General features: G+C 44.5%; 2 protein-coding genes and 1 pseudogene across 4 annotated transcripts; 1 reads left to right on the top strand and 2 right to left on the bottom strand.

The window, feature by feature from the left end:
* The first annotated feature begins 12,673 nt into the window (after positions 1-12,673).
* On the top strand, positions 12,674-17,563 carry LOC136489801 (uncharacterized). 3 transcript variants are annotated; one of them, XM_066486344.1, is made up of 14 exons: positions 12,674-13,484; positions 14,255-14,597; positions 14,849-14,956; positions 15,038-15,283; positions 15,391-15,594; positions 15,706-15,798; positions 15,868-15,958; positions 16,037-16,377; positions 16,447-16,509; positions 16,580-16,639; positions 16,732-16,815; positions 16,895-17,005; positions 17,099-17,344; positions 17,430-17,563. In XM_066486344.1, exons 4-7 carry the CDS (start codon positions 15,200-15,202, stop codon positions 15,898-15,900), a joined length of 414 nt encoding a protein of 137 aa, XP_066342441.1. In that variant the 5' UTR covers positions 12,674-13,484; positions 14,255-14,597; positions 14,849-14,956; positions 15,038-15,199; the 3' UTR covers positions 15,901-15,958; positions 16,037-16,377; positions 16,447-16,509; positions 16,580-16,639; positions 16,732-16,815; positions 16,895-17,005; positions 17,099-17,344; positions 17,430-17,563. The 3 variants fall into 3 exon arrangements, with proteins under 3 accessions (XP_066342441.1, XP_066342447.1, XP_066342451.1); XM_066486350.1 differs by lacking the exons at positions 12,674-13,484; positions 14,255-14,597; positions 14,849-14,956; positions 15,038-15,283 and having other exon boundaries at positions 15,500-15,594; XM_066486354.1 differs by lacking the exons at positions 12,674-13,484; positions 14,255-14,597; positions 14,849-14,956; positions 15,038-15,283; positions 15,391-15,594 and having other exon boundaries at positions 15,697-15,798.
* A 13,478-nt stretch (positions 17,564-31,041) lies between these two features.
* LOC136489793 (red chlorophyll catabolite reductase-like) lies at positions 31,042-34,853 on the bottom strand. Its single transcript, XM_066486340.1, has 2 exons — positions 34,388-34,853; positions 31,042-31,705 (listed from the first exon to the last, which is right to left on the bottom strand). Exons 1-2 carry the CDS (start codon positions 34,751-34,753, stop codon positions 31,091-31,093), a joined length of 981 nt encoding a protein of 326 aa, XP_066342437.1. The 5' UTR covers positions 34,754-34,853; the 3' UTR covers positions 31,042-31,090.
* Positions 34,854-34,976: 123 nt separating this feature from the next.
* On the bottom strand, positions 34,977-69,200 carry LOC136460487 (2-oxoglutarate-dependent dioxygenase 33-like; annotated as a pseudogene).
* Positions 69,201-72,089: the final 2,889 nt, after the last annotated feature.

Genomic DNA, 72,089 nt, shown 5'->3' with positions numbered 1-72,089 from the left:
TCAACAAGGGTATGTGCTTCCTTGGTTTTGACAACTATATCATCAACATAAGCTTCGATGAGGTCGTCTTTTATCTCTTCTTTGAGGCAAGCCTATATAGCGCATTGGTAGGTAGCCCTAGCGTTCTTGAGCCCGAACGACATGGTCATGTAGCAGTAGGCGCCGAAAGGCGTAATAAAAGATGTCTTGATCTGGTCGTCCTTTTTGAAAGCGATCTGGTGATAACCAGAGTAGCAATTGAGAAAGGATAGCTGCTCGCAACCGGTGGTTGAATCTACGACCTTGTCTATGCGAGGTAAACCGAAGGGGTCCTTAGGGTAGTGTTTGTTGAGATCAGTGTAATCAACGCACATTCTCCATTCATTATTCTTTCTGCGTACAAGAACCAGGTTGGCTAACCACTCTGGATGATACACTTCTTTGATAAATCCGGCTGTCAAAAGCCGTATAACTTCTACCCTAATCACCTCCTTTTTGTCGCGAGCGAACCGTCGTAGCTTCTACTTGATAGGTTTGGCCTTGCCATTGACATTCAAGGAGTGCTCGATCAAGTTCTGAGGTACACCAGGCATGTCAGTAGGTTTCCATGCGAACACATCCACGTTGCTCCTCAAGAACCTGACGAGCGTGTCTTCCTATTTGGGATCTAGGTTGGCCCCGATAAGGGCCGTTTTGCTAGGATCACCATCGACCAGCTAGATCACCTTGTGCTCCTTGGACTTGATGTTCTTGCATGGAGCCTCGAGCTCTGGGATCTCTAGGTGGTCGGCGGAGGTCTTCTTGGCGTCGAGAATGGTCTCGGCTATGCGAATAGAGAGGTCATGAGCCTCTGCTATTTTGAAGCTGTCGTCCTCACAAGTATAAGCTGCGTATACGTTGCCCCTAAGGGTTAGAACTTCTTTCTTAGTAGGCATCTTGAGCACCAGATACTTGTAATGAGGTATGGCCATGAACTTGGTGAGCGACGATCGACCAAGAATAGCATGGTAGGTGCCATCGAAGTCAGCGACCACGAAGTTGACGTAGTCGGTGCGGAAGTGGTCCGGGGTCCCAAATTGCATAAGTAGCATGATCTGCCCGAGAGGTGTAGAGCTCTGTCCGGGGAGAACACCCCAGAACTGTGCCTCATACAGCTTGAGATCTGCCTGGGTTATCTTCAGGGTAGGTAGACTATTCTTGAATAGTATATCGATGGAGCTGCCACCGTCGATCAGCACTCTGTCGAACTAAACCTTGTTGATGCAAGGATCGAGGACTAGGGGAAAATGTTCTGGCTCAGGTCTTGCGGCCCATTGGTCCTTTCTGCTGAAGGAGATCTCACGGTGAGACCATGGAGGGAGCCGTGGATCGGCGATGAGGTTATCGGTGTTGGCCATGTTCAAGCAAGCGCGGGCGAGTAGCTTGCGTTCTCTTTTGGTCTCGATGGACACTTTGCCTCTGATGATGGTGTGGACGCGATCGGTTGGCTTGACATACTTGTGATGGGGATCTGTGTCTTCATCGTCGTTGTCCTCGTTGTGCTGTTCCCTACGTCGTTAGGCTTGTCGGATGTATCCGGAGCCTGTTGATGCATGTAGATAGACTTGAGAACGTGGCAATTCTCCATAGTATGGTTTGACTTGGGATGGAGCTGGCAGGGCCCTTTCAATGCTTTGGCATAGTCATCTTCATAGTTATGACGTCCGCCACCTTTTTTAACGGTATTGACCTCGCCATCGTCTTCCCGAGCATGCTTGCCCCTGTAATCGTCACAACGGTTACGCCGCTGATTACGTTGGTCGTGGTGGTCACGGGAGTCGTTGCGCTGGTTGCAGCGATCAAAATTGTTGTTCCGACCACGGTTGTTGCGGTTGTCATTGTGGTGTGGGGGGTGGTCAGAGCGTGGAACCCTTGCTGCTTCTTCGATAATTATCTTTTTAGCGTCGTTGGCGTCCGCATATTTCTTAGCAGTGGCCAGGAGCGCTATGACTGATTCAGGCCTCTTGCACAGGAGCTTGTCCCTTAGGGCATCGTGGAAGCGGAGGCCAGTGATGAAAGCCTCGATTGCCTCATTGTCGGAGATTGATGGGACCTTGATGCACATTTCTGAGAAACACCGGACGTACTCGCGTAGTGGCTCATCTTTTTGATCTCAAATTTGTTGTAGATCATATTTGTTGCTGGGTTGCTCGCAAGTAGCAATGAAGTTGTCGATGAAGGCTTGCTTGAGCTCTTGCCAAGAATCAAAGTAGTTCACCAGCAAGCTGACCAGCCATTGGTGACCTACATGGCCAACAGCGATTGGGAAGTAGTTAGACATGACATGTTCATCAGCCATGGCTGATCTGCACGCAGTTTCGTAGAGCATAACCCATAATTCGGGGTTCTCCTTGCTGTCGTACTTCTGAAGTTTCTCGAGCTTGAAGTTCTTGGGTCATATGACTTGGTGAAGGTGTGGAGTAAACTGCTTCAAACCCGGTGGGCCGTGGACAGTGTCATATTCCATACGGCGATAGCTTTCGTGGGATGCATGATCATTGGCTCTCTAGTTGATGCAAGCGCATAGATCATGTCCTCCGAGGTAATGGCGGAGATCGTTATTGCCATCATGGCGATCTCAATTGCCATCTAGATTAGCCCTGCGATCATGGTTATCGTAGCGGTTATCACGGTTGTCTCGGTGGTTATCGTCCTGGACGTCGTGGCGGTTGCCATCCCAACAGCGGTTGTCATCCTGACCACCATCATGGCCACCGTTTCTGCCTTGATGGTTGTTTGATGGGTCGTTGTTGCACGAGCCACGTTGGTTGAGTGGCTGTGAGCGACTTGAGTACTGGCGGCTGTGGCTTGACTCGACTGAGACGGATGGAGCCCGGGCTTGATTTACAATCTTTGCGGTCTGGGCCATAGCAGCCGTCAGATAGGCTTGTATTTCGTCACGCACTGCTTGGGTTTCCAGGGTATTGGGTAGCCGTTGCATCATCGCCATAGCAACGGCTACGTTGGTGCTTGGAGTCCTGAAGACCTGCTTGTCCCCCACCCTACCGAAAGCATTGTCGAGGTCGCATGGCTGGACCCTTATGCGTCGTGCCTCCTCTTCTGCTTCAGCTTCGATTTGCCAGCGATTAAACCGGTTAATATTGCACGCCTCGCGTGCAATCCTTTCTTGTTCTGTTTCGCCAACTGCTGGCGGTTCGTCATTGCTGACAACATTGATCAAATCCCCTCGCCTTGGCGGGAAAGACGGGAATTGTGGGAACCCCAGGGCGTGGTCTGGGATATCTAGATCGTATTCGACGCCTTCATCATCGTGATGCTGGAGCTCGATGTGGACGGAGGCATTAGATGCGATGCCAGACGAGGAGCTAGAGTCACCCTCTTGGATCATGTGGATGGATCCTTCTTGATGATCCTCAATTCGGATCATGTTGACGAAGTTGCGTGGCTTCGGCCGAGGTCGATGTACAAGACATAGATATGAACAGCGCTATACATTATACGCATAGTTGGAGGCAGCATTTCGCAGGCCATAGGGCTAGGCCTAGTAGTTCTCCGTCGAGGCTTTGTACTCAGAGAGCCAGAGTCCCGTCGTGGAGGCTAGCCGGCGACGAGCGGAGCGCCCTTCAGGAGTAGATATAACCACGAGATCTGTACCAAGTCATGTAGGACGACTGGCCTAAGTGGGTCGAGTAGATCTGTTGTGGGGAGCGGTTATCTGTTCAACTGGTCGACTTTGAATTGCACTTACCAGAGCTAGGGTTTCGGCGAGTTTGGTGCCGACCCGATCGATGGAGTCGAGCAGGTCGGTGTTGTCGATCTGCTTCCCTTTGTAGCGGGGAAGCAGACGATGAGTGATCGGCGTGGCTGAAGATGATGCAGGCATGGTCGAAGCCAGATGTACCGTGGTCGGAGCTCGATCCATCATGGTTGGAGCCGTATCCACCTTGGTCGGAGCCGTAGCCGATGTAGGTGAAGTAGTGGTCAGCGCAGACTGAATCCACGCCTCCTCCATGGTCATGGCGATGAAGTCGTCGGAGCCGGTGGTCCAGGTGATCTGGCCGGCGGTAAACGTGAGGCCGTTCGGCGTAGCCATGGAGCCGGAGATGATGACCATCTTGTTTGCTTGGAGAGCAGTACGCACACCCCCTACCTGGCACGCCACTGTCAACGAAATATGGTCGGCAGTCTACCTAGGGGTATGCCCAAGGTAGTAGATTGTCGGTAGACAGATGCACAAGCCACAAACAAGACGGTGACGCAAGACAGACACGAGGTTTTATCCAGGTTCGGCCGCCAGGAAGGCGTAATACCTACGTCCTGCATCTGATTGTATTGCTGTATGTCAATGGGTGATGATTTTTAGAGGGGTTCCATGCCCGCCTTATATAGTCCGGGGGGCAGGGTTATAGATCTAGAAACTAATCCTAGTCAGTTACAATTGCTATAGGTGACCGGATAAGGATTCCTATTCTAACCGACCAAGATCTTGCTTGATCGCCAAATCTGCCTTAACTCCTTGCGCGGGACTCCGAACAGGTTGGCTGAGCCGTGCATCGTCTTTTGGTGGACCAGACCCACTGATCCGGACCGGCCCAATCTTAGCCGTAAGGGTATAGGGGTTAATACCCCCACAACTACATAACATGGATATTGTAACATATTCTTGTAACACATTGGTCAGTGTGTTACAAAAACTATTCATTTGAACACAACAATAGTGTTACAAATGAACGTTGAAACACATAGCAGTTCATTTACAAAAATGTGTTACAGGGAACGATTATAGTAACACAAAATTAATGTTACAGGTAAAGTGTTATAAAGATGGTGGCATATTGTAACAGATAACTGGAACATGTAAAATGTGCAACAATTGCATATCCTATAGTAACACAAAACTATGTTATAGATAAAGTGTCACAAGTGAAAACATATACGATATAGCTTCCAAGTCATAGGAAACAATGACGAAACACTAAATGTCGCTCCCGGTTTATAAGAAGTTATCTCAAGGTTCTCACATGTTACGGGGGAGACGGCAGTAGCGAGTAGGTGATCAAGAAGGTCGTGTGGCTATCGGCAACAAACCTCAAGTCAAGTCACACTAGATGTGTGCCATCGTTGTGCCATAGGATAAGGCTTGGTTGTTCTCTGTTGAGCTAAGATAATGTAGATGGAGTATGATAATGAGAGGAACAAGTACACCACATAGGGTACCTAACAGAGCTACCATGGTACAAACATAGTAGTGCAAAAGATCATGTTGCTTTGTAACCATTGCTATGCCAGGACTCATAGGCAACACCTAAGGGCACCATGTTTAGCTCAAGTAGATTTTGCTTTTGTCGATGTTTTCATCTTGAGGATACATTGTTTTGGATGGACAACTTAATTGTAGGAGTCAAGCTTGTAATCTTGGCTTGACACAATCCACTATAACTGCCTCGGGATACTAACTAAAACATGGTTGGCCTTCAGGAGGCATTTTAGAATAAGACACTAACAAAAGACAAATGACTAGAGGAAGGTTTCTAAAACCACCTAGAAAATGTTGTAAGGGAAAAGCATTTAAAAAAAGCCTAGGAACAATACTTGAGGTAATATTTTCACTTGTAAAAAATCCTTAACAAAGTATAAAGCAATTTAGAAAGGTCTCCATCATGTTTTTGAGTGATTTCTAGAATAGCATGAATCAAATCATCTAAATTCGTAGTCATCGCAATGATTTTACAATTAAATCTGAATACACAATGCATTCAACAATACAAAACACCCATGCATCTTTCCAACTGTAGGGGACCGTGACGTCTAAGAGGGGGGGAGTGAATTAGGCAACTTAAAAATCTACTTCTTAAACTATGGCCTCTTTTTCTAACCCTAGCAAAACCTATGCAATAGATAAACTATCTAAATGTGCAAATAAGGTTTTGCTAGTGTGTTGCTATCTCTACCGCAAAATGAGTAATACAATCAATGTAAATGCGGAAGCTAAAGAGCAAGGTAGAGATATGCAAACTCCCGTCGATGACTCCGGTATTTTTACCGAGGTATCGAGAAGCACGCAAACTTCCCCCTAGTCCTCGTTGGAGCCCCTCGCAAGGAATCCCTCACAAAGGTCAAACTCCCGGACGGGTAACTCCATGGATAGCCTCGAGCCTTCCCCACGTGCAAGTGGGTCTCCGATGTGCCTTTCGACAAGGCTCTCCTGGATGCTCCCCGTCATCTTCACTATCAAGCTTCCAGTCGAAACACCGCGGGCCTTGTTCCCTCCGGTACACTGTGGCGGCCACACCACAACCACGGTTGGTGTGATCTCACAAAACTACAAGCCCCTACGATGTACAACAATGGTGCGTGCAAGCACCAAGTAGTAAGAGGTATGCAAACCTCACTAAACACTAGGCCTAAACCTAGAGCAAGCGCATAAGCGGTGGTCTAATCAACCTAAGCACTTCGCAAAGTACCTACGCTAATCACCTAATGAATCACTAAGCACTATGCAAGTGGAGATCACTAAAATGGTGTATCAACACCCTTGATATATTTTCTTAGCTCCACACACCTCATTTGACCGGTTAGGGGTTGTATTTATAAACCCCACTGAGAAAGTAGCCGTTGGGGACAAAATCTCGCTTTTTTGCTACTGACCGGACGCTAATCACGTCCTGACCGGACGCGTCCGGTTGTCCCGACCGTTAGAGCCACGATCAACTGATCGGACACTGCCAGCGTCCGGTCACATGCCACCGGACGCGTCCGGTCGCATTTTCGCCGCTCTGGAACCTCTCTGTACTCGACTGCACTCTGCTGTCCTGCGTCCGGTCGATCTGTCACCAGCGTCCAGTCCAGCGTCCGGTCACTGCTGCTGCCGAGCCTCTTGATCGGGGCGTCCAGTCACTGTGCTACCAGCGTCCAGTCCAACGTCCGGTCACTTCTGTGAGCTCGTTTCTTTACATTCTTGTGTATGGCTTGGTTCCTATCTTCATGCTTGGACTTTGCTTGATATTTTAGGTCTTCTCTTGTGCTTCTAAGGTCTTGCTTATGGTGTTGATCATCGGATCATCACGTTGCCTTCGTCCAAGTCACATCTTGCACCCTATTAAACTACAAAACAATTACTTGCAAATTCATTAGTCCAATTTAGTTGTGTTGGTCATCAAACACCAAAATCCAAAGTAAATGGACCTAGGATCCATTTTCCTTACACCAACTTTATGACAAGGCATCCATCCTGCTCTGGTGCATGAACAAGGTAATTAACTAGGGATGCCTTAGAAACATTAGTAACCTGCGATGCGAGAAATGAAAAATATTATAAGAACGTTGCTATACTATATTTGGTAAAATTAAGGATCTTAAAGAAGACAATTTCAATATATGTTGCTCTAGATTTTTTTAAATAACAACCTAAATTTACATGCAACAACTAAGCTGAACTGAATTTAAAGTTTGCACCAAGCGACAACTTTATGCCCTGATGTCTCTCTTATCCAGCCGTAAGCCTATTTAAACTTAGGAAAAAATCATGGACCGATTATAATTGCAAGAATCAAGGCTATAAATGTTCAAACTTTTTTTGCACAAGGTATGATTAATAAGATTCATATAAGGTCAATGCTTTATTTTCAAAAAAGAATATGACTACAAATTTCAAAAGAAAAACAATATGTCTACAAATCATCAAAATTCTTAGGGAGTAAAGATGGTCAAAGGGTTCGATGACACCTGCTGACATTAGTGTAATTAAGCTTGCTGACCTAACATTTAAGAAAACATAAATACACAGATGTAAACAACACATACAAAGAAGTACACTAATCAGCTTAATACTAGTTTAGTTCTTCGGAAGAGATATTACAGCCAATTGTATAAGGACTGCATTGGGAATTGAAAGATATTGTCACAGAACTTTTCTATCTAAACTAGGCACCAACATACTCACTTTAGCACTAAAACCATGAGATGGCCACTCCACACACATGAGAAATATATCTCAAATTGTGCCCTCAGGGTACGAATTGCTTAAAAAATTGGCATATACTATTACAAAATTACAAAGGAGGTATCAATGTTCAAAGGATAATACAACTAAGTATCAGCTTATTACTTCAAGAAGTTGTCAAGCTTAGTTATTAAAGCGATAAGCTGCTCATGGAAAAGAAGAAAAAGTTAAACCCCAATGTGACCAATTCATAACTGAAATGGTAACTCCCATAAAAAATTTAGTGACGCATTTCAAAATCTAAACAAAATCAATTCTGAAACACTACTAATTAATGCATTGTGGGTATGCAGAAGAACCAACCAACCTTAAGTCATGGGAAGAAGTCATGACAGAAATACTAAGGCCCTCAAATTATGAAATAGCGATGTTGTCGACATGAAAATAGTACTCTCAAACAAGATTAGTAATGAATTTGCATATCTCAAACAGGGTCTTAAGACATTGCTTTCTCCCTAGTACATTATTAGTAGGATGGAGAATTAGAAGTTAATAGCAGGAGCAAGTCTAATTAAGAAACACCTACTCCAACTACCATCTATCATGCATGATCCCCACATTGTAAAACATGGTTCAATTGCATACAAGCACATTATATGCCATATTGTTTTTTGAATTCACTTAGTTTTGGGGTCAAATTGGGTGTATCCATGTTTTCACGTTATGCAAACAAAAAAATAAGAATGATCCTAGATCATGGAATTTGAGCCATGGACCTTCCTCTTTTTTTTGAGATGACCTAACCATGCAAGAAAACCCATACTAACCACTTTTGAACGATTTGTATCTCCTATTCCAAGAGGAAATAAGTTATTCCATTTTTGTGTAAGAATGTTTTCATATACATACACGCGTGTGTTGCACGTACATATCTACTAGTTGAATCGAACTCACAAACAAAACAGAATTAGAATGCATGGACCCGGCATATGCCTACGGAAGATTGTACAGTAAACATAATAGATATAAAGAAACTGCAGAACAAATAAACAAACAGACCTCCACAATCAAGTATTGGCTCAACGAATCAATCCTATCACACTCGTCGCCCGTCGGCACCACTGGCTCCAAAAAGGACGAGAGGCTGAGTTCCCAACCGCATCGCTGATGCCATGGATCGGAGCCACCTCCTCTGAAGCCGATGATGTCGTCATGGACTCATGGTTGCCGTTGTCTCCTCGGGCAGGCGCTTATGGCCTCGATAGGCACTCGACAGGGTTGTACATCCATGTGGCCATGCCGTAACCTCAGCTTCTAATCTCCTATGCGCTGCCCAGACTCGCGGCAGATCGGGTCTCGGAGCGGTTAGTTTGTTTGAGAGGTCAACAAGATTTGGAAAAGGATTGGATCATTGGAACGAGGGGTTGCTGGGCATGGGTGTAATGATCGGAAGCGCGCGTAGGGTTGCCGCCTTGCCCGATTTTTTATTGGGGGGACGGTGACGCGGGTTCTTTTTTTTTTCTCATTCAGATGGATTCTTTTTTGTTTTTTATTTAAAAAAAAGAGATACATATAAGATCCATACAAGATCGGCAATGCAAGTTTAAAAAAGAAAAAGATCGGCAATGCAAGCTGGGTCTACACGTCAGCCTCATTGACTTGTACACACGCACAAAACAGGCCAAACTCATCCACCCAGAGTAGTAACAACTCAAACACGTAGATGGCGCAGGATAAAATAATTCTACTAGTTCAACACAATCTGAAGATGATTTTACTTAGCGCTGTAGCTTAGAATATGATTCTTTGTGGGATGGAGGTAGTACTGCTATATTACACGGTCGATCTCTAAAATATTTTGTGATTTTAGTCTCTGGTTGCTAAACTATGAAATTGCATATTTTCCTCACTAATGTATATAATGTAATATAAATATCAAAATTTGAGAATTCTGAAACGAAAATTTAGGACTCCAATTTTTCAAATAATAAAAAACTTCTCAGGTGCAAAATCATAGATTGCCATGACAACTACAACTTTGACATAGAACAAGTCAACATTCAATGTACATTGAAATTTCTAAATTTTAAATTTTAAAATCCTAGAAATAAGACAAACATTTGGGAATCTTAATGCTTTAAATAAAAAACTTGTTAAGTGCAAAGTTGCATATCGTATTGAGAAGTACAACTTTTTTATAGACCATGTTAAAATCCGAGGTCATTTGAAAATTGTAAATTTAAAATTTCACAATCTGAGAGCTTAAAATGAAATTTTGGGACTCTAAAAGGCTTCAAATAAAAATTTATCAACAACAAATTTGAAAGATCATGTCAAGCTCCACAATTTTTATATTGGTTGTGTCTCCATCCAGATAGTTTGAAAATTTCAAACATATGAACCCCAAAATCTAAGAATTTTGAAATATTTGGGACTCCAAATTTTTAAATTAAGAAATCGTCAATTACAAAGTCATAGATTGCGTTGAGAACTACAACTTTGGTAAAATATCCTGTCAACGGTCCTATGTATGTTGAAATTTCTAAATTTCTTAGAATTAAAACAAACATTTAGGAATATAAATGACTTTAAATTTGAAACTTGTTAACTACAAAGTTGCAAAATCATATTGAGAACTACAACTTTGGTGTAGGCCATGTTAACATTTGATGTTGTTTAAAAATTCTAAATTTTCAATTTCAAAATTTGAGAGCTTCAAATAATTTTTTGGGACTCTAAAAGGTCTCAAATAAAGAATTTATCAACTACGAAGTTATAGATCATCTCGAGCTCTACAACTTTTATATAGGGTGTGTCTGCATCCAAGATAATTTGAATATTTGATAATTTAAAGTCAGATAAAAAACTTCTCAAGTGCAACGTCATAGACCGCCTTGACAACTACAACTTTGGTAAAGGTCATGTCAATATTTGATGAAGTTTGAAAGTTTTGAATTTCAGAATCTTAGAATTTAAACAAACATTTAGCATTCTATATGACTTTAAATAGAAAAATTTATTAACATCAAAGTAATTCAACATCATATCGAGGTCAACAAATTTTATATAGTGTGTGTGTGTGTCCATTCAAAATAATTCGAAAATTTTAAAAATATGCATCTTAAATCTCATAATTCTAAAATGAATGTTGGGTCTGTACTTTTTAAAATAAAAATTCTCAACTGCAAAGTCATAGATTGGGTTGACAACTACAACTTTGGTATAGATCATGTCAGCATCCAATGGAGTTTGAATTTGTAAATTTTAAATTTCAAATCTTAGAACTAAAACAAACATTGAGGAATATAAATGAATTTAAATCAAAAAAATTGTTGACTACAAAGTTGTTGATCATATTGAGATCTACAACTTTTATGTGGACCATGTTAACATTTGATGTTGTTTAAAAATTTTAAATTCTGAGAGTTAAATTTTTTGTTTTGGGAGTTTAAAAGGTTTCGAATAAAAAATTATCAACTATGATGTTGTAGATCATGTTGAGTTCTACAATTTTATATAGGGTATGTCTCCATCAAAGATAATTTGAAAATTTCAAAAGTAATCCATTTGAGAATTTTGAAATGAATATTTATGACTCTAAATGTTTTGATAAAATAACTAAATCAAATAGACATTCGAACAATAATATGAATCTAAGCTTTTCAATCAGAATTTATATATGAGAATATTTGAATCTATATCCGCATTTGTCCTCAGATCCTTTCTCGTCAAGTCGTCCTCAACTCATGCCAAACATTAGTGTGGGTGTAAACCCGAATTATATTCTTGGCTACCAAGACAAATTTGAATTCAATTCACACTTGGTACAAATTCAATTCAACTCGATGTGATTATATATTATTATAAAATTCGACCTATACAAAGAAATTTAATTGCCAGATTCATAAATATTCAATAATATATTTATCAATCATTTTTGTTTGAAAATATAAGTTTTTTTACAAAATGAATATTTTCCTATGATTACAAATATTTTTTTCTAATTGATGGTTAAGATGACCTTGCTTTTTATTTGCTACTAGATATATGCCCGTGCATTGCACCGCGACCACAAGTTTTTATATTATTATAAGTTTTGACCTAGACAAATAAATTTAATTGCTAGATTCATAAATATTCAATAATATATTTATCAATCAATTTTTGGAAATATAAGTTTTTTTACAAAATGAATATTTTCCTATTATTAGAAATATTTTTTTCTAATCAACGGTTAAGATTACCTTACTTTTTATTTGCCATATCTACAAAAATCACTAGTGCCCGCCTAATCTTCTGACTCGCTTTCAGTTTGCCCGAAGAAATTGAGTTGGTTAACCTCTCCATCTCTGTCATTTTCTACCCACGCCGCCCCACCTCCCGATAGATCCAGGAGTCCTCCACATCATCTGCTGGCCTGCTGCACCCCGGCGCCATCAGAGCAAAGCCACCACCACCACAAGCATCGCGACAAGCATCGCGAAGGGCAGCATGCAGCCAGTGGGTAATTGTCACGCATCCCTTGGCAGAGAAGGGAGAACCACCGTCTCACGAAGGTCTGGGCGCTCCTCCCATATTCATTGATCTGGAAACAGTGTCATTGGTTATATATAGTTAGGTTTTGATTTCTCCCGTGACTTGGTGGGATTGCTCTCCTCCGCGCAGATTGACTTCTCCCAACATACCTTCAATTTGTTGAAGCATTGACGCTCTTTAATTCCCTTCCCTGTTCTAGCATGGCGGCGTCGTGCTGCTGTCTCGCGGCCTGGCACCTTTTCTGCATGCGACTTTGAGTTCCTGCGACCTACGGATCCTGCCATCCCGTTGAATGTCGGTTTTCTACCGGCAGATCAATCTACAAGCATCTCCAATTTGTAGAGCTAATTTTTGTGGAATTTTCGTTCTTCCTTTTTGGGTGCGATTTAGGGCGAATCTATTGAGGGTTTTTGATCGTAGGATATGTGACAAGATATCTTTGTCATCAATCGATTTGATCCCCTCACAGAAACCTTCAATTTGGGAGTTTGGTCAAGGTTTTCCCTTTTCTAAGGTTCCCAGAAACTGGAGATGAATTCTCAATCTTTAATTCTTTATTAGTGTTAGCGGTTAGAGTAGAACACCCATGAGATATGAGATAGTGGTGCCATGGTTTGGATTTCTTTTCCATCGGTCTTGATTTGGTTTGTTTGATGAGGTTTGAAGCAACTCTGCTTCAGTTGCATACTGTGCCATTTCTGAAAACGTCTTCTCCAGAAGATGAAATAGTTTACCTGCTCTTCCTTTCATTGCTCGCCATGCTATTTCCATCTTATCTTAGTTCCCTACAGATGTGCTCCATCCTAGCAGCGGCCACTCCAACATTCCAAGGAGTAGGACACGGACAGCTCATCTCAGTTGTATAGTGCTGCTGCATATAGCTGTCTAGGTGATTTATTTATATTTTTTTTCTCTTGGAAACACTTTTGTGGAGGGGGATTTAGAATTCAGCAGAGGAGAAAGAGGATTAAAAACATTGTAATTTTAGGTCACCGGAGGAGCTGAGCTATTGCACTTCGACAATTAGGTAAGCTGGTAGCAGTGCATCAGTAGCTTATCTGCTCATGGAGTTGCAGCTTTCATTTGCTCGCACAAGCAAGGGCAAAGTGCTAGCATTTTGTCATTCATGTTACAGAATACTCCGAGCAGCAGTTTAATATGCTTTTGTGAAATGTCCTATCATGATGCAGTGGATCCATCTTTTAATAATTTCTGCTTTCATGCTTTTAGTAATTATTTATTCAATACTTGCTAGCTTCTTAGGTTAGCTTTTTGGTGCATGGTTGAAATGGGATAAAACAAAGGGCAGACTTTTCACATTTTATTTATGACATTTGTTTCAGTTCTACTCAGTCTGTGTATACGACTTAGTGCTTGATTGTTTCACTAGTGTCATGGTATGTCCGCCCGTTTATTTAATTCAAGCTAACTCGACACTACTATATATAAAGTTAATTTTCAATCAAGCAAAACAATAATAGTGATTTTCCCTCCTAAATGTTAAGAAAAATAAATTATCATACATGTTAATTTTATATCTTATTTAATGTAAAGAACCTTTTGGACTATTTTTGTTCGTATATATGTGTCATGCTCTAGACCATCCTAAACCATATCACTTTACTTGTTCTCAAGCTCTAAGTTCAAATAACATTACAAATATGCATTTTAGTCAACAAATAACATTACAAATATGCACTTTAGACAAATTGTTACTATTCGGTTATACTTGATTCTTATTTGTGAATTATCCTATGCTTTATTCTTATTTTTCTATTGGTGCTATATTTTATTTAGATTGTGCTACCATGGCGGTGTTTAATTGGACCATAGATCTGGAATGTGATGGGAAAGCTGAAGGACATAAACATGTGCAAAGGGAAATGGATAGAGATGAGATATGCTTTTTCGACTTGATTGATCTGATCGAGGGTTTTGGGTACACATCAGTCGACTATCTATACTACAAGAGAAAAGATAGCTTGGTTGTAATACAACAAGATTCTGATGTGATAGAAATGCTCAACGAGTGTGAGAGTGAAAAGACGATTAATTTGTTTGTGACGAGACAGAGACTAGCCACTTTAATGCCTACCAAGTCCAACAAAGAACCATCCAAATCTAAACCAAAAAAATAAAGGTATTAGAATGAACATATAATTTACTTTTCTATGTATATTTGATTATTCAAGGACAACTATTCCAAGTCATGTTAGTTATCAATGATTTATTTTCATCCAAGATTAGCATATCCAACCCCACTGTGGTATGTGACTTAATAAATACAATCTTGATAGTCTAATACAAATATCTAGTTGTTTAATAAAAAGATTACATATTATTTATTATATTTACTATAAACACGTGTTCATGTCCCCAACATTTGTTTAGCTGGAAGAGGAGGTACAAAGAAAAAGAAAGGATTAAATGTAATGCATACTAAAGCACTATATGCTAACGAGGTTGAGCAGCATGATGATGAGAACCAGAACACATCAGGTACAAATGTAGTTAGATCAATCTCATTCATATGGATTGCATCTTAACCAATTACTATCACTGTCATTCTGTTTTTAATAGGTGATGGTGATGAAGTACTTGGTAAACGAAAGGGGACCGTTTTAACACATGTTTGGGATCTACTTGGAGGAGATCGGATAGTAGTAAGTTGTAATATGTTTGGACAACCCATTGGAAAAGAAGGTGGCCTTTTAGGACAATTTTTGGGCACCATAGGAAGAAATGGTGGTTACTGTCATGTTGGTGCCAAAGATTGGAGAGAAGTTAAGAAAAACGATGCAGAAAACCATAATTCAATTCATCCAGGTTAGCTAAATTTTACAAGACATAATGTTTTTATAAGATTAAGTATATATATGCTTGTTATCATGTCATGAAGTCAAATTCATTCATTAGTGACTTTCTTATTTTAGACAAAGTTCTTATATCCTCATTCATGTGAGAAATGGATATTGAAATCAATTGGAAGAGATTGGAGAAAATACAAGGCAACATTAAAAAAGACACTATTTAATCCAAAGAAGAAAAAGTCTGTTTTGAACAAGCGTTGTCTAGATGATATCGATGAAGATCAATGGAAGTCCCTAGTAAAATATTGGAAGTCTAGTGAAGGACAAGTAAGGCACCATTATTGACGCTATTTGGCTTTTTTTACTATCACTATCTATACCATTATTGATTTTTATATGTATAATGGTTCATTATCTATTAATTTACTTTTCTTGTAGACCCTAAGTGAGAAGGACAAAATAAGTTGTGAAATGAAGAAGACAACACATACAGCCGGTACAAAGAGTTATGCTCGTTGGTCCAAGGACATGGTGAGTCATCTTCTATTTAAAAAATTTATATATGATTCTTTTTACTTTTCCTTTACTGCTATTTTTCAGAGGCAAACTGATCCTGAAAAAATAGCCACATAGAGCAAAGGTTTACCTCGCAACTCACATGAAAAGGGGAAAAGGGATAAATGAACCAGTGGTATGCTACATGCACATGAGAATTTTTACAAATATAAAATTATTTCTATTTTCTAATGTGCGGATTTCTTGCTTGTAGGTTGAATTGGAAAATCTCCTAGACACACCGCCAGAATTAGCACAAAATAGTGAGGGAGGAGTTGCATGGGAAGGTGATGCATTACATCGGGTGTTGGGAGAAGAGAAAGTTGGACAAGCACACGACATGGGATTGCTTCTAGTTCCTAAACAAGTTTATGGTCGAAGAACACACCATTTAAGGACATTAATATAGTTTCACTAGATGGCTCATCATCTGATGTAGAGACTCACATGTTGAAGGAAATAAGGCAACTCAAAGAGCATTCTAGAATGCAAGACAAAGTTATTGAAGAACTAAAAAACAATCAATGGCACCATGAGAACCAAGAAGCAACAATGGTAACAATGTACATTTTAATTTGTAACTTCATATTGAAATGTGTTACTCAAACTTTATTTCTTTTCCAGGGAAATTGTACTAGGAGTGATCATTACAATTCTCAGAATCAAGCGGTGCTTTCTAAAAGAAAGGTATTTTCTCTATTTTCCATGTTTTCACCTAATTTAGTCTTTTCGCTTTAATATTGTTTCAATTTTTTAGAGAGTTCACTGTGTTGCACCCAACCAGAATAATGGATTCCTTGAACACAGGGATGAATTGGTAAAGTCACTTTCTTGTGAATTTAATACTATTTTATTCACAAAGGATTTTTTTATATTAACTCATGCTACTGTCTTTTTTCTCTTTACTAGAATAAAGAAACATGTGAGTCTAAATATAGTGATGATGATGGTCTACTTTTATCCACCAGAAGTAAAACAACAAAGAAACAAAAGGTATCTATGAACCACACTTTGCTATATTTATAGAGGAATTTTTGTCTTAATATTTTATACTTCATTTTATATGTGTAAGGGTCATCATGGAGGGCCTGGAGAGATTATGACCATTGCACACCAGGAGGTGGCTCATGACAAGGTTACATGCAACAAGCGTTAAGCACCTAAACAACTTCTTGTAATGAAGGTAGATGAACATAATACACTTGTTCTAATTGCATGATCTTGATGTACAACTAAGGGTTGTTGGTCACTAAGAGATTATGCCAAATTAATGTAGGTTGGGTCCATGGTGCTACTAATGACTTCAAAATATCCTAATAAGGCTAATGTGGCCTATGTAACTCTCTTGAGCACTGATCCGAAAGTCATTGTTGGTGGAGTTAAGACAGGAAGTCAATTCTACAAAGTGTGTATCGATCATGCTATAGCAAAAGATGAGCCATTAGTAAGGCCTAGGCTTGGGTGCAACAATATTGGTGATGCTCAAGCCAAAGGAGTCTCAATTGCTTGGCCTTCGATGTTTGTATGTTCAAACTAGCTTTCTTAACTTACATTATTGTACATATGTGGCCTAATTTGTAATCTTACAACTTATATTTTCTTGACAGGTTCAAATGATTAATGGTAGAATTCCTACATCGATGTGTACAAAGAATAATGGAAGAAGAAGCAATGAACTTTATGAATCATAGCTAGTTCTTGAATTTTTCTTTCTAGTATGGACTATGTGTGTTTGCTCTCTAGAGCCATATCGTTATGTACAAATACTATGATTTAATCTGAACAAGCATTATGTTTGAAATCATCCTACTATATGTGGGTCTTGTTATGATTATTGAAATTTGTGGTTTTTGTGATTTTGCAATGTGTCATGTTTGTGTGATTCTATAATAATCCATGTGCCACATATATTGGCAAAACAAATATTTGTTTCCTAATCTGAATATGTTACAATAGATATAAACAAGTGTCACAAACCATGTGTTCCTTTGGTCCATACTGTGCTCTACCAGAATGTAGAAGTGTTACTAGAACTAAAAAAAGTGTTACAACAGACAATCACTATAACACTAGGCAAATGTCCCATAGATAAATAAATGTGTTACAAACTATGTATTCCACCATAATGTGAAATGTTACTAGAGAAAAAAAGTGTTATAGCAAAAATCATTGTAATACTAGACAAATGTTCCTATAGACAAGTACATGTGTTACAATAAACCAGTCTATAGTAACATGGCCAATTGGAACACAAAAAAATATGTTACTAAGAGAGCTAGTAACACTTTTTTCAACCTATAGTAACACAAGTTGGTGTTACTGTATCCCTGTGCTATTGTAGTGGGTGGGTCCCTTAGATCAGTCTAACTAGGGGCAATATTGTTTTTTCAATGGGCTAGAATGTTCTCCGTAGCTCTTTTCCGTGAAAAAAGAGTAACAAAATACATCAAGAGTGGCATAGAGGGGATGTTTTTTTTGCAGTAATTAATAAGAAAATTCATCAATTTCAATAACACATGGAAGTCATAAGGTGTCGTGTTCATAAACCCGGGGTCCCTCGTGGACCGACTTCCCAACAAAGGCTTGGCCCAAACAGACAACGCACAACTCATGGGCCAGCCCAAGTACCTAAATGATAGGCCAGAGGAGCAATCCAATCACCGACCGAAAGGCCTGGCCGAGGAGGAATGACACCTGTTTCCAACTCTGACCCACCTCTCTGTCCGAAGCGCTCGCTTCGGTCTCTAGCCCGCCTCCGGACAGCCTCTCCGACCGAAAGGCCTGGCCAGACACCACTTCCGACTCCGACCCACGTCTTCGACCGGGGATGCACCAAACCCCTGCTCACTGCTCTTCTCTGACTGGCACGATCAGAGCCGACTAGGACCAACCGACCGAGGACGCCCGCTCGGTAAGGACCAGGAAATGGACGGGCAAAAGTAAGGTAGGGTGCACAAGTTAAACCGAAATACCAGGGACCGTACCCTATACACCTGCAAAAACAGTACTCTATGACATCCTTGGCACGACAGAACTCTAAGCAGTGTTGTAGGCATAGATATTTTCCCCTACAGTATTGTGGGTGCTATTAACTCCCATACGGTAAGGCTCCCCCACATGCCTCTGGGCATCAACAGTGTTGTGGGCGCCGGCATTTACCATACCAGGCAAACATGGTAAAACCCCTTGCAAGCCTACAGGTATCAACAGTGTGGCAGGCACCGACGTCTACCATACCCAAAGAAGACAACACAACCTCCCACGTGCATTTGATATTCAACAGTATTGTGGGCACCTACCATCATCCTATACCCACCGGCGTGGGCAACAAGGCTTAGTAGCATATGTACTCTCTCCCTCTCACTTGTAAGGATATCCCCTTCATCTTTAAAAGGGGGTGCGCTCTCTCCCAACATGTAGATTCATAAGATCGATCAAGTTCACTAGTACACAACAGCAGAACCTCCAGGTTCAAACCACGAGCACATGCTCAAACATTTAGCGCATAGCGGGGCTCCCGTCACTCTTAACCCTTCTGACCAGACCTCTTGTACCCCCCATCTTTCCCTTCCTGTTTGTAACCCCACTACAAACTTCGAGCACCTAGGCTCAGGAATAAAGTCACCGACTGACTCAAACTAGACGTAGGGCATGTTGCCTGAACCAGTATAAACCCTGTGTCATTGAGTGTTAGGCCACCTCCGATCACAACTTATGGCAAAACTACAAATATTTATGTGTTGATCACTTTCTGCACCGACAATTGGCGCTGTCCATGGGGAAGACGCTATACATTCAACACTTTTTGGTCATTGGATGGCCCACTTTTCCGCGACCTTCGCCATGGTAGGCTCAAGCGATACTACTCGCTTTGGCTCACTGGAGTTTCCCGCACTCCCACCAGTTGGGATGTGGGTTCCACCTATTTTTTAGCTGTCTCAGGCCTTCCTCTCCAGAAGTCTGGACTTCATCACCAACCGGCTCGGCATACTACACCTCCGTGAGGAGGCACTCGTTCTGGCACCCATCGGAGGGGCGCCCTCCATTGGCTTTGGGACACATGACGACTACAATGATGAGGCATCTGCGCTTCATTCCGAGCAAACTTGCTACTCAAACCCTGCTATGAGTAATATGCATACTGATATTTACTCTCTATTTACTATCTCCCGCCGATTATCCAGAGGGATCGTATTGACCGCACCACAAATACCGTATGATCAGTTCCTCTACGGCCTCATGTCCCCCACGGATGCGTGCTCTCAAGGGCTCCGAAGGACATTGGTGCCATCCCCTCTCATATCCGAATTCATGGGAATGGCGAGCTATGCTCCTACCATTTTCCACAAACTCCTGAATGATGAGGGTGAGAGCGATGGCTCCAGCATCAGCAATGTGGCACCTAGCCACCGTCTATCCCGAGAGTGTGCTATGGCGGACGCTCTAAGACAGCCGCCTGTGGTTGCGGAGTCTGTGCAGACTCACACCCCTCTAGACCTGCATGTGGGGGGCCTCGTGTTTGCGCAAGAGCATGCCGAGGAACTATGACAATGGTGGTAGAACCAGCCACCACCCACCCTGGTGTTCTCGGTGCGGCACGTTGCGCCCCATGCACATGACCTGGCGGGCAGTGCCTAGGGTCGCGCCCGCTAGGTCCAACACGACATCATGAACAAGGGGAACAATCCCCCACAGTTTGCTTGGGCTAGCCAGAACATTGCTGTTGCGACAATGCTTCTATGCGGCGTTCCCGAGCCCATCGACCCCCAGGAGCGGGCGGTCTACCAGAACCTCTGGGTGCTGGTAGAAGCCATCACCATTCAACAGGCAGAAAGCTCCACATCGCGACTCTGACATGTGCCCTCTCTCCCCACCGGGGGAGTGGGGACGCACCAGACAGATTGCTCCATCTGCTCACCGCTATAGCTCACCCTGGGCATTCAGTTAACCGAAACCGTTCGGTTTGATTCCTTGGTTCTTTATAAAATTCGGTTAGTAGAAAACTAGAACCGATCGGTTAGATAGAAAACTTGGAACAGAGGAAATTTGGTCTTGGTTAGTTCAGTTCGGTTTTGGTTAGAACCGAACTAACCTAACCATACATTACATTAGCGAAATAGAAGGGAAGAAAAGGAGAAAAATGAAAACTGAGCCATACATTACATGAGCCATGCAGTTTGGTTCTTTTGCTATTGGGCCAATATGTACAGATTCGGTTCTTTAGTTCTGTTCAGTTAACTGAGGTCTAGAACCGAATTACCCGATATTATTTCGGTTCCTGAGAATTGGGAACTAAACTAGGAACCAAAATTTTTGGTTTCGATTAATTTGGTTTTGGTTCTAGTTATTTCGGTTCCATTCTTGGTTATTTTTGCCCAGGCTCAGCTACAGCCACCAAGTGCGGCACAAGAGGTAGCGGCCGCACCACGGTCCGACCTGGCACCTACTCTACACCGATCGCTAGTACGCGAATGACCCGGTCCACACCAAGACGCTCGCAGCATCATCAGCAACCGGCATTAGGCCCGACATGATGATGACATCCACCAGGTGGCAATGAGGGCAGGTAACACGGGTCTCGGCCGAACCATCGAGGGTAGCGGTGAAACGTGCCCCAGGCATGGTCGCTAGCCAGATGACCAGAGTCCTAGACCTGAGGGCCTGGGACCATAGGCCTTTGACTAGCTTATCCAGGGAGTGCCGTTTCCACAACGCTTTCGACCGTCCACCAACATCACCAAGTACACTAGGGAGACAAACCCTGGTATTTGGCTCAAAGATTTTCGGCTCGCATGCTGAGCCAGAGGGGTGGATGATGACTATTTCATCATTTAGTATCTCCCCATCTGCATGGGGGAACATGTTCGGGCATGGCTTGAATTCCTCCCACACGACAGCATCCACGACTGGGCGGACCTCAAGAGGGTCTTCGTCGGAAATTTCCAAGGGACGTATGTCCGCCCTGAAAACTCCTAGGACCTCAAGAGCTGTCAGTAGGAGCCCAGCAAGTCCATATAGGATTACATCCATAGGTTCTCCCAATGATGCAACTCCCTCCTTGATGGCGTCGATGTGGACGTCATCAGCGCATTCCTCTCTAGGATGACCTACGAGTCCCTGATCCATAAGCTTGGCTACCTAAAGCCCCGTACCACCCTCAACGCCATGCACATCCCCTGGTTGGAACTCTGCCTTATGGGCTCTCCCTTCCATGGGGTGATCCCAGGAGTGTAGGCATACCCACTCAAGCAAATTGACCTATCCGTCATGTTTGGCAACCAAGCCAACTTCCACTCGGAGGTCCTCACCTTCGAAGTGGTGGACTTTCCAGGGTCCTACCATGCCATCTTGGGACAGCCATGCTATGCCAAATTTATGGCAATCCCCAACTACACCTACCTCAAGCTAAAGATGCTGGGGCCGAATGGCCTCATCACCGTGAGCAGCGCCTTTTTGCATGCCTTCACGTGCGATCATGAGCATTTTGAGCTCACCACCGCGGTCATCAACTTGTCTGAGCTTCCACGACTTAGGGAGTCGTTGACCCAGCAGTCCTAGACTACAACAAACCAAACTCCTCGATGGCCTTCCACCTGCTCGAGGAAACCAAGGCGGTGGGAATCGACCCCACCGACCCAACCAAAATGGTGCAGATCAGGACCCAGCTCCTAGCCAAATAGGAATGCGAGCTCATTGATTTTCTGCACGCTAATCGTGATGTCTTCGCATGGAAGCCATCCAACATGCCGGGCATACCGTGGGACGTTGCTGAGCATGCATTGTGCCTCATCCTAGGCTCAAAGCCTGCTAAGCAACGCCTGCACCATTTCGACAATGAAGGGCATAAGGCCATAGGCGAAGAAATCGCCAAACTTTTGGTAGCCATATTTATTAGAGAGGTATTCCACTTTGACTGGCTTGCCAACCCCGTTCTTGTTAAAAAGAAGACCGGGAAATGGAGAATGTGTGTTGATTATACTGGCCTCAACAAAGCATGTCCAAAGGATCACTTTCCTTTGTCGTGCATAGACCAGATAGTTGACTCCACCTCGGGTTGCGAGATCCACTCCTTTCTAGATGCTTACTCAGGCTATCACCAGATCGCGATGAAAGAGTCTGATCAGCTCGCAACCTTGTTCATCACCTCGTATGGTTCATACTGCTATGTAACCATGCCTTTCGGCCTAAAAACGCTGGTGCCACCTACCAAAGGTGCATGCAGCAATGCTTCGCTGACCAAATCAACCCGCTCGATCAGCCTGATCAAGCCGAGCGGCCAAGAACAACGATCGCCATCTATGTTGATGACATAGTGGTCAAAGCAACTCAAGCTTGTGACCTGATCGTAAACTTGGCCACAATGTTCGTAAACCTCTGAAGGTTCAACATCAGATTGAATCTCGAGAAATGTGTTTTCGGGGTTCCAAAGGGGAAGCTGCTAGGATACATTGTGTTCGAGTGTGGTATCGAGGCCAACCCCAAAAAAATAATGACCATTTCCAACATGGGCCCCATACGCAATGTCAAGGGCGTGCAAAGGCACACTAGCTGTCTGGCCACTCTAAGTTGGTTCATCTCTCGGCTTAGTGAACGAGGGATGCCACTCTACAAGCTCCTCAAAAAGATGGATGCCTTCATCTGTACTAAGGAAGCTCAGCAGGATCTAGAGTGCCTCAAAGTGTCCCTGATGTTGGCCTTGATCCTCATCACTCCTGAACAAGGAGAACCCCTCCTCCTCTAGTCACGGCCAGCAACCATGTGGTAAGCGCCGCCCTAGTCGTCGAAAGGGAGGAACCAGGACACCACCTTATGGTCCAGTGGCCCATATACTTTGTTGGGGAGGTACTCATCGACACCAAGGTCCTATACCCCTAGGTGTAGAAACTCATGCACGTCGTGCTGATGGCAACCTAGAAGCTCCTGCACTACTTCATCGACCATGAAGTCGCGGTCGTCACTTCATACTCGCTTGGAGACATCATCCACAACCACGATGCCATGGGATGGATCTCCAAGTGACCGCTTGAACTCATGGGCAATAACATCAGGTATATCCCTAGTACCGCCATTAAGTCTCAAGCTCTCGCGGATTTTGTTGCCGAATGGACGGAGGTCCAGCTACCGACCCTAGACGTCACCCATGAGTACTAGATAATGTACTTCAATGGGTCTGTCATGGCACCCAGATCAGGGGCTAGAGTGGTTCTGATCTCCCCAGACAAGAGTAGGCTCCACTATGCCATCCACCTCCACTTTTCAACCCCAAACAACACCACGGAGTACGAGGCCCTCCTCAACGGACTATGCATCACCATCGAACTTGGTGCTACATGACTCTACATTCGTGGCGACTTGAAGCTAGTCGTCGATTAGGTCATGAAGGAGTCCTCCTACAAAAGCCCCCTCATGGAGGCATACTGCCAAGAGGTGCGCAAGCTCAAGGACAAATTCCAAGGAATCAAGCTGCATCACGTCCCCCGAAAGGACAACGATGCCACCGATTTTCTCACAAAATTGGCCACCAGGTGGGATCCGTCCCTGAGCGGGGTCTTCATCAACGATGTCCACAAGTCATCCACCTGTGTCCTAGAAGGTCCGATCTAGACACACCCCAATGCCAAGCCGGTGCCCAGGGGCTCCAACCCCAATGCTAAGCCAGCGCTCGGGGGCTCTACCCCAGTGCCTCTATGACAATGTCACCCGCTGATGTTGTCGTATTGGCACTCAATCAAACTAACTGGCGAGCGCTGCTACTCACCTACCTCCTTAAGGGGGTTCTTCCACCTGAAAGGTCTAAAGCCCGATGGATCACTCGACATGCCAAGACCTTCGTCGCACTTGGTGATGAACTCTACAGATGGAGTCCATCGGGGGTGCTCATGAAGTGCATCCCCACCAATCAGGGGAAGCAGCTCCTTCTCGAGGTCTATGCCAGGATCTACGGACATCACGCGGTCCCGAGGTTACCGGTCGGAAAAGCCTTTCACCAAGGTTTTTACTGGCCCACCGCACTACGAGACATAGAGGAGGTTGTCCGCAGGTGTGAGGGATGCCAATTTTATGCTCGGCAAACTCATTTGCTGGCACAGGAACTTCAAACCATCCCCATCACCTGGCCATTCATGGTCTAGGGCCTCGATATGGTAGGACCCCTCAAAAAGGGCCCAAGCGGCTTCACTCACCTACTTGTAGTAGTTGACAAGTTCACCAAGTGGATAGAGGCCAAGCCCATCACCAACATCCGCTCGGAAGAGGCGGTCAAATTCTTCCTCAACATCATCTACCGGTTCAGTGTTCTGAACTATATCATCACTGACCATGGGACTAACTTCACCAAAAAGAAGTTCCTAGACTTTAGTAATGGATACGGCATCAGGGTCAGCTGGGCCTCGGTCGGACACCCACGTACTAATGGTCAGGTCGAGCGTGCAAATGGCATGGTCCTCCAAGTACTTAAGCCACGCATCTTTGACCGACTCAACAAGTATGCTGGGCGATGGGTTGTAGAGGTCCTAGCGATCCTCTAGAGCTTGAGAATGACCCCAAACCGATCCATAGGGTTCACACCCTTCTTCCTGGCCTACGGAGCTGAAGCAATACTGCCCTCTGACCTCGACCATGGCGCCCCAAGAGTGAAGGCTTTCAACCATGACCGAGCCACAGAGGCTCAGCAAGATGTAGTCGACCTGCTCGAGGAGGCCCACAAGACGACCGTCATCTACTCTACTCGCTACCAGCGAACTCTCCGTAGGTACCATGAAAGGAAGATCAGAGGGAGAATCCTCGAAGTCGGCGATCTCGTACTCAGGAGGACCTAGTCAATGAAAGAAAAACACAAACTCTCTCCACCATGGGAAGGACCCTATAAGGTAACTGAAGTGATCCAACCGGGCGGCTACTGACTGGAGGACGACAACAGCAACGTTTGCACCAACACTTGGAACATTGAACAGCTATGTCGTTTTTCCCCTAAATTTGGTCTTACCGCTTTTTAGTCAAACACTTGCTCTTGGAAAGCATCCTAGCCCAAAAACTTTTAGCCCGAGTCGCTCGGGGGCTCCATGAGGGTACAATACTAAATACTACCTCTATTTTTTACTATAACAATACTAAATACTACCTCTCTTTTTTACTATAACATGGTAACAACCTTTAGCCTGTTCGCTTGCTCGTAAATGATCGTAAATTTCCAGCCGGGAACAGCGTTTTTCTCTCACACCAAACCAGCCAACAGTAAATAATCAACGATACGATACGGCCTCCCGAACAGGCTGCTTGTCCCCGAATAGAAGAGCATTCCATTCCTTTGATTACCCTATGTAACTTTGTTCTTACTCCTAACCGGACGCACCCCGCCATGACCTACAGTTACAAGCAGCCGAGCCTCGCGGGCCATGCCTAGGTTCTTAAATGCTGCAGTCTATGGAACGAATGGGCAGGTGCGACAAAGAAAGGACAAAAACAAAAGCTATGCTAGGATAAAAACAAGGAACGGATAGTGATTCTATCACAAAACAGAACTGATGTATTCATTGATACAAAAAACTGTTCACACGGGGACTCACCCACAAACTCAACTATTACATTTTCTAAACTACTTCACTCCAAATACTACTGTGTTCGCTCGACTACATCGCCTGACGCCAAAGGAGAGGCCATGGCACACACCACCAGACATAACCACCGCCATAAGGGCCTCGCCCGGTTCTGCTCCCTCGACTTCGGCGAGCGCAATGGGTACCTCAAGGGACCCGCCTGGTTCCACTCTCTCGAGTTCGGTGAGCGCAATGGGTACCTCAAGGGTATCGCACCCATAGATGCTCAGCAGAAGAACATGGAGCTCCTGACCTTCTCATGCAGTCAAGGCAGCTCCTGGGTAGGGACACAGCCACCGAGGTATGGCCACCATGGCTGGAAGAGATCTCATCAAACTTTATGCACTGGCCAACCTAAGTAGCTGCAGGCACAAAACCCTCAACCAGCACGATCCTAGGCAACTTCCCCTCTAACAAGGCTCGCCCGGTGAAGATCCATAGGAAAAAATAAACACACAGATTCATCCCGAAAAAGGCCTCATAGATGAATCCAGCGCGCCACCTCCTTCGGTGGAAGCCACCCCTTCTTAGGCAAAGACAGCCAGCGCTGCCTCAGGCAGCCTCTAGCTCAACATCGTGCTCTAGATTCACGAAAGGATCTGTAAGTCCCCCCTCACTTACCCTCTCTCTCACTTAGGAACTGCCGCAGCATACAGGCACTCTCGGTGAGGAGGAAGAAGAAGGAGAGGCAATAGTTGGAGAACAGGTAAAGGACTATGATGAAAAGCCCTCTCCCTCCCCCTATTTAAAGAGGAAACATGATAGCTAAAGAAGGGCTAATGATTAGAGCAAAAAACTATCACCCTTGCCCCATTCAATGTAGATGGGAAACGATGGGATGCGCCCTGACCGATGGGATGCATACTGACCGACAGAACGACGCTTGGTCAGACGGGACATGGCTTGGGTATGGCCCACCACCACCGCACGCTGGGCGTAGGCACCAAAGTGCCACCACTCATAGGTGGCCCTTCGCCTTCCCAGGTTGTACTTGAAAAACCCAATCAACGGGATCTCCGCCAGGAGAGACCATCAGACTTCCTAAGTCGATCGAACGGCTCAGGAAACATCAAGAGATAGGTAAGGAGCAAAGGGACGCCCCATGAAGGTCATGCTGGCTCCGTCATGAACGATGAGCATGGGTCCTGATCGGACATCTCTGATTGGAGCTCTTCAAACCCTGTCACTCGAGTCATCAAGGTAACCTTACCAACCCCCACTATTTCTTTATAATCATTCATACATCCATACACGCATTCATTCCATACGCTCGTGCCCCAAATGATTTGGGCTCTGAATCCCCCGAGGGCTCAGGAACTAAGGCATCGCACATGCGGTGAAATGCATCACAACGCTCCATGTTGCGTCACGAAGCAGCAGTTGCCTCATTCAAACATGAGCAATGACCGACCGGGGTTCGAAGGCTGGCCCACAAAGGGCTCGAGGCCGCCTCGCATCAAATAGAGCTAGGGAAGAAAACACAGATGAGCCCCATGTGGCCCTAGCCTAGTCTACCCCGAAGCAGATAGGGTCATCTCAACGTTCTCGTTGGATCCTAAACCTCTGGCAAACCCATAGAATCTCCATCGAAGGGGAGGCCAGCGGGCCACCCGAGTCGGTCTCCAAAACGACCCAGGCATCTATTGGGTTGTAGGTAAAGGAGCAGTGGAATGTCACAAGAGGGTAATGCTGACACCGTCACGAATTATGGACCCGGATTCCACTCGATCATACCCGTTAGCGAGCTCACCAAGCGCGTCACTCGAGCCCGAGCGATCGAGGCAAGCGACAAAGCTCAACCCCTTCGGTTGTGAGAATCCAAGGATGGGGTAACACACGCAACTCAAACCGACCCCTACCAAGGCCCAACGGGGCTTGGGGGCTCAAGACACCAAAACACCTGGGTCTACGACCCCGAACTCATCCAATCCCTCTGCTATGCTTCGACTGCACACCAAACACCTAGGTCTACAACCCCAAACTCGTCCCATCCCTTGGCTATGCTTTGACTGTACACCAAACAACTAGGTCTACGACCCTAAACTCGTCCCATCCCTCAGCTACGCTTCGACTGCACACCAAACGCCTAGGTCTACAACCCCAAACTTGTCCCATCCCTCGGCTACACTTCGACTGCACACCAAACGCCTGGGTTTGCGACCTCGACCTTGCCCCATCCCTTGGCTACGCCTTGACTGCACACCAAAACGCCTGGGTCTACGACCCCGAACTCGCCCCATCAGGATCCACGAGCTCCGTCTCGCCCGATCCCTAAACTAACTACCTCGATCCCATGGCACGCACCGATGCTAGGATCCATGACTCCATCTCGCCTAATCCCATGGCGCGCACTGACGCCAAGATCCATGACTCTAACTCGCTCGATCCCATGGCGTGCACCGACGCCAGGATCCACGACTCCAACTCGCCCGATCCCATGATGCGCACCGACGCCAAGATCCATGACTCCAACTCATCTGATCCCACGGTGCGCACCGATCCCAGGATCCACGATTCCAACTCGCCCGATCCCACAGCGCACACCGGTGCGTTGGTTGACGACTTCGTCTCGACTAAAAAACACGCACACACGCCCACTGACAAAACCCCCCAGACGATTCTGCTCGAATCACCCGGGGGCTCGGGGGGCTACACCCACGGGTGTGCTCGCGCGCACCCGCTGATGAAACAAAAAACTTCCCCCACTGGCAACACAAAAAAACCCCAGACGATTTTATCCGAATCGTCCGGGGGTTCAGGGGCTACACCCGCGGGTGCGCTCGCGCGCAACTGTCGTTAAGACAAAAATCCCCCAGATGATTCTACCCGAATCGCCTGGGGGCTCGAGGGCTCCTGTCGGGTTCATAAACCCGGGGTCCCTCATAGACCGGCTTCCCAAGTACCTAAACAACCCAAGCATGGGCCGGCCCAAGTACCTAAACGGCTGGCCAGAGGGGCGATCCAATCTCCGACCAAAAGACCTGGCCGAGGAGGAAAGGCACCCGTTTCTGACTCCGGCCTACCTCTCTGACCGGAGCGCTCGCTTCGGTCTCCAGCCCACCTTCGGACAGCCTCTCCGACCGGAAGGCCTGGCCAAACACCGCTTCTGACTTTGACCCGTGTCTCCGACCGGGGATGCGCCAAACCCCTGCTCACTGCTCTTCTCCGACTGGCGCGATCAGAGCCGACTGGGACCAACCGACCGGGGACGCCCGCTCGGTAAGGACCAGGAAATAGATGGAGAAAGTAAGGCAGGGCTCACAAGTCAAACTGAAATACCGGGGACCGTACCCTGTACACCTGCAGAAATAGTACTCTGCGACCTCCTTGGCATGACAGAACTCCAAGCACTGTTGTAGGCGCCGACATTTTCCCCTACAGTATTGTGGACACCATTAACTCCCATACGATAAGTCTCCCCCACATGTCTATGGACATCAACATGTTGTGGGCGCCGACATTTACCGTAACAGGCGAACATGGTAAAACCCCTTGCATGCCTCTAGGTATTAACAGTATTATGGGCGCCTACTATCATCATGTACCCGCCGGTATGGGCAATAAGGCTTAGTAGCATATGCACTCTCCCCCTCTCACTTGTAAGGCCATCCCATTCATCTATAAAAGGGGATGCGCTCTCTCTCAACATATAGATTCATTAGATCGATCAAGTTCACGAGTACACAATAGCAGAACCTTCAGGTTCAAACCACGAGCACATGCTCAAACATTTAGCGCATAATGGGGCTCCCGTCACTCTCCGCCCTTTCAACCGGAGTCCGACCGGATCTCTTGTACCCCTATTTTTCTCCTTTCCGTTTGTAACCCCACTGTAAACTTCGAGAACTTGGGCTCAGGAATAAAGTCACCGACCGACTCAAACTAGATGTAGGGCACGTTGTCTGAACCAGTATAAACCCTGTGTCATTGAGTGCTAGGCCATCTCCGATCACAACGTACGGCAAAACTATAAATATTTACGTATTGGTCACTTTCTGCACCGACATAAGGCATCTAGTGGCGCGAGAATTGGCTCATATAAACAGTACCCCCACTGTTCCAAAACTGGTCGTTTTACAAAAAAAAAAACAAATTGGTCTAGATGTCAACTCACCATGATAATAACCCTGTTTATTAGACATCGCCTAAAGAAAGATTGGTGGTCAGCTAGATAATTGACTTAGTTAATTGTGTATAGAGCTAATTAAGGTGTTTGCATGCAACCACGTGAATGAGAATTGAGCAAACAGAAGAAAGATGACCGGTTGAGTTGATATACTTTGCGCAAACTCTACTACGCGATCGTCATGTACTATAGATCCTTGGCAGTAGACTGACCCGGAGGTGAGGCGGCACAGCGCCTCAGCTGCCATGGTGGTGGAGGCGACAGCGAGCGGGGTCGCACGCTCGCATTAGAGCGCGGCCTGTCGCGGGATAACTGTGTTCTATACTTTGACGGTTTGACCTCACTAGTTGTCCAAATGCTACATTGACAAGTTCTGTGGGATAAAGTTTGAATAAAAGTTCTATTTTTTTGGACGAATGGAGTATCCTAGCACACAGAAATTACGTGGATCTCACTAGTTACGTACAGGAAGGCGAAAGTGAGGTTTAAAATCTGAGCTGGAGCCAAAAGAACAGAATTAATGATTATAGTGTATTGCAGTATTACATTATGGCCCACGAAAGGCCTTGTCGATTTCAGCCACTACCCTATCAGACACATGCTTGTCAAATATCTTGGGTAGGTTGGCAGACAGGTTAAGCTTCACCGATGTGGTTGAGATCATCTTGTCCCTCGCCACCAAGCTCTCCTTCTCCGTCTCTTCCATCTCCACGACACTCCCCGCACACTTTTGGAGCCAGACATCAAGAAGCTCCACGGCGGACTGTGCAAGCTGGCCCCGCACAATCTCCTCAAGCACGGCCTCCTTACCCTCCCCGCACTGGACGTCCACGACGACCGCCGTTGGTGACCACAGGCTCCGGACCAGCAGCGACGGCGAGACATACGGCCGGACCTGAGGGATCTTCTCGATGTTGATACGATGAGCGTCGACGCCGGTCGCGCCGTAGTACTTGTCGATGTAGTCCGGGTGGACCGGGAGGTCCCTGCGCGGGAAGAGGTCGAGGAGGACGACGAGGGAGGACGGGCCGCCTTGGATGAGCTCCATGAGGAAATGTGGCGCGTCGGTGGTGCCGTTGAGGAACACGACGAGAGAGGTGATGTCGATGGCGCCACCGGTCGGGAGTGCGCGGTGGAACCAGGCTTCCAGCATGAAGTCGATCTGCACAGAGAGAGCATGACTTTAACAAGGGAGCAAGAGCCTGTTTGGTTGCTATCGTCAGACAACAAACCTTGACCACCAGAAACTAAAAATTAATGGCCTAGATTGCTGACCAAGTAAACTTCCATAAGCAAACGACGGTGTTCGGACCTCGGGGCAGTGGTGCCTTAGCGGTGATGGCAGCATGCATGATTGGCGATCGAGTGGGGATGGCGGTGTGCGCAGCGAGAGAAGGCGGTGGCTGTGGCGTGCGGGCCTAGCGAGGGGTGGCGACGACGAGCTACAAACACAATAAGTTAGGAGGAGGGAGGCCGGATCCGGCAAGGAGAATGCCAAATCTGGTGGCGCACAGTGGTGGAAGGGTGGTGGCAGCTACGACTGGTACAATTTTTCTTTTTTGTTTTTGTTTTTGGAAATATACATCACTATCCCATGGAAGCCGCCGCACGGCGGCACTCCTTCGCGACGCAGCAGCGGCGCTCCTTCGTGACATTGCGGCGGAGCCATGACGGTGCTCCCTCACGGGGCCACGGAAGCAGCGACGGCACGGAGACGTGGGCCTCAGACTGGCCCGCCCTGCTCTGCATACCGTGCTTGGACCACGAAGCCCTCTTTGGCATACAGTCCGGCCCGAAAATTAGCCTCGCGTGTCGAGCTTGGGCCAATGTCTAAACACGAAGCTCTCTTCGGCTCGACAAGCGGCCCGTTTGGCCATCTATAAGTGTGATAGTGCCACTGCCAGAAAAATATGTAGTCCAGTGAGGCGTTAGCCAAAGGTGGTTTGGTGAATTTGAGTTGTTATCTTTTCATCCCAAAAAAGAAGATACCGTTAATTTAAGCTGCTAGAGTATCTCTAGGAGTTTGATTTAGTTTACTTGCTAAACTAATAGATCTAGCAAGTTAACAACAGAAATAGGAAACTTAAATTTTATCGTTCTCCAATAGTCTCCTATAATAGCTTTCTAAATAATTTTACATTCGGAACCCTAAACTATTTCTAACCAATCAAACCTTTTTTTAATGGTTACCTTTATTTTCTTAATTTAACAGCTTAAATTCATGGTATCTTCTTTGCCTCTTATAGCCTTCCCAGCTGGAACCCTTTAGTTTCTTAATTTGTTCATGCGTCCAATTTACTCCGACCTCCCGAGAAAAACACCACATGGGGAGCGGATATAGAGTTTCTCTCATCTATGAAAACTTACATAGTTAAAGAGGATATTTAGCAACTTTTTTTTCTCAGAAGCTCTTTTACCAAATTGGTGAAGGGCACTTCTTGCCCTTTTTACTAAAAAAATCAAAATAGGGAGTTATTTTACAAAACTCGTGACGATGCTCTTATCTTTTCTAAACTTTTCATTATAAGTTTCAAATATAAATTATATTAAAATTTTACTTTCACTTAAATTATAATATAATAAACAAAAAGAAGTGCAGAAACATAAAAAAACTAAAATTCAAACAACACTTAAACATTTTTTTTAAAAATCAAATAAATGTCAATAATGAAATTAATGCATCTAACCTCACTAGAAATGCTAACAAATAAAAGATAAAATAAAAAATGTGAACAAAAAAGTAAATAATTGAAATATCAAAACTAATAGGTTAATTACTATGCATTTGGTCCTTATACTCACTTCAAAGAATTCCTTATATACTCACTTCAAAGAATTTCTTATCTGATATATACCATTATGAAAAGTATTTTTAGAAGTGGATATTTTTTATTAAGTGAGGCAGGCAGGTCGACCATCTAATTCAAATGGCCTCTGTTAATGAGTTATTTACATAGACGTCCATCTAGAATCGATTTCTAGAGACCCTTGATAGAGGCAGTTGCAATAAATAAATAATTTTATAGTAGTCTGTGGTGCCATGTTTTTCTCTCTTTTATTTACGATTTCAGGGACACCCCACCATTAATCAGTTCGTAATGGGCCAGGTCCGGTTGCTATATTCTAGGCAACCAATCAATGGTTCGCTCCATCTCTGGGGCCTGGGTGTGACTAGGCTGAATCCTACTACAAGCTAGGGCATGTATGGTTTCTACAGTACCTTATAAAATTCCTGTCACATCGAATGTTTAAACATATGCATGAAGTATTAAATATAAACTAGTTATAAAACTAATTGCACAACTTGCGACTAATTTGCGAGACGAATCTTTTAAGCCTAATTAGTCCATGATTTGATAACGTGGTGCTACAGTAATATATATGCTAATGACGGATTAATTAGGCTTAAAAAATTCGTCTCGTAAATTAGCCTCCATTTATGTAATTGATTTTATAATTAATTTATATTTAATGCTTCTTATTATTATCTAAACATTCGATATGACATAAATTTTAGGAGCGAATAAAGAACCAAGCACCACTAGTCTCGCCTTGTCATCTCGTTGCATCTGCATGCATGTAGTCCCGCCACAAAATAAAAAATATGTGAGCACTGGTGCACCGTTGTTGGTGCATGCATGATTACTTGTTTGAAATTGTTATAGTCTCCGACGCTGTTTCGAACCTAATTTAAAACTAAACCTAATGAGAGTAGCTAATTTTGAAATCTACTTCAACAGAAAAAAAAAAAGAACAAAATGTAATCGTAGCAATTTCGAAAGTCAGCTAAACCACGAGCTTTTTTGTCGAAAAACAAATACGACTGCACCGGAATGAAGCGTACCGAGGAGCCAGGCGCGCCCCCGTGAACGTCGACGGATCCGAGCGCGGCCCCCGGCACGGCGGCATCCCCGAACCAGGCCACGTCCGCGGGCACCTCCGAGGGTAGCAGCCGCGGGCCGAGACGTGCCTCCATCTGGTGCGCCAGCGCCAGCATCACCTCCCTGTGCGCCAGCCGCGGCATGCGGGACACCGCAGCCTCCCTCCTGGACGCCGCCGTCGCCGCGCACAGTGTCGGCGACAGCGCCTTGCGGCGGAGTGGGCGGAGATGAGTGGAATGGCTATGGGGGAGGAGTACTGGTGCCGGCGGCGACGAGAACCGGCGGCGGCGGTATTGGTGGCTGATGCACGGCGCGGGAAGCGTAGCCATATATGTATATACCGTCCCCCGGCACGGGTGGATCGATCGGGTACGCGCGCGACGACAGTCGACACCCGCCGCGCCGCCGTGCGCTGCTGCAACAGAAGTGGTGCTTACACTACACTAGACTCGCAAGGTGGACATATATAGCGGCGGCGGCACATGTACCACGCGTTGCGAGCAAAGCAGTGGCGCGCAGCTGTCACCGAGTCGCTGTGGGCCACTCAGCCAGTCAGCCGTGCCCGTGCTGCACAAGACGAAATGTCATGGCGCACGTCTCTTCCTCGAGAACTCGCCCCGCGAGCTGCTGTTTCCATAGTCTATCGTCGTATCGCCGTAAGTTCACTGTTTCCTGTTCCCGTATGTACGTACGTTACGTAACTTCGAAGTGGACAGATGGACGAATAGTTGGCACTTGAAAGACGTCAAAAGTTAGTGCTTTTATTTCGTGCAGGCTTTTTCTACGCTGACTGCGTGGTTTAATTCATTTTCTCAATGAGGACAAAAGCCCGCAGATACTGGAGATACAGCCATACAGGTGGTGACGACTTTATTTGCACAAGTGTAAACCATAGATGTGCTGATGTACGCAAGCTGAGCACGACTGTAAGAGGTCTAAGTATATTATTTTCTTCAGCAACGACGGCGAAAGGATCGATTGCGAGGTTTTACAAACTTTTTTCCAAACTCTTCCACAACATATTCGTTCAAAAGAACTGTTCCTTCCACACAATTGTGTACAAGTACGACGCACGATAGCTACTCCTACAACACAACACACTCCGCAGGAAGGCTCCAAAATCGGGATTTGACGAACGACAGTCTATGCCAGGTCAGGCTGCACTCCAAAAGATGGCACTGGCTAGAAAAAATCAACTTCGTAGTTGAAACCTTTTTTCAGTTAAATTCATTTGGGGTCCTAATTTCTTATTTCAAAATTGGATGAAAATAATACGAGGAGAATATATATCTCATATGGACACAAGTAACGTATGGGTGGAGTGGTTAGAGAAGAAAGCATGAGCCTACAGGTTCAGGGTTTGAGCCCCCACGGCCAAAAATCACATGTCTTGTGACAATGTGCGCGTGTGGTTGCTTGGTGGGGTCTCTTGATTTTTTTTTTAGGCTTAGACTTGTGATTTCTAGACAACGATTTTTAGAAGCGGCTCCGAATACAGCCGTCTCTATAAATCGATTTCTAGAAGCGGCTCATGTTGCCAGCTATAAAAAAAAAATACGATTTGTAGAGACAGTTGGATAACTGCCTATACAAATCGTTGATTTAAAGAAATGGAAAAGTAGAGGTGGCTAGGCTGGCCACCGCTACAAATACTTCTAGTAGTAGTGTTGGTTCGTCATTTTAGACGTGTAAACAGTTCACATATCATCACTTTTGTTTGATTGGGTCGGGTTGTAATCCATCACAACGGGATTGTTATGGGCCTATACGAAATGTCAATACCGCTCCCCTCCAGGTGTTATGCGATCTCGCTTCGCTCCTGTTGCCTCTGCAGTCTCGCAGCATCTCTTCTTCGTGAGTTCGCGGGAACAGAAACGATCAAGACCTCGAGGGAGCAACCAAACAAAAGCCGTTTCCCTTTAGGGTGTAACAGGTACCACCGTTTACTAATTACATTAATGTCGCCTTTACCAACACAAAACCAAGCTGTATATAATTAATTACGTCTTATTTGAACATAGAAATTTTAGAAACAGGATCTATAAGAACTTTTTCTATAGCCCTATTTGGGTTACGTATATACAGGAATAGGTAAGATTTCTATGGTATTGAACTGCAATCGCACATGTGTACCATTGAATAAATCTCATGCATGCCTTGTGCGGAGGTCTTATCGTGCTCATTGGTAAATTTGATAAATATATCAACGATTTTAGTAATCCCTAATATGGACCTAATGTCCCAAATTATTGAGAACTCCAACAATTCTTCTAGAAAACCCTAGAATTGTAAACCACGTCTTCACAATTTCATTTTTCCGCACATTTTTTTTACCCTCTCTCAAAAAAAAAAAAAGCTTTGGCGCACATTTGGTTTTCACTTGACTCCAATGAAACCCAACACACTGCAACTCCATTTGTGAAGGGAAAAGTAGTAACAAATTCAATGACCCCAGAATATGTTAAAATAATGATCGAGACTGTCTATGGTGCAATTTCAGGTTGAACATGAGGAACAGATGGCTAAACCTATGCCTATTGATATGGATATTGACCCAAAAGAATATGGAGAAAATGATAAAGAAAATGTATATAACAAAGACCCTAGAGAAATCTTTACTATGGAGCGAGAGACCGGTACCAGAAAGGGGGCTGGAAGTGCTAGCATTGCCACTGGTGGTACATGGTAAGGCAAGCAAAAAGCCGATACCTGATTCTTCGTCGACACCCATGGCTGGCACAGGTCCAGACAATTGAATGGTTGTACCAGTCAAAAAAATCACAAGTGCTACAATACCAATGTTCTAATCCCTCCTTAAATATAATAGTTCAAATAATAATTAATAAGAAACACACACCTATCCATTCGCTCGTCAGATCCATAGTAGAGCAGATCAGATCCCTCCTCGCCCTGGTTTGGGATCCAGGCCTTGGCAATGAGCTCCAAGGATAGAAGATGGGCTGGCCAGCGCCTTTTATTCTTTTCTTCCCTGATTATCACCGTCAGTTTATAAAAGTTGAGAACGGTGATAATCGGCGATGATCCACCTCATCACTGTCCACTTTCATCAAAGAGAGACGATACTGGCGATGATGAGGTCTCCGGAGCTAGCATTGATGATAAGCCTGTTGTAGTAGTGATTAAGACAGCATTGATGATAAGCCTGTTGTAGTAGTGATTAAGACACATCCTAAAAAATCATTGGTTATTATTGGAGCAAATCGCATGGTAGGCAGCCGACAGGGTCATGCGTAAATCGTCATCCCTTTGATATGGAGCCAGCGAGTAAGTTGACTAACCCTTTAGGGCAGTCCCAATGGTGCATTGATGATGGTTTCTATCCTCATTAAATGACTTGCCACGTAGGCAAAACGTTGACATGGCAACGTAATTAATGAAGAAAGAGAGCAAAAATCCTAGAAATGGTTTCCTCATGAAGAAATCAGGTCTTGATCTCTTGACCTAATGTACCAAGAAACCATGAAATCGCCATTGGGAAGAAACCACGAGTTTTTAAGGTGCTTGTGCCGTACTCCTATTGGAAGAAGAAAATAGAGTTGGGAGAGAGAAAGAGAAAATAATTATTACTCATAGAAACCATGGATTGAAAAAGCAGTACTTTTTTTTGTGCGGTATCCTATGTTATAGAAACTACTAGTTTTTTTATTGGGACCGCCCTTACTCCACAAAATAACAAAATGTAACATCAGTTACAGAAAAAGTGACGACATCTTTCATCATATATAGATTCTATTAATCCCTTTCTTTTTGATTAACAATATATATATGTATATGTGCAAATAATGTGACCCGACCTATACATCATCATAACAATCGTAGGCCGTCGAAACAGATACTCCCCATACACGACCTTCTCATATTTGGCAACCCCACCAGTTTTCTCCTTGCAAAACCCCACGGGCTCTATGGCAGTATCGAAGTTCGTCTGCATCAATGGGTTCAACTTTCAGAAAAAATATTAAAAAGTAATTAAATTCCATTTGTAAATACCGTTTGTAGTAGTCACTTATGAAAAAATATTAAAAAGTAAATTCCATTTGTAGTAGTCACTTATGATATACCTCGTAGAAAAACACAGCAGATACACGGCAACAAGGGGAATTGTTGATGACTCTATGAACCGTGGGATGATAAATTCCATTTGAGTAGACCTAAGTGAAACATGATGACTAGTAATTAAGCTACCTAGCTAGCTATGAACAATCAATTAGAAATGACAGGACGGTAAATTGGGCAATAAACCTCGAGCATATCGCCAATGTTGCAAACAAATGTTCCAGGAATAGGCCTGGCATGTATCCACTCACCAGACTGGTTTTGAACCTGAAATTGCATTACCAAAGATTTTATACAGATCATTTTTTGCCTGTATTTACTCTGTGAAAAGGTAAGAACAGTGGAATTGACAAACATATGCAATATAGTACTACATAAAAGTTATATACTTCATACATATATGCATAAATACAAGCCACCGATACATCTACAGTAAGACACATTATTAGATGAGGAAATATAGGAATTTCACAGGATTTGGATTAGGTTGTACTGTTTGCAGGTACTAAGTTAAGCATCTTGTTAACCAGGACCTAAAGGTCTCTACCATAATCATACAAAACACCTACATTTTATGTCAGAGAAGATGAGGCTATTCAGACGAACAAACCTAAGAGAGGCCAAGACAGTGACAAGTGATAATACAATTAATAATATACATACAAGGTTACACAAAAGGGAAGAAGGAAACAAGTACCTCAAGGGCACATATATCATCATCCTGGTTAACCAGAGTGAGAAGACCTGTGGTTTTCGATCTATTAAAGTGAGAGAAGTGATCCAACAATTTGAAAAGTACAAAATAGGACCAATAATAAAACAACTCTCGAAAAGATGTACTAACCGTAATCTGTGTGAGACCCCCTGAATTTTTAACCGGATGCATGAAAGTACCAAAAACACACAGTTAGATGTATCAACCTAGAAAGCATAAATTTCAGGACAACAAAATTTTAAAAGAAATTAATGGCCACCATGTTTTCCCTTACATCCCAGTCTTAGTGCATTTCTCTTCTGGAATATCAATTAACCAACTGGGATATATAGCTAACCAGCCGGATTCCCCAATAAGGATCTCCTGCTATTGTACCTTCAAATGCATCAACTGGCCCTCCCAATGCCAAGGCTATACCTCACATGATCTTCCTTCAAAGATCTGTAGTGAGGAATAGCATGATGAGTACCCGTAGTGTCAAGGTGAGAAAAAGAGAATGATTGGAGTACAGTAGAGAAGCTAACCTTTAAGAAGGTTGATATAGTTTTCCAGCAGTAACTTAGAATTTGATGGATATTCAGGCCTGCAAGAAAGCTATTGATTTGTTTCGCTGGTGGAAATAGGTAAACTCTTGTTTTCATTGCAAGTGACCATGGGTAGCAACATGCAAAAGCTACATGATCCAAAGGTTCTATTGTTTTCTATAGTCAACAGCTTTTGTTATAGCACTGGCATTACATTGTTGGTGGTAGCAGCATATCTATTGATATATGCAGTTTTTCTTAATTACAATGTATAACAAATGTGTCGGGGTGTATGGACTACATATATACTTTATTATGTAATTTTCACAACACACGTGCGCGCGCACACAATTTACTTTGTGCACACAATCACTCTATCAGTAGTTCAGCACTTTGATTAGAGTGGTTTCACGGTATCTTATAAAATGTTCTTTCATACTCAATCTGCTGGCTGATAATTACTGAGAAATGCATACTTCTTCAGAAAAAGAATGTAGAAGTGGGTTTTATAAAATGAAACCTATTGTTCAAAAATGAAAGAAACTTAGTTTTTCATATCGAATTTGTTTCCAGTTTTAGGTGTGCAGTTATTCAAATTGACCATGTTCTCTATATAAGGTGACTCTAGATGTATTAGTGACAAAAATCAAAGAGGAAAGATAGAATTCAGAATCATACCACAAGTTAGATCCTTCAATTGCTTTACCAAGATTTCCGTATTTGCCGGGTACAATAGGAGTCAAGTACTGCCATAGATATCATACCTAGTTAGATCCTTCAAATGTTTTACCAAAATTGTTCATGGTTAACTTCCATCATACTAACATATATAGCATGAAAAAAAAAATGCAGAGAGAAATAGATATCAGACAACTTACGTTAATTGCTTCATGCATGTCAGGTTTCTCCATGGTAATAAACTCGCCTAGTCTTTGATATCCTCTCGAAAAAAGGAACAATTATAAATTTCCCAATAACCATATATGGACTTAAGGACAATAGGCATGTTTATGCAGTCACACACCTATATCCATTCTGACGTGTCATCTTAATCTTCATTTTTTCCTCATAAGGAAGCTGAAAGAATTTTTGTGCCACATCCCTGACTTCCTTCATTAGCAACTCGCAGATCCCATGGCCTTTCTGTTAACAAGTTGACAGAATTCAGTTACCTTGCTTAGATTTTGACAAATTCCATTATTTTTGGTCCATTTATATAATGAATAAAGATAACCAATTGCATTCATAGAATTAACCATAACAATTGAACACGCTAAAAACATCAGTGCACCACATTGTGTCACATTCATTTTTTTCATGTTCATTTGCATTGCTGTGGCTATTACATTCTCATTTTTTATTTCTAGAACATGTTGCTTGCCATCATAGGGTTTTTGTAACGATTTGGTTCTTTCCATCAAAATATTGAAGTGTGTTGTAAAGTTAAATTAAAAATGTGCAGTTGTGGCAATTGGCTTAAAATATTATCGGTGTTTGACGACCGACAACCCGTCACGGTGTTCAATGGGCTTCGACGAACTCAGGAATTCGACGGTGAACGCAATGAGACGGCGATTTATACTGGTTCGGGCCCTCGTAATCGAGTAATAGCCTTTACGTCCAGTCAGAGTGAGCCTTTTGCACTGGATTGATTGTATGATTGTTAGGGTACAAGGGGGTGCACTGTGCATCTCTTTATATAGGGAGAGAGGGCAAATGTGCGTTTCTAGTCCTAGCCAGTTATAACAGAAGAGTCATAATTCTATTACAGAATCTTGCTTTCCTAGTAAGCCGACTAGGTCGGTCCTTGATGGCTTGAAGTCCACGCCTCCTTGAACCATGTCCTTCAAATAGATAGTGGGCCAGCCATGGGCCCAGCGTAGAAGTCAACCCGATAGGGAACCCCTGGGGTCTTGCATCGACAAGCCTCCGAGCATTTCATTGTTAAACTTGAAAGCCTTCTTGTTCCTTGAGGTCTTGCCAAGTAGAAACAAGTATTGTTCGAATGCTTTCTGTAGAGAAACCATAGAGTGTTCTTGAAAACTCCGGGTGATGTGCACTTTCCTGAAAAAGTGCACTCACTGAGTGTAGCCCCCCGAGGCACTTGCTATTTAGAACAAAGAGTTGGAGGGTCTTTTCTACAAATTCTTGAAAAGAATAAAAATCATCCTCTTAGGATGTGTATCCAGCAGCCCCCCGAGCCTGTGTCTGAGTAGTAGTCGGTGCTAGGATCCAAAAAGAATATACTCAGGATGCCGAAGAAATTATTGCCTGACCAATTGTCAGAAAGTAGGTGAGGCAATGTTCATTGCCTGTGAAGAGTAAATGCAGGCTGACATAGGAGTAGTATATGCTCCAAATATGCCACCGAGTATACTGTGGCTTCACGCACTGTGTCCTGATGCACTGTAAAGGTGTAGTGGGAGACCTCTGTACCCTTGTAGCACAGTAAACAGACTTGTACTGAGCAGCATGAACTGTCGGCTCCACTATTCATGAACTCGGTCCATGAACACCATGTTTGGCCTATAAAAACCCTCCCGGCGAGCTCTTGCATAGCAATTGAGGAATAACAAAGTAGCTCTGAGTCTGTAGCCAGTGAATATGGTGGTGTGTGAAGTAGAAAAGCCCTCGGGCATTGTTGGTAGTAGTAGATTATATTGCAGTTAGAAGAAGTCTTGTGATAGAGACTAGAAGCAGGCTAGTCTCACAGTGGTGCAAAACAGAATGGTCTGGCAAGGCAGGTAGAAGAAGCCTTGTGATGAGAGACATGTTTCCTCGTCCAACAGTCCCATGTCAGTTCTTCGAGCATGCCTGTCGATGTCTGTTCATTGATGATTAGCTGCTAGTCCGAGTGGTGGTAGCGAAGTTGGCTTGGGTAGACAGACGTCGGAAGAAGCGCTGTTGCTGCCCAAACCTAGTAGACCCAGAAGTTTTGTACCACTAACACTAGTCTTGGATGCACTATGTTGTCACTATGAAAACTATGGCAGTGAGTTGGATGTGTCCTGCCGAGTAGTAAGTAGGAGCTTTGATTTGTGAAAATGGTCATAGAAACCAAGTAGTCAGAAGCTTGTAAAGTGTCCAACCCTGTATCGGGAGAACTGTTGAAAAAGAAATTGTTCATCCGAGTATTGTGTCGCTTTGACTCATTCTATTGAGCAGTTATCAGAGTACTGCATGAACCGTCCGGGTACATCATGATGTAGCCATTTAGTCATTGGTCGTATCATGGCACGTACCCGGTAGGTGTAAACTCAAAGAATAAATCTGAGAACAGCGTGACGCGTCTGAAATCATGAAAAGGCGTGCAACCGTCGTTTCAAACTGTGTGGCCTCATTAAAATGGAAGGGGAACCGAAATACCATACCTGTTGGCGTGATTATCGGGCCACATCATAGTGTAAACCTTCTATAAAAAGGGAATCATTCCTGAGCATTATCTCCCCCTGCTCCATTCTCTTTCGGCCTTAGCCCCCGAGCGACTATGGGCGCTTTGCAATCTTGCTCTCACAAACCCTAGATCCGTAAAAAACTCTGCTTGATGGGTAAGGGCAAGAACTTGAGCATTGCCACCAAGAAGACTGCCGAGAAGAGGGCGCTAGAAGTGCCAAAGATGGCCACCACTGCCTAGATCTGGTCAGCGCCGAGCATGAAGCCGAAGCACCTCCAGAAGCTCCACGACCAAGGCTACTTGCCAGACCAGAAGCTTGACGAATGGAAAGCGCCTAGAGAGCACCGTATTCCAAACCTTGAGCTGGGTGAGATTGTTCTCTTTATGTTGTTCATCCAGCATGGGCTAGGGTTGCCAGCTTGTCCATTTCTGCATGGGTTTTTGTACTACTATGGCATAACCCTGAACCATCTGAACCCATCTTGTATTTGTTGATCTTTGTCCATCTTTGTGAAACTTTCCTTGGTATCCCCCATCCATCACTCTGTTTCTCTATTTCTTTAAGCTAAAACTGCATCCAAACACAGCAAATCCTAGCATTTTGGGGGGCACCAGTATTCAATTCTAGTTAGGGAAGAAAAATGAATATCTCCACTACACCTTGGTTGATTCTATGAAGAACTAGAGGACCGAGTGGTTTTACATGGGGAATATGTGGCCACCACTGGAGGTACACAACGACATCGCACCAATGCTCAATGCCCGCTGGGACAAGGAAACTATGAATGCAACGAAGCTTGAAGGAATCCGTTCACTCCTCAAACAACTCTTGGCTATGAAGGACCATGGCCTGAATGGAGTTTGAGTAGTTGCTAGCTTTATTAGGCGCTGGGTGTAGCCGCTCTAGGAGAGGGTGCATTATGGCTTCGAGTACATCGGGCCAGAAGACCCTGCCTGAGTGATGACTGAAGAATTGTCGGAGGATGAAGTCCTGGCAAGAGGCCAGGACATACTCTAGGGGGTATCAGTAATGACATACCAGTACCAGGAGCGAGACCACGAGCATCCACCGGCTACTATAAGTATGTTGACACATGCGATTTTGAAGTAAATTGATATTATGGAAACTAATTCCTTGAGACGCTGTTTTTTGGTGCAGCATTTGGGACGCAACTTCAATGACTTGCCCTCTCTACCTCTGCGTGTCACCTTTGGAGGAGTTGTTGGAAGCAAAGCAGGCCGGGGCAAATGGAGGAAGCGCTGCCTCCGCCATTCCTGTAGATCGAGAAGCCAAGAGTGATTCAGAAGGGAACCTGGACAACTTCATAGTCTAGGCTAACCCAAGTGCAAGGCAGGGCGCCGCTTGGAGGAAAAGGTCATTGGAGGCTGATGTTGATGCTAGTGCGAGTGGGACAGTGCCCAAGAGGCCTCGCTGAGCTTGCACATTAAGAACAGGTGAGAGTAATCCAGTATCTCCATGTAGCCTAAAAGTTAACTTGTTCTGAATCCAATCTTAAATCAGCTGCAGCTCATGAAACTATTGATGAGGAGCTAGAGGTGGAAGAAGAGGACACATCATTTTCTGTCAGGCAGTAAGTATGCTTCCGAGTAGAATTAGGTATTGTACTTTATCGCCGATATACTTGACACTGTTGAACCGGTCTTGATAGGATGCCATCGCCGGACCTGATAAGCACCCGAGTGCCAATTCAAGGTGACATGGATGAACCTGGATAGGATGCAGACGTCATGAGTCGCTAGGATGACTCAATACTACCAGCGCCAGTGTCAAGTCTAAAACTAGATCGGTCGTTTAGCGGTATAACGCTAGGTAGTCCCACCCTAAAGAAGAGATCCTCTGCCAAGTAAGTGTTGAAGCTTTCTCTTGAATTCTTGCATCACCCCAGGAATAGTGATTGACTCTGCACTTGTTAGGGTTTAAAAAACACTGAGTACTCGAGCGCAGAGTGAAGAAGCCTGGGTTGAAACGAACCCAGATGTTGAAGGCAAACGGGTGGAAAGAGGCCTAGCAAGCGGGTGTTGAGGATGGAGTAGAGCTGCCTACTCAACCAAGTGCTGCAGACTCTGTGGAGGTGCCACAGCCAGAGATAGCAGCAACTGTAGACAATGAAGCGGACCAGCTGCCAAGATCAGAGCCAAGTGAGGCCACCGCTGGTGAAGATGGGCAAAGCGCTGGAGCAAGCATGAGTACTGTTATTCTGAGTGCACCTGCTCCAGACGTGGCGATGATGAGTACCCAGCTGGCCAAAGAGGAAGAAGTCATCCCAGTCACTGGACTAGGTACCCAGCTCCAGGTGTATAGTCTAAAGTTAGCTAGGTTGATGAAGTCTTGGTCTAGGTTGTTGAACCAGGCCTTTGTCTTTGATGGCTAGCTGAGGGAATGTATTATACCATGTTATTTCTTGATGTTAGTATTTTTCAAGATCTTATCCTTGAAATAGTCATGTGCCTAGGACATGAAACTGAAGGTCTCTGCCAAGGTCCAAGATGTCGAGGCAAAGCTCATTAGGATGAAGGAGGAGCAAGCCATGAAGGAAGCAGAATGGAAGTCCATGCAGGATCACCATGAGGAGGCTCTTTGCATCCTCCGTTCTCAGATTGGTGAATCTTAGCGCCAAAAGGCTGCCACCAAGACGAGGAAGAACGATGCCTTCGACTCTTTGTTGAAGATGATGGAGAAGGCCAAGCTCTTTGAAACCAAGTTAAAAGGTAAAAGAACTGTATGGCTTCCCTATGGTTCTTGGATGTAGTAGTCCGTGACCGTAATAATGATTGCATGTATCCCTCTTTGTAGATGAGCAGGTTAAAACTCGATGGCTAGAAAGCGAGGTGAAGGAGCTGAATGAAGCCCTAAGAACCAAGCACAACCAGACTAAAGAGGTAACAAAATGAATGAGTGAAGAACTTGCTCAAGCTAAACTGATGAAATGTGGAGCTGATCATGATTTGATGTAGGCTCTAAAATCAGTGACGGACATGAAGACCTAGCTGGAGAGGGTGCAGGCAGAACGCAACACACTCTGGGAAGCTATGAAGCCACTTGCCATCCTTTTTTGAACTCCAGAGGACGGCGATAGAAGGTGGTTGGATATAGTGAAGCAGATCCCCAGTCAGTTTGAAGGCTACGTACAAGGAGCCATTAAAGTCTATGTTCGGAGTGTACTCAGTACGCTCCGAGTACTCTATCCAGCTGTGGATCTCCATCAAGTGATGGTGAAATACGATAGTGAAGATCACTTAGCCGCCATGGAGAGAGATGAAGAAGAACTCTGGGTTGGCCACCACAATTGCCAAAGACTCAGACTTGTAGATGGAGAAGTCTGGTGAATAGGCTTGTGTAAGTTTGTAAAAACTTGTTAAGTCTGTGTGCCAAATAGGCATGTTTGTAAGAAACAATGTTATTTTGCATGCATAGGCTGTAAGTTTAATGAAAACTTAGCCTATTAGTTACATATATGATACGTCTTGTTGGGCTACTTAGGCACCTAATACGGTTTATCGAATAGTCAGCGTGGTTGGGACAGTTGTAAAAACCATGTGCAACTTTAATGTCGATGTGAAGTGCTCAAGCACTTGTAATCAAGGGACCTTGATGAGTGTCTTCTTTGAGTCTCACGCGCTAGAAGGATGAGTCAGTCACCTTCTTCTAGAGAAATACATTCTGAGATGACATGTGTTAGCGCAGGGCTAGATGTCGTGGGTGCGACAAAATACTTACTCATAGAGATGTGGGCCAACTGAGTAGTCGGCGTATCTCTATTTAGGTGACTTTAAAAGTCAAAGACGTATACCAGCGTGGGTAGCCAGTGTGTCTCGTGAAAGAGGTGACATTTAAGTCAGAGATGTATACCAGCATGGGTAGCCAATGTATCTCATAGAGGGGTAGCATGATTACCTGGGTAAGGTGTGAACAACCGTTAGGCTGTGTACCTTGTTGGTTAACTAAGGGACAATTTTGATTTGGCAAAAAATATATGACTCTTATTATTATATTAACCAGGAACCTAAATTACACAAGCATGAAACAGAATCTACTAGATAATGCTAAAATTACTACTAGGCATAAAATCTCCAAAGCTAATCGATGTTCCATGAGTTTTGGACTGGATCACAACTTTCTATCATCAACTCGAAAGAGCCTGGTCGAGTAACTTTGGAGACAATGAAGGGACCCTCCTAGGGGCTGAGCTGTTTAGGTCAACCATTAGTCTTTTGGATGCGATGAAGGATGAGATCTCCAACATGAAAAGTATGAGGCTGAACACTTTTTTCATAGTGATGGCGTACACTCTAAAGGTATCGGGCTAACTAGAGGGTAGCATTAACTCTGACTTCTTCTGCGCTATCTAGCTCGAGCCGCCGAGTATGCTCTGCTTCTCCTTCATCGTACTGCTCTATCCTTAGTGAGTTCTAAATCTGATCTGTGGGTAGTACGACTTTAGAACCATACACTAGAAAGAAGGGTGAGTACCTTGTTGCCCTGCTGACTTATGTGCGTAGCACCCAAACCACTTTAGGTAGCTCATCTATCCACTGGGAACAATAGTCCTTGAGATCATCGTACAACCGTGGCATGAGTCCGGCTAGTATGAGGCCGTTAGCTCGCTCAACCTATCCATTAGCTTGTGGGTCAGCGACAGAGGCATAGTCAATACTGATGTTGCAATCCTATGCCCAGCTCTTGAACTCGATGGCTATGAAGGGAGAACCCAGATCTATGATAATCCGATTGGGCATGCCAAAGCAATGGATGATATCCTATATGAACTCAACTGCCTTGGCTGAACTGAACTTGACAAGCGGCTTGTATTCAATCCACTTAGTGAACTTGTCGATGGCAACATAAATGTACTCGAAACCACCATTAGCTCGTTTGAGAGGTCCATCCATGTCAAGTCCCTAGCATGAAAACGGCCATGATGGAGTGATACTGATGAGATTATGGGCCGGGACATGAGTCTATCTTGCGAAGAATTGACAACCTTTGCTATGCCTGACTAGATTCTCAGCATCTTTTAGCACAGTTGGCCAGTAGTACCCGGATCGAAAGGCTTTGCCGACTAAAGTCCTAGAGGTGGCATGATTGCCATAGCAGCCTGAATGGATCTCGTCAAGGATTGCCTTGCCTTCATCTGCTGAAATGCACTTGAGGAGGACACCCGAGGATGCACCACGTCGGTGGAGCTTGTCTCCAACTATAGTTTTTGCTCCTGCGGATGACTTGAGCAGCTTCTCCCATTTTGGACGACAATTTCTGCTCTTGGATATAATCGATGAATACGTGGGTCCAGGCTGCTATGATAGTCAAGACCTATGTGCTGGGTATGGTTCTATCAGTCGTGCTGGCATCGCCTCGCTTGATGGATGGTGCTGATAGCTCTTCGACGAATACTCCGACTAGAACCTACACCCTGTCTGATCCGAGTTCGGCCAAGACATCTGCTGCCACGTTGAGGTCTCGTACCACATGATGGATTTCTAGGCCGTGGAAGTATTTTTCTAGCTTGCACACTTCTGCGCAATAGATGTCCATGGTTTCCTTGGTGTAATCCCAATCTTTATTAACCTGATTGATGACCACAGAGGAGTCGCCATAGATGAGTAGTCGCTTGATGTCGAGTGGAGCCACAACTCAGAGGCCGTGAATGAGGGCCTCGTACTCAGCTTCATTGTTTGTTGCTGGCCAAAGGATTTTGAGAACATACTTAAGCTGCTTCCCATCTGGCGATATGAAGAGGACACTAGCGCCTGCTCCTCCTAGCTTGAGCGAACCATCAAAGTACATCTTCCAATGATCAAGAATAGCTTTAGGAGTTGGTTGCTGGAGTTCTGTCCACTCGGATATGAAATTAGCCAAAGCCTGAGACTTGATAGCCTTGTGGTGGGTGAATTCAATGTTGAGTGCTCCGAGCTTGACTGCCCACTTAGATATGTATCCCGTAGCATCACGGTTGCATAGGATGTCACCGAGTGGGAAGACAGTCACCACTGTAATCTTGTGCTCATGAAAGTAGTGGCGAAGTTTGCATGAAGTGATCAAGAGAGCTTAGAGTAGCTTCTGTACATGTGGATAGCAGACCTTGTAGTCTGACAACACCTCACTGATGTAGTGGATAGGTCGTTGTACCTTGTTTGCGTGACCCTGTTCTTCTCTTTCCACAATAATAGCTGCGTAGACCACCATGGCTGTCGTTGCAATATATAGCATCAGATTTTCTCGTCTCTCTAGAGGGGTGAGAACGTGTGAAGAGGTGAGATAGGCTTTGAGCTTCTCAAATGCTTGGTTAGCCTCCTCTATCCACTCGAACTTTCCTATCTTCTTCAATAGCTTCAAAAATGGGAGCCCCTTCTCTCAGAGCTAAGAGATAAAACGATTAAGTGCAGCCATGCACCCTGTAAGCTTTTGGACGTCCTTGACATAGCGGGGAGGGCCCATCTCAGTGATTGCATGGATCTACTTCGTCCTGGCTTCAATCCCATGATGGCTAATGAGAAAGCCTAAGAGCTATCTAGAAGGGACATCAAAGACACACTTAGTCAGATTGAGCTTCCACTTCCATGCGTGGATCCTTAGTCTTGATCACCACATCATCAACATAGGCTTCTACATTATGACTGATCTACTTGCTCAGGCAAGTTTGGATAGAGCGCTGGTATGTAGCTCCAGCATTCTTGAGCCCAAATGACATAGTCGTATAGCAGTAGGCGCCAAATGGAGTGATTAAGAAAGTCTTTCTTTGGTCTTCTTCAAGGAGAGCAATTTGATGGTAACCTGAGTAGCAATCAAGAAAGGATACAAGAGCTAATCCAGCCATGGAATCCATAATCTGATCAATGCGTGGTAGACCAAAAGGGTCCTTGAGGCAATGCTTGTTGAGATCCATATAGTCGACGCACATGCGCCAGTCGGTTGAATTCTTCTTCTATACCAAGACAGGATTGACAAGCTAGTCGGGATGCAGTATCTCCTAGATGAACCCGGCTACCAACAACTTCATGATCTCCTTCTTGATGGCTGCTTTCTTGTCGGGTGCAAAACAGTGTAATCGCTGCTTGACCGGCTTAGAGCCAAGGATTAGATCCAGTCTGTGCTCAGCCAACTCTCTTAGGACTCCTGGCATGTCGACCGGCTTCCAAGCAAAGATATCATTGTTTTCCCAGAGGATGATGGTGAGCGTGAGTTCCTATTCTTTAGAGAGGTGGGCACTAATAGTTGCCGTTTTGGAGGGATCACCAGTACCTAGATCAACCTTCATAACATTTGCATCTAGTGGCGGTGCGATGATGCTTGCCTTCTTCATCGGAATCTCCAAGTCTTTTGGGTTAGTTTGACTAGCGAACACAACAATCTCTTGTGCTTCAAGTGTAGCCTGAGCTTTAGTGGTGATATGGACTGCTTGTACGTCATAGTAATATGAGCGTTTCAAGTCACCTCGAAGGGAGAGTACTCTGTTAGGACTCGACATCTTCAACAGAAGGTACATGTAATGTGGAACCGCCATGATGGTAGCTAGAGCTAGATGCCCAAAGATGGCATGATATGATGATTCAAAATCCACCACCTCAAATTTCATGAACTCTGTTCGGAAATTGTTTAGGGATCCAAACATAACCAGGAGCATGATCTGTCCTAGTGGCATGGCACCTTTGTTGGGTACTATCCCATAGAAGGGATCCAAATGTAATTGGGAGCATGATCTTTTCGAGTGGCATGGCACCTTTGCCGGGTACTATCCCATAGAAGGGGGAGTCTATTGGTGTGAGTAGGCTAGCAAAGTTGAGGCCTATCTTCCTCTAGGTATCAGCAAATATGATATTTAATCCTATGCCACCGTCTATCAAGACCTTGGTGACTATCATGCCCACAATGGTTGGATCTAGGACTAGTGGATAATATCTAGCATTGGAGATGTTGGTCCATTGATCCTCCCTTGAGAAGTGGATTGGGTACTCAGACTAGTTGAGATATGTTGGAGTGGTAGGTTCTGATGCCATAATATCCCATAAGGCCAGCTTGTCTAGCCGCTTGTTCTTGGTGATTGGAACTCCAGCGAAGATGACATTAATGGTGCCTTTGGGATGCTAGAAGCCTTTGCCTCCTTGGTCTTCCCCATCTTTATTTTTGTCTTCTTGGCCTTTACCCTTGTCATCCTTATGGTTGAATCCCAAGTCCTTCAGTTGTTGGCACTATTCCATCATGTGCCTAGCACCTTTGTGAAAAGGGCAAGGTAGTCCGCCTAGATCTTCAAACTTCTTGGGCTTATTGTCCTTCTTGGGTTTATCAATGGAGGCCAGGGTGTTATCGGGCCTTGCTTCCTACTTTGCTAGCCACCCTGGTTGCCTCTGTTGTTGCTACCCCTATTGTCATGGTTGTCCTACCGATTGGAAAATCTCTCCCAAGTTCTCTCCTTGGAAGTGATCATCTTCTGGATGGTGCGCTTAAAATCATCTGTTGTTTCTAGGTTGTCATTGCAGAAAGCCTGAAACTACCATTTGGCCTTGATCCCATTTGAAAAGTGTTCGATCACCTCCCTCTTAGTAACATCAAAGACTTGGGATCATAGTTCTACGAAGCGATGATAGTAATCCTAGAAGGTCTCATTAGGGAGTTGTTGGTAGCTTTTGAGATCTATCCGAGTACTTTGATGGGTGAGGACACTCACAAAGTTATTATAGAATTTTCATGTTAGATCCTCCCAACATGTAATCAAGCTAGGATGCAACTTGTCAAACCATGCGAGGGGTACTATCTCAAGGGCCATGGGGAAATAAAGCACCTTGATGTCATCATCTCCACCCGCCAGCTCGATCGACTAGGAGTAGATGCAAAGCCATTGATTTGGCTGTCTTTCCATCGTACTTGGTATGATTGGATGGCTTGAACTTATAAGGGACGCAGACAGAAAGCAGTCTACTAGAGAAACATGGGAATCTATTCAGAGAGATGCCGGCTTCCCTATACTCAGACTCACCTCTACCCTCCCTATTGCTACACTGCTGCCCTTTATGGTGGTAGGCTGATTGAGCGTCACCCTGACTCCTATTCTTGTTACCCTACGACCCTAGGTGGGAGAGGGCGGGTACTCATTGTCCTCCTCCTTGGTTGATCGGTGAGCCCAGAAGAGAGTGGGCTAGGGCCCACTATTCTGGTTCTTAGGAGGGATTAGCTTGGGAGGCCCCCTTTGCCGCCTACATCTAGAGGGCCATGGATTCTAGGATGACTTTAAGTCATTGCTGCTCTTCATTAGGGTTCTATATGGCCACCATCTCATTTACAAGGGCATAGATGTTGGCATAGGGTGTAGTGAAGACCCTATGGCTAGCTACTTCCCTAAACTTGTGTTGAAGATTGCGTGAAGTAGAGGCTCTATGCGCATCACGGTCATGGCGTTGCCATTCTACTTCTTCATCTTGTAGGCACTGTTTGTAAGCTACCTCCACAGCCAAGCGTCGTCGTTCGACATCTCAGCAGGCCAACTGGTACTGGTCCCACTCTTCCTTGTGGTCTTGGGCGAGACTGCATCAGGCCTATCAAACCTTGTTCTTCCTTTCCCTAGCTGTCCTCTACTTGTCTGTCTCCCCGTTGGGCGCTGCAATGTCCAAGGAGATGTCGGATAGAGTCTCCTCTCCATCTTGAATGTCTAGTGCTTGAGGCATAGGGATATGTGGAGGCTGACCGGCCATGAAGACTTCTCTAGAATGTCTTGGGGTCGAGTGAGTTCTAGATTCCGCAGTCGTCGCACTATGCAAAATCTCTATAGAATCATGGTCGATGTCAGCTAGAAGAGTACTACCGTCTTGGTAGGGCAGGAGCTCCACCATGCTAACCAGGCAAGATGGATCTATAGAAGATGTACCAGGTAGGGTACTCGGCCAGTGCATGATGTAGCCTTGAGGAGTGATAGATAGCACAAGTCCCTTTTGTGCTCCCGTTAGAGGGATCTCATGTGCCAATCGGAATAGATCTTGGATCGACTCCTAGTAGGCAGAAGCTAGATTGTGTAGTCCGAGTGAAAAACAACCTGGGTCTTCAATTATGGAACCCAAAAGGGCCTTTGAGTCGGACAAGGCTAGCGTGTCTTAGTTGGAGTCATGAAGCAGAGCGACTCCCGACATCTGAGTTAGATCAAAAATCAAAAGCTACGAGAACTTCTCAGCAAGTTGATCCAGGGTGGTTGCAGAAGCGGCTGGAGTATCCTAAGGTGCCTAGATCTCGATGAGACAACTTTGGAGCTGGCTGTGGTCATCAACAACATAGATCCAAGAGCCAAAGACAAAGGTCGATCCTGCTGGGAAAATCATGTTGTTGAGGTCTACCAAGCTCTTAAGCGCAAATTCACCGAAAGCCCCTCCCTAGCGCGCCAGCTGTCGGTGTTTGATGATCGACAACCCATCATGGGGGTACCTAGGACGGTGTTCAATGGGCTTCGACAAACTCAGGAACACAACGGTGAACACAAAGAGACGACGATTTATACTGGTTCGGGCTCTCGTAATCGAGTAATAGCCTTTACGTCTAGTCAGCGTGAGCCTTTTGTGTTGGATTGATTATATGATTGTTAGGGTACAAGGGGGTGCACCGTGCCTCTCTCTATATAGGGAGAGAGAGCAAAGGTGTGTTTCTAGTCCTAGCTAGTTACAACAGAAGAGTCATAATTCTATTAAAGAATGTTGCTTTCCTAGTAAGCCAACTTGGTCGGTCCTTGATGGCTTGAAGTCCATGCCTCCTTGCACCGTGTCCATCAAATAGACAGTGAGCCAGCCATGGGCCCAGCGTAGAAGTCGACGCGACAGGGAACCCCTGGGGTCCTAGATTGACAAGGCCTTGAGTTTTTCATGGTTAAACTTGGAAGCCTTCTTGTTCCTTTAGGTCTTGCCAAGTAGAAACAAGTATTGTCCGAGTGCTTTCTGTAGAGAAACCATAGAGTGCTCTTGAAAACTATGGCAGAACCTCCTAAATTATAGGGCCCACATGCATCTATCACTGTCCAATGACCTCTGATGACTATGCATATGTTCTTGGTAACTTTAGAAGTCTATCGGGTGTCCTCGGGGAACCCTGAATCATCCATGATTTCCGAGCAGGATCCCATTACAAAGTCATTGCAGTATTACAACATTTATTCAAATATCTATATCAGAGTAAAATAGCGGAAGTCTTACAATAACTTAGTTTACAAAATAGTAGTTTCAAATCTTACAAACTAAGTTTGATAATTATTACAAACCATAGTAGTAGGGAGTGGCATTATTAACATAATACAAAACACACAATTAAACTGCCCTGCCCAAGGGCCACACATTTACTTGTCGTCATCGACCTGAACAACAGTCATGCAGCACGGTCCAAAACAGACCTACTCATGAGGCTCACCTACAACAAGGGTCAACGAACCCTGAGTACAAAAGTACTCAACAAGACTTAACCGAAATAAAACTGAGAAGACTCAGGAATGCAGGCTTAGGGATTCAAGGTATGGCTTAAGCAATAATCAAAGTTCTTTTGCGTAAAAGCTTTCTAACAAGATTCTTTATATCAACATTTTTATCATCAAAAAGTTCATATACAAAGGCTAACATGATCCGTAATGAGATCATGAAACTTCGTATCCCACACTTTCTCAATCCTTACTCAAGTTCTAGTTATTAAACTACGATGATGAACAGTGAGTTGAGTCTCTATAACCGAGGAGCAATGATGATTCGAACCGATTAAAAACCCAGCTAGGGATTCCAGACTACACGACATATGCAGGTCCCTGACCTACATATACCAACCTACCCTTAGGTCCTCTAAAACAAGAATGGGTCCGCGCCACCCGAGAATACAGTACTCCACCAATCTAGCCCATTGCCACGTGGGTACACACTATTCCCGCCATCTCTCCACTCCCAGTGTGCGAGTAGCCATTCTCGTAACAGAATTGCCAAGTTAAGGCTTACCAGAGTATGTGGTTAGTACTACAAAGTCTCACCTCGTACAGTTCAACAATGGATGGGCCTCAATCGACACAAACGGAAAGAACCCGCTCACAAGACATCCATGTCTTGTGGCTCTCATACACCGAGTCCGCTCGGTCTAGATTTATTATTCCACATGCTTATATCTCATGGTAACATAAGTGACCAAACGTAACCAAGGATCCATTTAAAACTCCCAGGTGATAGGTAGTCACCCGACTTTTATCTGTCTAAGCATGGCTAAGCATAACTAGGCATTTATGAAGTAAAACTGGTAACAAGGTAGATATTGTTGGTGCGGGACCCATGGGATACCCCGCAAGGAAGGGAGAAGATCTAGTCTAACTAGGATTCTTCCCATGTAATCTTAGTAGTAGTATTATTCTATAATCCTACTAGGAACTCTCATTGTAAACCGACTAGGATTCTGACCTCCTGACTATATAAAGGAGGGCAGGGTTCCTAGAGACGGGACTTAGACGACGCAACGCAACACTTTACAATCAATCCAACGCAAAGGCTAACACCGACTGGACGTAGGGCTATTACTCAATCAACGATCGAGGGCCTGAACCAGGATAAATCGACCATCTCTTGCGTTAACCATCGAGTTCTGCATACACTGAAGCCCGAACATACTACCCTGGGTTCCCCCATGGCAGGCTATCGGTGGTGAAACATTGATAGCTGGCGTGCCAGGTAGGGGCTTTTGGTAAAACCGCATCTGAGAGCTCGACAGACCTAGACAACATGATCTTCTCAACGGGATCAACCTTCATCTTTGGTTCATGGATCTATGAGGTAGGCAACAATGGAAAGCTCCAAAGCCGTCTCCTCGAAAATTTGGATCACCATGAAGACCATTCTATTTCAATGACTACGATAGATCAACTTGCTAGAAGATTCGCGTAGCTCGCGATGTCCGATCCAACTCAGATTTCGCGGCTTCACGCATCCGATTCAAACTCAGGTTCCACTTCTGAGACGGAGTCTTATCCGAGTTCTTTTGGGAAACCAAGTTCTTTTCTGACAAGGCTCCAGAACACGACATCAACCTATCAAGAATACAACTTGGAGTACACTCAGAGTACTTTAAAGAAGTCGAGTCCTCTTCCATTCGGACTCCACAACATGGCAACATCTTATTAGACATGGCCCGAAGGATCCACCAATTTGGTGCTTAGAATGCCACTAAAAGGAGCCTAGGAAGGTCTTGTCTTAACTATAACATCTCAAGACTGCATCATCCACTGGCCAGGTTCCGTTCCCGAGGATAGAGGCACCCAACTAGTCGACAATGCGACAACAACAATTCTACCCTACCAAGAAGGAGACTCAATCTACGACCTAGAAGCCTCTACTAAAGTTATCAACTACTCCGACAATGTGGAAACCGATGCTGATAGCAGAGCAATTCACACATGAGAAGTATTCATGGTTCGCCATCCTCAATCACCATTGGTCCCCCTAGAAGCACCCGATGTCGAATCATCAGATGAATCTGAGTCCAACATATCACCATTCACCCAGGGGCATGATGGTGAGACCGAGAGTCAGAGGCAAGCCAGAGAGAGAAAGAACAAATTGAAACAAGGATGTCAACACCATGCTAAGCAGTGCAAGGAAGCTTGGATCAGATATGAGTCAAACCTAGCCAAGTACAATAGAAGAAAATTAGAGCGAGAGGTCAAAGAAGGACGAGCGGCGAATACACCCTACAATAAGATCCGAGAAGCACTAGAAGAACTCAGGGCGACTTCACATCCTAGTGAAAAACAAGAACAGCTTTGGGACTTCCTCCGATCAATAGTCCTAAGGACACATGACGGAAGGGCCGCTCAAGACTACCTGACAGGTCAACATCTAATGAGCAGGAAGATCAAAATCGAAGGAAGTCCGCTTTCGAGAGACTTGGACCAAGTGGAAGTCACAACAGAGAAAGCAGAAGAAACCATAGTCAAAACGACTGAGTCGAACAACCAAGAAAGGCCAGAAGCAAAGCACCTACTCGGACAACCACACAAAACTACTCTCACCAAGACAACAGTTGGCAAGAAGGGGCGCTGAATTAGAATACACAGAAGCCAGAATGCACGATAGATTCCCCTATTTTGCAAATAGACTTACTTCAATACGACTGCCTCACAAGTTCAAGCCATCCAACCACTCTAAGTATGATGGCAAGACTGACCCAAAGCAGTGGCTTAGGATTTACTCGCAATCGATTGAATTGGCCAGAGGAGACGATGACATCAAGACCTTGTTCTTTCTCATGGCCCTAGAAACCATGCCCCTTCAATGGTTTGACAAATTGAATCTAGGATCAATCAGAAATTGGGAGGACTTGCAAAGAGCTTTCTATGAAAACTTAGCTGGTATCATTACACACCTAATCACCCACACAGAGTTAAAAGGACTCAGGCAGAAAGGAGGCAAAAGTCTCAGAAATTACTATCGATGATTTGACGAACTATGAGCTCAAGTACATGACATCACCCAACAAGAAGTAATCGAAGCTTTCTCTCATGGAATCATGGCTAGGTGGCAATTTCAAGACTTCTGCAAAGAAAACCCAAGAAACAATGAAGAATTCAGACGAACAGTGGAAAAGATGATTGCCGCAGAGGAAAAGACACGAGAAAGATTCTAGGATAGAAACAACCGAGACAACCCAGATAAGCAAAATCATCAAAACAACAGACATCAGGAAAGAAAACGTAGACCAGACAACACAGTAGCAGTGACTGACAAATCAAGGAAGTTTTCCAAGCCCAGGAGGTATGACAACATTGAAAACATGCGTTGCATCTTGCACCCCAAAGGAAATCACACCATCGGAGATTGCTACACCTTCAAAGATCGATACACAAGAAAAGATAGTAAGGAGAATACCAAAGAAGGCAATCAGAAAAAAGAAGACAACCATGAAGACAAGGGATTCTAAAAATCTAGGGGGATAGTAGCAGTAATCTTTACCGGGGTTCTAGATTCCAGAAGCAAACATCAAGAAAAGCTAGCATTACGAACCATCATGGCAGCAGAACCAGCTACACTAAGATATCTCAATTGGTCATAGTATCTAATCCAATTTTCAAGAGAAGACCAATGGACTAACATAGGAAACACAAGCCATTACCCACTGGTTCTAGATCCAACTATTGCCGGTATGACCATCACGAAAGTACTAATCGATGGGGGCACCGGGCTCAACATCATTTTTTCAGAAACTCTAAGGAAGATGGGACTACAACTTGCTAGGGGATGATTACACCAACAAGCACACCTTTTTATGGCCTAGTACCCGGCAAGGCAGCAATGCCACTTGGACAAATCACTCTACCGGTTACTTTCGAGACTCCCTCAAACTACCGTACAGAGTTCATCAAGTTTGAAGTTGCGAACTTCAATTCATCATATCACACAATCCTCGGGCACCCAGCACTAGCAAAATTCATGGTGATACCACATTATCCGTACCTATTGCTTAAGATGCCAAGGCCTAACAGTGTCCTTTCTCTTCGGAGTGATTTGAAGCGTGCTTTTGACTGGGATGTTCATGATGAGGACATCGCCAAGATGGAGTCAAGGACGAGTCCAATTCGAGAAGGGGAGGATGATGAGGACATCGCCATGCTAGACACATCGACGCCATGGTCTTCCCCAAGTTGCAATTCGTTTCCAACTCAGCTGCCACGTCGTCCCCGGATTCAACAGACACATCGTCACTATTTCGGTCATAACTTCCTCATACGACATCGAAATGGGCCGTTCTTGGATGCATTGGAAAGGGGATGACGACGCCGTCGTTTTGGATCTGGTCCCAGCTCCAGACGGTCCGTGGATCATTCTGTGTGACCACGGCAAGGTGCTGCGTCACCTATTTGGGCCAACTTGGCCATGTATCGTGTTGGGCCTTAAGCCCAAGTTGTGGGCGCCCAACCCCTGGCCGTCCCCAACTCTAGGTCGAGTCTTAAACTATAAATACAGCCGCCGCTGCTGCTACACAATTGGGTTTTGTTTAGAGTTTAGTTTTCCATCGAGAAACTGAATCGTTCATTGTAACTGTGGTGACAAATCCTTTTATAGTAATCTAGGGCCCCCGTTCTTGATCTCCTCCACTGTGTTGATTAGTCCTTTGGAACCGAGTTCTTGAATCCTCTATTGATATCCGCGTCATTCATATTTACAATTTCAGATTGCGTGTTTTACCTTCTTGCTTGTGCTCTTCGATTTGCTTGTAGGAAAAGCCTTCTTGGCGAGGTCAATCAAGTTGTGCTTGGTTGATAACCAATGAAGCAGTGGTGTAACGGTTGCAGGGTTCAAATCGTGTCTGATTTGAAGCCGGATCATCAACGTCGAGATCTCCACAAATCGAACTTATCGGCTACCTCTCGGAAGACCAGGCCTGTACTCATCAATTGGTATCAGAGCTTTCAGGTTTACCGCGAGGTATAATCTCGTTTGCCTTAGATTCATATTTGTTCATTACCTAGAGTCCACAAAAAGCCCAAAAATATTTCAATTTCCGCTGTCCTATCGCCCTTTGTGCCTTTGCAATTTCGTTTCAGATTCGTGTTGTTGAGTTTGTGTCCGTGGTCGAGTCTTGTTGCTGGTTTAGGATTGTGTTCGTGGTCGTAGTTCAATCGCCCGTTGCTGTGATTTTGTTTTCCGCCGCTATCCCATCCACCGTTCCCAAACAACAAGTCGAAGCCACCACATTACTCGACTTGCCCCGCTAGCCGCCTTGTGTAACTTCTCGCCGCCGCGCAAACCCTAGATATGTTGCCAGCCGCTCTTATTTTGCCTGCATCGCAGCCCTCCTTACATCATCAGGCGAATACCTACTGCTGTGATCTGTGTTAGAGTTTAGGGAAGCTTTGCCCTAACTACCGCCGCCGTGTTGTGCCTCCCGGAAAACATACCTTGAGATACCTTCAGTAAAACAGGCATAACTTTTCGCTCGTTTATCAGAAAAATCTAAAATTTTTTCAGAAGCTTCTTGACACCATTTGGACCCGACCCAAACTCGACTTCGCCCTATTTGGTTTCATCAGAATTGCCAAAAAAATTCAGGAAAATATAAAAAAAAATTATCAAAGTTTTTGCACGCTTTTCAGAGAACATGCTGAATTTCTGTAGACCACATCCCACCTTAGTTGTAGGTGCCAATTTTTGTGGTTGCATCTTTTGTGATCCTTGTTCAGAGAAAAGTATAAAAAAATAGTGAAAAAAAATTTGTTTCCTACTAGTGCCTTTGGAAAAATCCGGGAAAAAATTCAGGAAAAAGGAGAAATCTGGGCTATTTGCTTGTTCTGTGAGTTCTTTTGATCTTTCTTTGTTTTCACCTTGTTGCGCTACGTCTCGACCATCTTAGCCAGCACCTATGATTTGTACTTTGGATCCAGATTAAACAATCGCTACTCTGCACTCGTTAATTGCTAATCCTTGCTGTCATATTGTGTGCCTACCCATAGCTCCACATATTCTTCTATCAGCACAGGTTCATCTTGCAACTGTTACCCACGCTCAACAACAGATTGCTTCGCCACTTTGGTTTTGCTCCTGTTTGGCATTGGTAAGAATACAGGCAAGACGGTGGTAAGCCGCTTGTGATTTTGTATTCCACTTTCACCACCATCACCACCACTTGTTTCCTTTTAGTTGATAGGGATAATACTTTGGTGTTGTCTTTTTCTATCTTCTAACCATGGCAGGAACTCCGACAGACTTCAATGAGTGCGTGTCCAAGGGCGGGCTTGCAACGTTCATGACTGAACAACGCAATCTTATGACCGAGCTGACGCACAACGTGAACAATCTGGTCACCCGCATTGAACAGCTTGAGCAACGCCCTCCACCTTATCGTGCTGATGATGAAGATGCGGATGCTTTTGGTGATGAAGATGCGTATGCTGACGGTGGTGCCCGTCGCCGCCTCAACTTCAATCGTTGCGGTATGGTAGGTAATAATCATGGTAATAATGATCCTTTTGCTAAAATTAAATTTAGTCTACCACCTTTTGCTGGTAATGTTGATCCAGAGGCATATTTAGATTGGGAGCTTGCTGTTCAACAAAAATTTGATTCTCATAATGTTCCTGCTAAGCATAGAGTTAGACTTGCTACTAGTGAGTTTACTAATTTTGCTTTGTTCTGGTGGAGTGATCTTTGCAATGCCAATAATGCTGCTGCTGTGCCACAAACTTGGAATGTTTTAAAGCAACGTATGACATCTCGTTTTGTTCCTCCTTATTACCAACGTGATTTATGTTTGAAACTACAAACTTTAAAACAAGGTGATAAAGGAGTAGAAGCATACTATCAAGAATTGCTTATTGGTTTAGCACGTTGTGGTATAAATGAAGATGATCATGATGCTAGTGCTAGATTTTTTGGTGGTTTAAACCATGATATACAGAACATACTTGATTACAAAGAATGGCGCAATTTTTCCCAATTGTATCATCTTGCTATTAAGGTAGAACGAGAAGTACAGGGACACAAACAACACCAGCTTTTCAGGTCTAATAATGGGAGGAATTTTCAGTAGTGTTTCGAGCCAGAGACGCCCAAGCTTCATGTTGCACCACAGCCATCTACACCTCCATTTTCTTCCGGGGTAAGTAAATTGTCTAATGTGCAGTTTCCACAGCTGAAGAAAGGTGGCACTCCGGGTGCTTCTACTGGCTCCTCCTCGTCTAGATCTAAAATCATTTGCCACCGATGCAAAGGCATGGGACATGTCATGAAGGAATGCCCTAGTCGTCGCGCTTTCATTGCTACCGAGGATGGATATGCAAGTGCTAGTGATGTTGAAGATGATTTAGCCCTTGCTGCTAACATTGATGCAGATCCCACTGAGGGCGATCAAGACAAGGAGGCCATCACCATTGACTCCATGGCTACTGCCGTGGACTACCCTAGCCTTCTTGTGCAGCATGTGTTGAGTACACGTGTGGGTCATGAAGAAGAGATGAAGATCCAACGCCACAATTTGTTCCACATGTATCTCATTGTGCAGGGTTGTCGTGTTCTCACTATCATTGATAGCGGGAGTTGCAACAACTTGGTGAGTTCAGATTTGGTTGACAAGCTTGGCTTGACCACACGACAACATTCATATCTATATAAACTTCAATGGTTCAATAATAGTGGTAAGACTAAGGTAACTAAATCAGCACGCATTAGCTTTTTCACAGGCTCTTATCATGATACTACTGATTTTGATGTTGTCCCTATGCAAGCTTGTTCCATTTTGTTAGGTCACCCATGGGAATTTGATAATGATGCTTTACACCATGGTAGAACTAATACATACACTATCATACATAAGGACAAGAAAATTACATTGCTACCTTTGTCTCCTATGGATATTATTAAATATGCTAATGAGATCAAAAATAAACCTCCAACAGACATTGCTAAAAATAATGGGATTAAGTTAAAAGGAGGTGCTTTTCTTGCTACAACTCCTGCTACTGCTGAGTTATGTGATAATCCTAATGCACCATGTTATACTATGTTTTGTCAATCTTTTATGTCTGGTGCATTGCCTGCTGTCACTAACCTTTTGCAGGAGTTCGCTCATGATGGGATGGAGTCGAGGACGACTCCAATTCTACAAGGAGGGGATGATGAGGACATCGCCAAGATGGAGTCGAGGATGACTCCAATTCGAGAAGGGGAGGATGATGAGGACATCGCCATGCTGGACACATCGACGCCATGGTCTTCCCCAAGTTGCAATTCGTTTCCAACTCAGCTGCCACGTCGTCCTCGGATTCAGCAGATACATCGTCACTGTTTCGGTCATAACTTCCTCATACGACATTGAAACGGGCTGTTCTTGGATGCGTTGGAAAGGGGACAACGACGCCATCGTTTTGGATCTGGTCCCAGCTCCAGAAGGTCCGTGGATCATTCTGTGTGACCATGGCAAGGTGCTGCGTCACCTATTTGGGCCAACTTGGCCATGTATCGTGTCGGGCCTTAAGCCCAAGTTGTGGGCGCCCAACCCCAGGCCGTCCCCAACCCTAGGTCGAGTCTTAGACTATAAACATAGCTGCCGCCACTGCTACACAATTGGATTTTGTTTAGAGTTTAGTTTTCCATCGAGAAACTGAATCGTTCATTGTAACTGTGGTGACAAATCCTTTTACAGTGATCCAGGGCCCCCGTTCTTGATCTTCTCCACTGTGTCGATTAGTCCTTTGGAACCGAGTTCTTGAATCCTCTATTGATATCCGCGTCATTCATATTTGCAATTTCAGATTGCGTGTTTTACCTTCTTGCTTGTGCTCTTCGATTCGCTTGCAGGAAAAGCCTTCTTGGCGAGGTCAATCAAGTTGTGCTTGGTTGATAACCAACGGAGCAGTGGTGTAATGGTTGTAGGGTTCGAATCGTGTCTAATTTGAAGCCAGATCGCCAACGTCGAGATCTCCACAAATCGAACTTACTGGCTACCTCTCGAAAGATCGGGCCTATACTCATCAGTTCAGGCAATCCAAATTGCAGCAAAGGCACAAGCCGCCGATGGTAGAAAAGAAATATCCACTATCGCCGCAGAAATGAGCCCAGAAGAACTAGAGATACCAGCTAGAAAGCCCAGCATACTCGCACCACCAAAAAAAGTCAACGTCAAGCAAATCGACCTGGGCACCGGTGATCCCTCCAAAACGGCAACCATCAACGCCCACCTCTCGGCAAAATAGGAACTCGCGCTCACCAACTTTCTTCGGGACAACAAAGATATCTTCGCTTGGAAGTTGGCCAACATGCTAGGTGTCCCAAGGAAGTTGGCTGAGCATGGAATCGATGTCAATGAAGGCTCAAAGCCTATGAAGCAACGGCTACGACGATTCTCACTCGACAAGAAGGCAGCTATTAAAAAGGAAATCACAAAGCTAATGGCAGTCAGATTCATCAGAGAAATCCTCCATCCAGATTGGCTAGCAAACCCAGTTCTAGTATAGAAAAAGAATACGGACGAGTGGTGCATGTGTGTCGACTACACAGATCTCAACAAACACTGCCCGAAAGATCTGTTTGGGCTACCACACATTGATCAGATAGTTGATTCAACAGCAGGATCCGCCCTTTTATCTACAAAACCATGTCATCTGGACTCAAGAATGCTGGTGCCACTTACCAAAGAGCTATCCAAACATGCCTGGGTGATCAGATTGGTGAAAACGTAGAGGCATACGTGGATGATGTAGTAGTAAAGACAAAGAACCCGAATACACTAATTGAAGGCTTAAAGCAAACCTTCGAAAACCTGAAAAGATGGAGGTGGAAATTGAACCCAAACAAGTGTGTATTCAGAGTTCCTTCAGGACAACCACTCGGATTCTTGGTCAGTCATTGCGGAATCAAAGCAAGCGCCAAGCAAATTCGAGCCATAATAGAGATGGGCCCTCCTCGAAGTGTCAAAGATGTGCAGAAGCTAATAGGTTGCATGGTGGCCCTAAATCGTTTCATATCAAGACTCAGCAAAAAAGGGTTACCTTTCTTTAAACTACTAAAGAAGACAGACAAATTCAAGTGGACAGAAAAAGCCAATGAAGCTTTTAAGAAGCTCAAGGCATACCTAACTTCATCGCCCGTTCTCACACCTCCAAAGAAATACGAAGACATGATGCTGTACATTGCGGCAACTTCTACTGTGATCAGCACAACGATTATCGTAGAAAGAGAAGAAGAAGGGCGTGTATACAAAGTACAACGCCCCATATACTACATTAGTGAAGTACTGTCAGAATAAAAAATCCGGTACCCGCATGTGCAAAAACTACTCTAAGCCCTCTGGATCACTTCATGCAAGCTTCGCCACTATTTTGAAGGCCACGAGATTACCGTGGTGATAGATTTCTCACTCGGAGACATCCTACACAACAAAGACGCAACAGGGCGCATATCTAAGTGGGCAGTTGAACTTGGTGCTCTCAATATCCATTTCACCCCACAGAAGGTAATTAAATCTCAAGCACTAGCTGATTTTGTTGCCGAGTGGACAGAAATTCAACAGCCTATGTCAAATACCATCCTTGATCATTGGAAGATGTACTTTGATGGATCACTCAAGCTAGGTGGAGCTGGTGCAGGCGTTCTCCTCATTTCTCTAGATGGAAAACAACTCAAGTATGTCCTTCAGATATTATGGCAAGCTACAAACAATGAAGCAGAATACGAAGCCCTCATCCACGGGCTACGAGTGGCAATTACCCTCGGAATCAAATGTTTACTCATTTACGGCGATTTAGCAGTAGTCATCAATCAAGTCAACAAAGATTGGGACTGCACCAAAGAAAACATGGGCGCTTACTGTGCTGAAATACAAAAGCTCAAAAAACATTTTCAAGGATTAGAAATTCTACACGTCCTGCGCGATTCTAATATTGCGGTAGACGTCCTCGCCAAGCTTGGATCAGACAGGGTTAAGGTCCCACCTGGTGTATTCATAGAGGAGTTATCAGCTCCCTCTATCAAACAACCCAGTGAGATAACCCCCTGAAATCTCAGCTAAAGGTACCCAGATTTTGGTAATCACCACTTCATGGACCCAGGTTTTTATCGATTACATCAAAGAGAATAAGTTGCCAGCAGAAAAAGAGGAAGCTACCTGAGTTGTTCGCAGAAGCAAGAACTATGTCCTAGTGGGAAACAAACTCTATAGAAGAGCCACATCATCAGGAGTACTCCTAAAATGTGTCTCATTTGAAGAGGGCAAAGAGATCCTAGACGAAATACACTCAAGTTGCTATGGAAATCACGTCGCTTCAAGAACACTAGTCGGCAAAGCATTCCGCACCAGATTCTACTGGCCAACCGCTTTGAAAGACACAGAAGAACTTGTCAGAAGATGCAAAGGCTGTCAAATGTTCACAAGACAAGCTCATGTGCCAGCTCACAATCTCATCTGCATCCCACCCGCTTGGCCTTTCTCCTGCTGGAGCTGGATCAAGTAGGACCTCTCAAGAAAGCAAAAGGTGGTTTTGAGTACATCTTCGTAGCAATTGACAAGTTCACCAAGTGGGTTGAATACAAACCACTCGCAAAATACAGCGTAGCCAAAGCAGTCAAGTTCATCCAAGAAATTATGCACCGCTTCGGTATGCCCAATCGAATCATCATAGATTTGGGTTCTCCCTTCACAACCATAGAATTCCAAAGTTGGGCACAAGACTATGGCTTCAGAATAGATTATGCATCAGTCGCACATCTAGAGGCCAATGGACAGGTAGAAAGGGCTAATGGACTCATACTAGCTAGATTAAAACCAAAATTGTATGAAGAACTAGTGGACTATGGATCAAAATGGATTGAAGAATTACCCAAGGTCGTATGGGGGCTATGGACTCAAATAAGCAGAGCCACCGGATACTCACCTTTCTTCCTAGTTTATAGATCAGAAGCCATACTACCTGCCGACTTGATGTGGACGTCACCAAGGATAGAACAATATGACAAAGGAGAAGCAGAACACACCCAAAGATTAGAGCTCGACAATACAGAAGAAGTCAGAGTAAATGCTACCCTTCAATCAGCAAGATACCTCCAAGGATTAAGATGCCACTACAACAAGAATACCCAGTCTCAATCATTAATAGTCGAAGACCTAGTACTAAGAAGAATACAAAAAACTGACAGACGCCATAAACTACTCAGTCCATGGGAAGGTCCTTTTATCGTCACAAAAGTCACCGAACCAGGCACATACAAGTTGATAACTGAAGATGGAAGAGAAGTCAATAATACATGGCACATCAGCCAGCTAAGAAGATTCTATGCATGAAAACAACTCAAGGGAAAATATATATACAAGCCACAAGAGATCAATGTTCATGATCAATAAAGATAGTGCTCATCAACAACATATGTACTATTATGACCTATCAATATTCATGATCAATAAAGATGGTTCTTTCTCGACAAACATATGTCTTATTATGGCTTTCCTCATGTTGTTTCCAATGAGCATACCGGTCGAGAGCAAAAGAGCTGAAAAGATGCTTGAGCCTGCCGATGAGGGTAGCTAACAAGGTAACACCCGAACCAAAAAGCAAAATGGCTAAAAAGACGCCTGAGCATACCGGCCAAGAGCAAAAGAGCTGAAAAGATGCTTGAGCCTACCGATGAGGGTAGCTAACAAGCTAACACCCAAACCAAAAAGCAAAATGGCTAAAAAGATGCCTGAGCATACCGGCTGAGAGCAAAAGAGCTAAAAAGATGCTTGAGCCCACCGATGAGAGTAGCTAACAAGCTAACACCTGATCTAAAAAGCAAAATGGCTGAAAAGACGCCTGAGCATACCGGTCGAGAGCAAAAGAGCTGAAAAGATGCTTGAGCTCACCGATGAGGGTAGCTAACAAGCTAACACCCGAACCAAAAAGCAAAATGGCTAAAAATACGCCTGAGCATACCGGCCGAGAGCAAAAGAGCTGAAAAGATGCTTGAGCTCGCCGATGAGGGTAGCTAATAAGCTAACACCCGAACCAAAAAGCAAAATGGCTAAAAATATGCCTGAGCATACCGGCCAAGAGCAAAAGAGCTAAAAAGATGCTTGAGCCCGCCGTTGAGGGTAGCTAATAAGCTAACACCCAAACCAAAAAGCAAAATGACTGAAACTAAGCCTAAGCATAAATCAGAGCAATTTCAAGACAAGACCCTCTAGCTCCTTGTTCCAAATAGCAAGAGGCTCAGAGGCTACACTCAGAAGATCCCAAAAAGCACTACACGGTTTCGCTCAGGAAAGCACTCGAACGACGCTTGTACCTACTCGGTAGGACCTAACAGAACAATTCGAGGCTTCTAGAGCTCAACCATGAAGTGCTCGGGGGCTTGACGATCCTAGGATGTTTTTGCAACCAAGGAAAGGACCAAACGTCGACCATATCTCGAGTTAAGCCAAAAAGAAGAAGCTGAAGATACTCAAGATCACTAGTCCTAAGTCTTTTTAGTACTAACAAGAACACAAAGTTTGTCAAGACAACAATCTATACCGAGTTGTTTACAAGTCACAGACGAAAGCCAGACAAGCACTCGACAAATCAAGGAAGTTTGTCAAGACATCAATGTACATATACCAAGTTGTTTACAAGGCACAAACGAAAGCCAAAAAAGCACAACGATCTATACCGAGTTGTTTACAAGGCACAAACGAGAGCTCGAAAAGCACTCGACAGATCAAGGAAGTTTGTCAAGACAATGATTTACCTAAACTGGGTTGTTTACAAGACAAAGGAATATAGACAAAGAAGACATCAACAAAAAACAAAAAATCTCCATTCAATCTTCAAGTATAGTGTTCTATTACTGAAGCTAGAATACAAAGGTCGATTACATCAAGCATTGTCATCAGGAGAAGAAATATCAATGTTAAGATTATCTACAATCTTCCTAGCTAAATCTTCGACCTCAGGCTCCAACTTCTCAATAGCATCCAGATACTCTTGACTCTTGGCTTCGTTAGCAACCTTGGACAAAGGAAACTCCAGAGAAAGAACCTAGACCTGGGCAAGAACATTCCTAGTACACAAATGGGCACACCTCTTCATGAACTCCTAGAAATGGGTCGGCACTTTGGGAATAAACTGAGCCCAAGAATGACCATCATCTGCTAGAGTCCAGAGAAGGTTAGTTACTGACCGAAAAGACTTCCACAAAGCATTCCAGTTATCAGTAGCCGTTGCCAACTTGTCAGTCAAGTCTTCAATGGTTTTTTGGGCCTGCACAAGATCCCTGTCAACTCCACGCCTAATCAACTTAGCAAGCACGAGTTCTTCTTTAGCTCGAGTAATTACCTCCTCAGCATTATTGTGGTTAGTACAAACAAGTGTCTTCATCTCCTTGATACCCTCCGAGAGCTTCTGCTTTTCAACTCGGCGAGCTAGACCAAGCAACAAAAGACAAGTCAGTAGAAAGGCAAATTTGAATACAAAAGGAAATGAAAAAGAACTCGCAATAGCATGGCACTCTTTCTTCATGGCCTCCACAATTTCCAAGGCCTCCTGGGTAGCTGCATCCCTCTGCTTTTCTACCTCAACCACCCGGGCATGGAGAGCCTTCTCCTCCTTCTGATGCATCTGACGCTCAGTCTCCAACTCGGCCCGACAGAGGTCAAGCTCCGCCTTTAGGGTACTCACCTCAGAAGACAACTTTTTCTCGGTTTCAGATGAGAAAAAGAAGCCGGTATGATCATGAGAAAAAGACTGAGCAAAGAGAGAGAGAGAAAAACAAGACATAAGGATAGAAGAAAGATGAACATCTAAAGAAAGAACTTCAAAAAAACTTACTTGGAGATTTTCCCCGAAAGAAGTCGCAAAGGTCGCCAAGTTTCCCTAGGCAGCGGTCAGCTCCAACAATCGATGAGTGGCATCAAATTGCTGCACCACATCATCAGCCAAAGGCAGACCACCAGAAGCAAGAATAGGAGAGGGAGAAGCCGGCTGATGCAAAGAAGGTGTGACTAGGGCAATCTCCTGGGAAGCCACGACCAACCCCTCAGATGAATCTACCGCCATGGCCACGGTCACCTCAGGAGTCAACAAATCAATGGCTGCGTACTCTGCCCCCCTCATAGCCACCTCGAAGACCATGCATTCCGAGTCCTGAGACTCAGTACACAAGGGTGCACCAGAGGTCTGACAAGAAGTCGACTGAGGGTTCAGGGAAGACGAAGGCCTAAAAGTTGACAAGGAAACTCGCTAATAAGAATAAGAAAAAAGGAGAACAAAAGCAAAGAAATAAAACCAAAATTCACTCACTCAGCTATCTTCTTCTTCATAAAACCAAAAGAAGACCTTGCAGGGGGAACCATAGCAGCAAAAACATCACCACCACCCTGCGACGAGAGTAGCATGGTCGGTGCTGGAGCCCTAGAAGAACTCGAACCCAATGACCGCTTACTACAAGGGAACAAAACCAAAGTCAAAATAAAAAGAGGGGTTCAACAACAAGAAAACAAGAAAAGAACTCATCGATGAGTAACGAGGGTGGCATCATCATCCTCTTCTTCCTCACTCTCTACCAAGGCCACCATAGCACCAGCTAAAAAGGACAAAAGTACTTGGTCAAAGATAAAAACAAACAACAAAAGGACAGAGCATACTAATTTTCTCACCTAAGAGCATGCTAGCTACAACTAGAGTACCTGGATGAGTACTCGACTGATGAGACTTCTTGGCAGCAGATGGAGCAGAAGAAGAACTATCTACTCGCCCCCTCTTCCCAAAAGTATGAGGAGCTCGAGGAACTGGATGGGAAACATACTCTACATATACATCAAGGTTTGCAGAAGAAACGCTAGGAAATATTGTGGTGGTCTGAAACTTACTGGTCAAGGATGCCCTAGCAAGACTACCCCCAGCCTCCACATTTGTAGGGAAATCATCAAGGGGAATTGGATCAGTGAAATTACGCCCCAATTCCTACAAAAGAGTAAAACAACAAGACAAAGAAGATTAAGCAAAAAAGTGGATACGACAAAAGATAATCAAAAGTACCCGCATAAAAAAAGAACAACTCACAGCAGGGGGCGGGTTGTTAGCACTGTACTCAAGGACAGCAAGCGGGACGACGCTTACTCCTTTCAGCATCTTCTAAAGACGCTCGAGCACCTCCTCATCAGTCAACTCATGGGCAGGGACCATACGAGAAGGGTCCTCCACCCCAGAGTACTCAAAACCATAGTTTTCTTGCTCCTTCAGAGGTTGAACTCAACGGCAAAGAAAACTAGAAATAATCCCAAAGCCGGTGAAGCCTTGCTGTTTCAGAGTACAAATCCTCTTAAGAAACGGCTTGATCGCCTGGACCTCAGCCATCGTCACAGGGTTCTTTTCCCATTGGTCATTAACCAAGCGACCAGATCCAAAATGAACGGAAAGAGGAGGAATCAAGTTGGTGGCATAAAACCAGTCAGCACGCCAATCCCTCACAGAATCAACCAGGTCATAGTCAAAAAATTTGCTCTTAAGACCCTGGCAAAACTGAATCCTACAGCCACCAAGAACATTGGTGTCATCGCAGCGGGGTTGTGGCTTTAGGCGAAAGAAGTAATGAAAGAGAGAAAGAGAAGGAGGAATTCCAAGGAAAGTTTTACAAAGATGAACAAAAATAGAAAGATGAAGGATAGCATTGGGAGCAAGATGGTTCAGGCTAATCCCAAAATAGTTCAGAAATCGGTGAAGAAAGGCAGAAGTAGGAAGGCAGAGATCAACACGGATAAAGGAGACAAAAAGAATAATCTCACCAGGACCTGGAGCAGGGACCCGATGCTCGCTTGGAGCTCTCCAATCAGCGATATCCTTGCTCTGAATCAGACCATCGCTAACAAGCTTGCGAAGCTGATCTTTAGTCGTTGTTGGAGCCAGCCAGATCTTCTGAGCAGCCCTCATGGCCATGAATTCTTGTTTTTCAATAACGGAGAGTGATGCTTCCTCGTCGACAAAGGTCGCCTAGGACTTACTCGCTGACTTCTTCCTACCCATATACTAGCAAAAGCAATGGGGGCACTAAGAATCGAGAAGGCTTAGACAACAGCACTCAAATGACGGCAACAATGGCAGTGGCGGAAGTTTGAATACTAGGGTTTCAAAGGAAAATTAGGGCAGTAAGGAAGAAGAAGAGGAAAGGCCCTTAAATAGATTTTACACCAGTAAAAACGTGGCCCACTAGGCCCATTTTAACATGGCATGAGGACACAACGGTCCATTTACTGACACAGCTAAAATGATGGACGGCACAAATCCACACAACGGTATAGTTCAACAGGCAGATTTTAGACTTATCCATCAAGCACTACAGCAGAGTCATCATATTACTACAAAAAGAACTCATCAGCCATGAAGCAAAGAAGGGCTAGCTCACAAGGAATGCAACAACCCGGTCCTTACAAAAAGAACTCAGGAATCTCATAAACAACTGGGACATCAGGAGAATAAAGAATGACAACTCAGAAGACAAGATTCTTTCCA

This window comes from Miscanthus floridulus, chromosome 1 (assembly GCF_019320115.1).
Source record: "Miscanthus floridulus cultivar M001 chromosome 1, ASM1932011v1, whole genome shotgun sequence".
Taxonomy (NCBI): Eukaryota; Viridiplantae; Streptophyta; class Magnoliopsida; order Poales; family Poaceae; genus Miscanthus; species Miscanthus floridulus.
The sequence above is the reverse complement of the archived record's forward strand: the minus strand, read 5'-3'. Positions and strand labels throughout refer to the sequence as shown.

What these genes read in the sequence shown, in the direction of transcription:
- LOC136489801 (XM_066486344.1), top strand. Translation starts at nt 15,200, where the DNA reads ATGGTGGTTACTGTCATGTTGGTGCCAAAGATTGGAGAGAAGTTAAGA. An exon ending in CCATAATTCAATTCATCCAG is followed by an intron (nt 15,284 to 15,390) that starts GTTAGCTAAATT and finishes TTCTTATTTTAG; the next exon opens with ACAAAGTTCTTATATCCTCA. An exon ending in GGAAGTCTAGTGAAGGACAA is followed by an intron (nt 15,595 to 15,705) that starts GTAAGGCACCAT and finishes CTTTTCTTGTAG; the next exon opens with ACCCTAAGTGAGAAGGACAA.
- LOC136489793 (XM_066486340.1), bottom strand. Translation starts at nt 34,753, where the DNA reads ATGGCTACGCTTCCCGCGCCGTGCATCAGCCACCAATACCGCCGCCGC. An exon ending in GGGGCGCGCCTGGCTCCTCG is followed by an intron (nt 31,706 to 34,387) that starts GTACGCTTCATT and finishes CTCTCTGTGCAG; the next exon opens with ATCGACTTCATGCTGGAAGC.